At 43.3% G+C, this 72,089-nt stretch overlaps 1 protein-coding gene across 1 annotated transcript; it reads right to left on the minus strand.

The window, feature by feature from the left end:
- Positions 1-9,355: 9,355 nt before the first annotated feature.
- LOC106573321 (ammonium transporter Rh type C 1) lies at positions 9,356-37,723 on the minus strand. The gene is made up of 11 exons (XM_014148275.3): positions 37,445-37,723; positions 28,893-29,085; positions 14,210-14,360; positions 13,848-13,995; positions 13,589-13,755; positions 13,286-13,423; positions 12,968-13,104; positions 12,701-12,825; positions 11,750-11,823; positions 11,295-11,362; positions 9,356-10,394 (listed from the first exon to the last, which is right to left on the minus strand). The coding sequence occupies exons 1-11, from the start codon at positions 37,665-37,667 to the stop codon at positions 10,355-10,357; spliced, it is 1,464 nt and encodes a 487-aa protein (XP_014003750.2). The 5' UTR covers positions 37,668-37,723; the 3' UTR covers positions 9,356-10,354.
- Between the last annotated feature and the right edge of the window lie 34,366 nt (positions 37,724-72,089).

Consider the following 72,089-nt stretch of genomic DNA (forward strand, 5'->3'; position numbering starts at 1 on the left):
GACGCGCTGTCCCGTCTTTATGACACTGAGGACCGGCCCATCGATCCGACTCCCATCATTCCAGCGTCTAGGCTGGTGGCACCGGTGGTATGGGAGGTGAACTCGGACATCGAGCGGGCGTTAGTATTGGAATCTGCGCCTTCACAGTGTCCCGTGGGTCGCATGTACATGCCACTTGGTGGCCGTGATCAATTGATTCGGTGGGCGCACACTCTACCCTCTTCGGGTCATCTTGGTGTGGCGAGGACAGTGCGGAGTCTCAGGGGGAAGTACTGGTGGCCCACCTTGGCTAAGGACGTGAGGTTCTATGTCTCTTCCTGTTCAGTGTGCGCCCAGAGTAAGGCTCCTAGGCATCTCCCTAGAGGGAAGTTACAGCCCCTTCCCGTTCCACAACGGCCATGGTCGCACCTGTCAGTAGACCTCCTGAAAGATCTCCCCCCGTCTCAGGGGAGCACTACGATCCTGGTGGTTGTGGATCGGTTTTCAAAGTCCTGCCGTCTCCACCCGTTGCCCGGTCTCCCTACGGCCCTGCAGACTGCGGAGGCCCTATTTACCCACGTCTTCCGGCACTACTCTCTGATCGAGGTTCCCAGTTCACATCCAGGATCTGGAAGGCGTTTATGGAGCGGCTGGGGGTCTCGGTCAGCTTGACCTCCGGTTATCACCCCGAGAGTAATGGGCAGGCGGAGACGGTGAACCAGGAGGTGGGCAGGTTTCTGAGGTCGTATTGCCAGGATCGGCCAGGGGAGTGGGCGAGGTACATTCCTTGGGCGGAGTTAGCCCAGAACTCACTTCGTCACTCCACTACTAACCTGTCACCCTTTCAGTGTGTTTTGGGTTACCAGCCGGTCCTGGCACCATGGCACCAGAGCCAGACCGAGGCTCCTGCGGTGGAGGAATGGGTACAGCTCTCCAAGGAGACCTGGAGAGCCGTCCAGGAATCCCTGAAGGAAGCCAGTGGACGGCAGAAGAGGAGTGCTGACCGCCACCGCAGTGAGGCACCCGTGTTCGTACCGGGGGACAGGGTCTGGCTCTCGACCCGGAACCTGCCCCTCCGCTTGCCCTGCCGGAAGCTGGGGCCGCAGTGTGTGGGCCCCTTCAAAGTCCTGAGGAGGATAAACGAGGTGTGTTATCGGTTACAACTCCCTTCCTATTACCGTATTAACCCCTCGTTTCATGTGTCTCTCCTCAGGCCGGTGGTAGCTGGTCCCCTACAGGAAGGTGAGGTGCCGGGTGAGGGGCCTGCAGTACCTCGTGGACTGGGAGGGGTACGGTCCGGAGGACAGGTGCTGGGTGCCGGCAGAGGATGTCTTGGACCCATCCATGTTGAAGGATTTCCATCGCCTCCGCCCGGATCGCCCTGCGCCTTGCCCTCCGGGTCGCCCTCGAGGCCGGTGTCGGCGCGCTGCAGGAGCCGCGCATCGGGGGGGGGGTACTGTCACGACTCCCACCGAAGTTGGCACCCCCTCCTGCTCGGGTGGCGCTCGGCGGTTGTCGTCACCGGCCTACTAGCTGCCAGTGATTCCTTTTTGTTTTCCCCTTTCTGTTATTGTTTGCACCTGTCCTTAGTTGGGTTGATTAGCGGGGCTATATTAGCTAGTTGACCCGCCTGCTCTTTGTGCGGGATTGTTTCTCTGTATGCTGTGCTTGGTGACACGCTGATTTTGTATTTTGCATTAGTGCGTGTGTTTGCGCCAACAGTGTTTTGTCCCCTGTGTTTGGGGCACTTTGTTTTGTGTGCGCTCTGATCGCTGTTTGGGGTGGCTTGTGTTTTAGCCGTTGTGCTCATTAAAGCCACTACCCTGTATCGTTACTTCCTGCATTTGATTCCTCGCCAGCACGACACCCAAGCCTTACAGTATTTATTAGGATCCCCGGAGCTACTGTTCCTGGGGTCCAAACAGGGTTAAAACAAGTACATCATAACAAAACACAACAACAGCTTAATAAAACAATACATCATACAAGACATGACATTATTACTCTCTTTTTATACACCCTTTCCTCCCATTTTTCGTGGTATCCAATTGGTAGTTACAATTTTGTCTCATCGCTGCAACTCCCTATGGATTGGGGAGAGGCAAAGGTCGAGAGCCATACGTCCTCCGAAACACGACCCTGCCAAGCCACACTGCTTCTTGACACACTACTCGCTTAACCCGAAAGCCAGCCGCACCAATGTGTTGGAGGAAACACCAACATGCGCCCAGCCGCCACAAGTAGTCGCTAGAGCAGGATGAGACAAGGAAATCCCGGCTGGCCAAACCCTCGCCTAACCCGGACGACGTGAGGCCAATTGTGCGACGCCTCATTGGTCCCCTGGTCACAGCCAGCTATGACATAGCCTGGGATCGAACCCGAGGCAGTAGCGATGCCTCAGACTGCTGCACCACTCGGGAGGCCAAATTATTACTGTCTTTTACAAACATAAAATATCAATTCCACAATACCACAACATTACAATGTGTGTGTGGTGTGTGTGTGTGTGTGTGTGTGTGTGTGTGTGTGTGTGTGTGTGTGTGTGTGTGTGTGTGTGTGTGTGTGTGTGTGTGTGTGTGTGTGTGTGTGTGTGTGTGTGTGTGTGTAGAGTATGTGTGTCTGTGTTTGTGCGTATGCGTGTGTCTGTGTTTGTGTGTATGTGTGTGTCTCTTCATCATTCAGCATTGTTCCGTGCCCTTCCCTGTACGCGTGCTGAAAGTCAGTTGTTCATTTCTTTACTGTGAAATAGCATTGTATCTGGTCAAACAAAATATTTCCTAAAAGTTTTATGGGCTTACTTCTAAGTGGTCTAATGTGTGTATTTTAAGGCTACTCACAGTTATGTTTTCAAATACAGCAGACTACAAACAGACTAACTTTGTACCAACATTTTAGTAGAGGTGATACAGTTCTTTATCATTAATGAGCGTCTGTCTGTGGCCCTTTGTGAGTGTGTGCTTTGTCTCTGCTCCTTTCTTAACTCTCGTCCACAGCACACTTTCCCACCCTCTCAATCCGCACACCTGTCAATCAACAGTCCTGATTGACCCTAGAAGGCAGGCCGTCAGGCATCAGCTCTGAAATGGAGGAGCCTCTCTGCTCCCTCCTTCATGCCTTCTTCTCTCCCTCTCTCTCCTTTTCTGTCTTTCAATGACTTTTTCTTGTTCTCCCTCTCTCTCTCTCCTCCTCCTTCTCCCCCCCCCCCCCCCCCCCCCCCACCTCTTTCAGTCTGATCCATTACTAAGGTCAGTGTTTCTGTCAAAATGGTAGTATACTTGGCTCTCCTTCACCTTCCCCTTGCTTCTCTCTACTCAACTACGTTCCCTTTCCCTCCTCAACTTTGTTCCCCGTTCCCTCTTCAACTCTTTGCCCCCAGGGTCATGTCCCTCTCAGCACTAACTTCTCTGACCCCTTGGGAAAGGACTAGGACCATAAAATGGGCCTCTGAATTAGTTTTAATGGGGTCCCTTATCCGCCCTTTAAGTGGTTGATTGATAAACGTGCTGAGTTTGGGATGGCGGGAGGGACCGTGGTTGAGGAGAGGTGGGGGGTCAGGGAAAATGTGTGTGTAGGGGTGTGTGCGTGCGTGCGCGTACAGATGTTGGATCTTAATTTGAGCCAGTTTTATACAACAGGAAAATAATCCTGCAGCAAAAGGAAATGTGAATTATTATGTGTATTATAATTAATGGACATTATTTGTAGGGGTTGATACATTCTTTGTTCAGGAAAATCAAGTGTGACATTTTAAAGTCAAAATTACAAACTTTAGACGCCTTTTTAACCCTTGAATACACTACAAGTGTGCACTTCCTGCTGTGGAATATGATCAGCAACAAAAGAGTGATCAAATTAAGATCTTACATCTGTATATGTGTGTGTGTGTGTGTGTGTGTGTGTGTGTGTGTGTGTGTGTGTGTGTGTGTGTGTGTGTGTGTGTGTGTGTGTGTGTGTGTGTGTGTAGGGGGCTGGGTGCAGTAGGTGTCTGAATAGGGGAGAGGCGCTCCCTTCCTTCCCAGCAGGACAGCATCTCTTTTAATTGGAGCACTTGTGGCACCATTACCTTCTTTACTTCAACACGTTACTGATGACAAAAGAAAATAACTCTAAGCCTGCCTTTGTGAGGGCGAGGAGAAGGATACCTTGCTGCTACTGATGTGGGAATCATCCACACTCACAACATGAGCTACTCTCTCATACGGGGCAACATAATATCACTGCAGAGGGAACTGTAAATGCATAGTGGCAGATCATATTGATGCATACAGTAGTAGTAGGCTAAATTAAAGAAAGAGTGGATGCTGTTGTTTTTTGTAAGAAGGTAAAACACCATGAACAACAGAGCTCTTCTGTTAGAAGATACCCTTTTTTATTCAGGAAACCTCATTATAATCTCTCAGTGTGATACAGAGGCTCTAAAGCAAGATCCTCTAGCAAGAAAGGCCATAATCGTCTTACCTACTCTTTCTCTACTCAATGGGACATATTGTTTTTACAGATCCATGCTGAGCTAAGTGGGATTTAGATGAAAATCTGAATCCTGAAACCTCTGGTAAGCCATTCATGCGGCTCTACCTGTGGAGCCCTGAGTGTGGCCTTGCACTTGGTCAAACCTTTGACCCTGGGGCATGTTTAGGCTGATGCTGCGGGCTGGGCTCTGATGTGTTCCTGTCCCGATGGTCATTCTAGTCTCCCAGGAGACTATATGGACATGATCTCTCCCTCCTGTGCATGCATGTGTGTGTGATCGCTCCTGTGGTCACTCTGGTGTAACAGGAGAGCATGGGGAATGACTTGATGACCCCTGTGTGATCTCTAAGGAGAGAGGACTACGGAGGGTCTGGGTCAGAGTAATGGTGCGTTACCAAACATTCGTTGTGTAAGGTGGCTGGAAATTGACGCTAGGGTCAGAGCCCTCTAATTAGAGCTAAATGATGAGGACAAACCGGGGATGTTGCATTTGGGTAGTGATTTTCAGATCTGCAATAAATTGTGATATATTGGGGCGTATTGTGCAATAATTACATGAACACATGTATTGGATGAGGTGAAGTCTCAATGGTTGGTATGAGTTGAGTTTGAGTTGTAGGACAGGGGGATACACCTACTGTGTAGTGTTTTTATTTGTACAAGGTCACATTCTTTTGAATACAATACATCGTCATTAATAAAACAGCTATTCCTTTCTCACTGTAAACTAGTTTTAATGATTCTTTTTCTTATCACAAAGGCAGTTGATTACATTAGTTACAATAGGAGTAAAAATATCCATATTTGTGGTAGGGCCTATATACTGTATTTTAAATTGTTTTGAACAAATATCACAGTTCTTTAAACATAAGGATAATTGAAAAACACAACTGAGTGACAGACAGTATATATTGCCTTGATATTCTCAATGTAAATGTTCTTTATCTTTTTCTTTGTTATAGTGATTGATATTAAAAAAAACATCAACAAAGACAGAAACAATGATAACAATCAGAAACAAAAAATGGTGTAATAGAAAAAAAGTACAATAACAAAAACATAAAAAAGAAAATAAAACATTTAAAAAAAAGATTTCCACATAGTTGCTCAACAGTTTACGTATCGGCACAAACAGTATTGTATCCCCTTACTCCCTTTACACTGAGTTAAAATGGAAGGACAGTGTTTTAGCAACATGAAATCTTATTAAAATCTGTTCATATACACTCCCAGGAAGAATATGACACTTCGTTTTTTTAACACTCTGACCATTTTACTCGCCCTAGCAGAGCTGGTTAGGCTGTTTTCATTTTATCTAGAGCGTTGGTGACTAACTGTGCTGCTGGTAACAATAGAATTACTTTTTTTGCCGACATTTACTGACACCAGTCATATTCAGAGGGTGTTGAAAGTTGGTACATCCATCAGTTATTCTTTGCGCTGGTACACTCAGACAAGAGTGCTTAGTTAGCCAGAGTGAATTTATGAACGCAAGAGGTATGCTAACTGGATAACAGTTGTTCAAGTTCAGCATAGCTAGCTAGCTAGCAAAGCGATTCACAAATCTTGCTAACTAACCAAATGACGCCTGCATCTCTAGCTGCAGCCACCGGCAAATTATATGAGGGGGAAAAGTCGGTCACTCACCCACTCATCCAATGACATCCTCCTAGCAGCTATCTCACGTTAGGCTCCGTGTTTTTAGCTTGCTACATAAATAGATACCTAAATAGATATGCTATCCCATTAGCCACATTATGACTGACGTGTGATCATTGCCCTTGCTAGTTTGATTGTATTGACATTTCCAGCCTTAGCGACATTCGTCGGTTTTTGTCCAAAATATTGAGTCATTTAAACTGAAACAGTGCATCCCGAATGGGTGGAGGCAGCCAACAATGTACCAGGCCAGCTGGGATTTACAACCTGATAGAAATGTTTATTGAACTACCAAGAAACGTATTGGTGAATTATATTAATCATGCATTGAACTGCATCCATTTATTCAGCCAACAATGTGCATCATAAAGTTGGTTTTGTAGCATGAACTGGGAATTTGATATCTTTGGCTGATATTATGATTGTCTGTTTATTTCATGTCCGCAAAGTAGTTAAAACGCTGTCAGTTCCACTTTAAGGTTGCCCATTTGAGCACCAAGCTACAGCATTTTTGCAGCTCCAACGGGTCAACGAAATCTCTAGGCAAATGGTCTAGCATCGGCTTCCACACTTTAGTATAAATGTTTTAATTTCATCTTAGTGCTAAGTCTTTCCATGGGCAAAACCTTAAAAATCGATGTTCAGAACCTTTAATTGTGCATTAATTGGGGAATCACACTTTCACCCGTGTCATTCATGCAAAATCTAATTTTTCCGTGAAATACCATGAGCACATTTTGTTTAATCACCAACACATCAGATAATGATTTTTAATTGTATTTATTTAACTATGCAAGTCAGAAGAACAAACAACAAATTCTTATTTACAATGACGGCCTACCCCGGCCAAACCCTAACGGCACTGGGCCGATTGTCCGCTGCCCTATGGGACTCTCAATCACGGCCGGTTGTGATACAGCCTGGAATCGGACCAGGGCCTGTAGTGACGCCTCTAGCACCAAAATGCAGTGCCTTAGAATGCTGCGCCACTCGGGAGCCCAATGATAGGCTCACCATTTAGTAATTTTAACTAACATTTATTGCATTAGCAAAAAGCATCTCAGCATATCAGACAACGTCATCCTCGAAAAAGTTACCTTCAACATCAAACAAGGTCAACCAATCAGTTGGGCAGAAGCGAACCAGTCTACCTGTTCCGGCTACCATTCTATCATCAGCCCTTACGAACCACTCACCTACTGTCTACAACCCAGACAAGCTCAACATGCCTCTCCATCTGATCCACTATTCATCACCGAATCTGGCTCCATCACTTCGCCAATGGTTCCATTCCCATCTGAGACAAGCTATCCCTATCACAGCTATCCTGCTGACCAATTCTCCAGAATTCTGCATCCATGGCATCTCGACACGGCATCCCAAACACTCCTTGGATGCTGGTCCCCTCAAGCCTATCATTCCTACATCCACTCTGACAACAGCCCACAACATGCTCATCTCTTAGAACCTGCATTAACTCAAGCAGTTCTCCAGTCCCTGCCTCAGTTTACAGACACCATCCACTTCACACACCGAATCCTACCTAACCAGCCAAAAGAGGATTGGCTCCCCAGCTAAGCCTGCTTCCTCTTAAGGTTTTCTTCCTTCAAGGGAGTTTTTTTCCTTGCCACCATCGCTTCTGCTTGCTCTCCTGGGGTTCATGGGCATCTCATCCATATGCCTGTACTACCTCAACTATATTGCCAACCATTCAGCACCTGCAGTCCAGAACAGCTCAATTCCTCTCCAGAGTCAGACTAACTTGGAGTTTTCTTTTTAGGGATTGCCATCACCACAGCAGCATAACTACCACGGCCTGACCATGTCTACCTGAGACTCCAAGCCAAACTCTAGATTCCACCCCCTGGATCCTTCATCTGCAGCCCTCTGCTTCATCTGGTCCATTCTCATTCTCCTCCTGAATCCTCATTCTCACGTCCATTCCATATTCTCAATGCAAATGCTAAACCCATTTCAATGTCTGGTCCTTAACTCGTGAAATTCCAGGTTTGACCAATGCAACCTTGTACAAGATCACTTTTTCTACAAGACTTGTCAACTGATACAGGATTGCCTGTGTCTCTGCTTGGAATTAATCAGCTTAGTGTATCAATTAAATATATGGATTATATGGTTATATACAAATCAGGTATTTCAGCAGTGCATTGTACACGAATTCCAAATGGTAGTGCAGGGTGACTTCCACTTTGTCCTATTGAACCACACTGGCAAATGGAGAATGATGTACTATTTACAGACATATATTATTTGGTTTTACCTTCCAACATTGATAAACTGATACATTTGAGGTAAAAATGTAGTGTTCAGCAGTTGTCAAACTACATACATTAACTAGGCACTACATAACTTTGGTTCAGTAGTTTTCAGTTTTGAGTGGTTATATACATTTAATTGTACTAAAAAATTTTAAGAAAATCACAAGTGAATATCACATTTTGAAAAGCAGATACTTATATCGAATATGTATCCAAATTAAGAGTGATTTGGTGCAGTGAACAAGTGAACGTGTAAATTTTAGTTTACTCAGTCAACTGAATGTGCTTAGTTTTTAAACATTAGCCATTTTGAGTATCTGTTTAGACTGCTGTGCTTAGTTGTGAAAATGCACCACATACTGAAAATTGCATGAATGTGATTGAAAAAACTGTAATACAATTAAATAGGATGTATTTTCTTGCTAATAAGAGTAGCTTTTCTAAAAGAAGCAGTCTAGAAGGGTTCAAAAAGAAATTCTCACTGGTAAGGTTAATAGAAAAAGCCCTGGATCCACTTACTTTACAATGAAAGATTGAATTTATTTCATACTCATTGCTTTCAAAGCAGAAGACCTGCAAAATGAAATTATGGATTAACTTAATTTTTTCTGTGAGGGAACTTCTTGTTTGGACCCCCCCCAAAAAAATAGGCTACACAGAGGTCTTCTCAAGTGCAAAAAGTTGGACCTAGACACGGATCCAATTGGACCAGAGAGACAAGGTTTATCAGCCAAGTTTCTCTTCTGGTTAACGAACAAGAGTTTTATATGTTGGCTAGGCCATCTAGAAGTCAATAAATGCACCTTATTAGCGTAAGATGTATATGCTTTAGGCTATGCAGAGCTGTAGTTGGGTCCACTACTGGTAGCTACATACACCCGAGAAACGATACAATCAGGAATTTTGGACCTGGACCCTCTCAGGTAGTCAGGTTTGGGGGACCTGTGAAGACCTGCTACAGTAGACCTACTCCGCTACAATAGTCTCAAACACTTCGTGACGAGGTTACACAAATGGGTAACTAGATTTAATACAATTCTACATAACGTACAGATTAGAATGAACAATAAATTAAATATGTAAAACAGGTTATAAGTGAAGACATCCAAACACAGCAGTTTTCATTGCCTTGATTTAGTTGAATCAAATTCACATCTCACTTTAAACACCGGTAATGTACCCCCTTTCTCTACAGTCATAGATATACTTTACACTCCTTGAATGCAGCGATGCAAATTTAATCAGGTTCTATGACTAAATGATGAAAGCTTGAGCTGAAATTCCATAGTGCCATTTGGATAAACCATAAAACCAACTGGACCTAAAAAACATCAACCTAAGCTATAAACAAAACATGACATACAGTAGAAGATTGAAGATGGCGCTGCAGTGGATAGCTGCAGTGTTAGGGTTCCTGACCAATTCTCCTTCTGCATTGTTGAGAAGGGCCCGTAAGTAAGCATTTCACTGTTAGTCTACACCTGTTGTTTACAAAGCATGTGACAATTTTATTTGATTATACCTGTCAAAAAAGGACAGAATCACCACAAATTCTGATTATTACAATAATTTCTCTCACCAACATCACCGGAGGTTTGGCCTGTGGTCTTTATTTGGTAAGGTGACACAATGACAATGTGGAAAATAACGTGTACAGTCACCTATCTTACTGTTAACATTAATGATGTAGGGTTACCTGCTTAGGATTCGACTTAGGCCTGACTGGTGATAAAAACATGCCACCATTATTTTTGTCTGGTTATTCTATAATTTCCCAAAATGATTTCATTAAACAAAGATAATTGTCCCTGTTTCTCAGGGAGTTGTCGTTGTGATTCCATGTAAAGTAGTAAAGCTTGACTAAATGCCATGAACAGACCAGGAGGAGCGGAGTGTTTTCTGTCCAGCGTGAGTCCGTGTAGGATAGAACCATCCGTTTCTGTAGGGGGAGATGACATCAGGCTCTAGCGTCAGTTCTGACTCTGTTCCATAGAGAAATGGGATTCTGTACTGTGAATGACAAAAGGTTACGTTAAGATTACAACCCATGCGTGAAACTGGTACAGCCCAGGACTACACATAGGCTTCAGACAGTTTATTCATACCGTCTGACCAGTACACTCTTTCTATTTTCACATTGCTTTGCTTAAAGGGAATTGAGAGAAAGTTGGTTCCTGTTCTTTTTCTATATTGTTCTCAAATTGACAGATTCCACCTAATTAGAGAAAATCCTCCTCTCACACACAGTAAATGTTTTTTTTATCCCCAGACACTGCCCTATTCTAAAAGCAGTACCATTGTCAGCTACTGGATAACTTCAAGGTCACTTTCAGAAAGCACCCGTCCAGGGCTATGGAACACCCCTACCAACACACAGAACAGATGCGCGCGCACACCCACGTTGAGCACGAAGACTTTCCAATTCAGCATTTCAAAAACAACAAGGTAAGAGGGCGGTGCCATGCTGTCTACTAATTTGAGGTACTTTTTCACAGTATCGTGTGGGCCCAAACAAGGATTGTATGCACTAGCAGTGGGCATACACTTCAAATCGCACAGTGGTCTGCTGCCATCTTGAGGATATTTGACATAACACATTTTATGAGGACAAAGGCATTTTAGGGCCCTGTGTTTTGGTTAATCATGTCACATGACCTGGATTTTTATCTTTATTTTAAGCCTTTTCCAGAAAAAAGAATTAGATGTAAATGAAAGCAATTCTCTGAGGATGGTTTTGGACCATCTGACAAAAATAAAAGGGGACGGTTTGATGAAAAAAGGTTAAAATCCAGGTCAAGTAACATGACTGACCAAAAAAACAGGAACTAATGTTGTATCATAAGGCATAATGAACAAAAGCCTTACAATCCAACCTCCATAATTCTATTGTTGCACAAATCTGCTACTTACACATCCCTGTTCCGCATGTGGTTGTTGGCCTCCAGGATAGGTGGAATGCTCTCTTCATCCTCAGGTAACTGAGGGCAGAAATCAACATTTGATTAGAACTTCCAAAAGCATGTAAAAGAAGAGGTAAATAGTTTCCACTGCCATATCCTTCCTTAGCCTCTACAAACCAAAGACCATTTAGTCTTAATAACCAAACCTCCTCGGACTGGAAACAAGCTAATAGCTAAATATTGGTATTAACCATTCCATGAAGGACGTGACAGTATTAGGGAAACAGTTTTGAAACAGTTTAGGGGGAAAATAATATGCCCTTTAACAATGACACATTGTTTTGATTCAAATTCTCATTTTTAAAAAATTCTAAGAAATCACCTTCAGAAAGATCACTCGAAAATGACTTCATTCTTCATGCTATGAATACATTTGGACTTTAATGGTTTAGTACAGCATCTCACCTCCCAGTAGAGTTCATCGTCAAAGCAGTTGTCATCAGAAGCATCTCCCCAGATAGGCATCCTCAGGATACAGCCTAGGGACAAACACCATCCTCATCTCACCACCACGGAGTACATACAGCAACTTTTCAAATACGCCACCACAGGCCGCACAATACTACATGAACTTGTCAGCTACCTCAAAACCTGTCCTCACGAAAACACTCATGCATGTGTCACATGTTGTCTCCCTTATATTTAACCCAAAATGGAGACCATACTTTTTTGTATGAATGTAATATTTATTTTGAGTGTGCAGTGACCTTGCTTTATTTAATATACTTTGTGAGCCTTATTCAAATTTTGCATGATTTATATTGTTTGCTGTGTTTCTCCCTCCTTTTGTGTTTCCTAATTGATTTATTGTAGACTCCCCTTGGAGACAGGAGTTGGCCCAGGTATGCCTCACCTGGGCCTGATTGACTTAACGAGCTACCACACAACTGAAAAAGGAGCTTTCAGCACCAGTCTGGGCCTGCTGATGGAGGAAGATGGCCATCACTGCTGCTGCCACCACTGAAACCCGGAGGGGGACCAGCGTCGACAACGCTCACTACCACGCAGATAAGGAACGGTAGACCCCTAAATGTGTGGGTGAGGTCAAATACTTCTGTACAGAATGGATGTTTCCTCTCTCCCCCTGTGCTGCCAGCACTGTTCTGTGGACTGGGTGCCGCAAGCGGATGATGACCGAGGGTGGTGGTTGTGGCAGTGGCAGCCAATCTTGAGGACATCCAGCAGTATGTACTGCATCTCTGGGACTGAGAGTGTGAACCAGATTTTTGTAAATTTAAAAACTTTGACCTTACAGTATATTAGCCTTGTTTGTGTGGTGGCCTGGGATCTCAACCTGTTTTGACTAGCGCGCACACACAACCTAATCTAGAGACGGTTAAATTGTGTCCAACTCACCAACAATGATTCCTCCTCCGACTCCAAAGCAGAGGGCAACACAGAGCCCTGCTGCCTGGTGTCCTCCCTGCCGGCTCGGCACCATGTCTTTCCATTCCCCCGTGAAGTCAAACGTGTTTATCAACCTATTAAAAAAACAATTACTATATCTAAGGGGGAAGAAAACACAATTGGAAGCAGATAAACTGAGCAGACTTCATTGCTGCAGCATTCTTGTCCAGCTTCTGTGCCATCATTGGATGTCCATAATGATATCACATAACTCACCCCTCCTTGCCATAGACCCCTTCACTGGCGGCTGCAGCAGTGACGGCGCCCACAATGCCCCCTATGACCCCAGGCATGGCGTGGAGGTTGTGAATGCCACACGTGTCCTGGATCTTCAGATACTTCTCCATGAATGGCTGAGGGAACAGACACATACATGCCCACAAATCAAATAGGAGTAGCCCAGTCAGTAGTCACTACTATACTAGCGTCTAACTAGCAATTACACTCCTTCACTGCATTCGATAGGCACATTTTGTGGAAAGTTGCAAATAAATCTGATTAATAAAACTGATGTGACTCCATATTCTACATTACCGTGATATAGATGTAGCCCAGGGTGGAGATGATGCCACAGCAGAACCCTATGATCAGAGACCCATAAGGCATTAGCATGAACTCTGCTGCCGTACCCACGGCAACACCCCCTGCCAGCGTGGAGTTCTGGATGTGAACCTGGAACACAGGAACAGAAAAGTTGGCCAATAGCTTGAGTGGAGATGCATGATAAAAAGGAAACGGGTATGGCCATTACACCAATGACCATAGGAGTTGGCAAGACAGCACAAACAGATCTGGGACCAGGCCAATGTATGTAAGGCACACCATATGGTCAATTACCATGTCCAGCTTGCCAGTCTTCTGGGAGAGACTGGAGATGGCTACGGTGGTGAGGACGGTGGAGGCCAGGGCCAGGTAGGTGTTGATGGCCGCTCGATGTTGCCCATCCCCGTGATCCGTGACGGCTGAGTTAAAACTAGGCCAGAAAATCCACAGAAACAGGGTTCCTACGGGACAGAGGTGGAGCCATGGTAGTACAGTTGCATCTATACCAGTATGGAAAATGTGCAAAGCGTCAACTATTGTGAATCCGACTCACCGATCATGGCAAAGACGTCTGAGTGGTAGACAGAGCCATTCAGATGCTTGCTCTGGTCCAGGTTGGGCCGGTACAGCATCCACGAGATGGACAGACCATAATAAGCCCCGAATGTGTGGATCACCATGGAGCCGCCAGCATCCCTGGCCTGTAAGGGAGAATGATGTACAGTAAACCAGCCACCTTATTCATATATGTGGATAACATCTATTCCACAAAATCCTATTGTAACGGTAAATGTATTCAGAAAATCAATCAAGCACAGACCTTGATACAGCATCACTGTGGGCCATTTGTGAGAACCATTTATGCAGGTTTTATGCAGGACTTAATATTAAAGCCTTTAGTTACTAAATACTTACATGTATGAGGTTGAGGATGATGAACTCTTCTACAGCATACAGAGTGATTCCAAACAGTGTCATCACCATCAGTTGGACTGGGCTCAACTTGCCTAGCACCGCCCCATACGCTATTAGGCAGCTGGCTACACAGAAATCTGCATTGATCAGACTGAGAAGGAAGAAACCAGGGCAGGATTACAATGTATAGTGGGTCGGTGTCACCCTGGTACCATATCCGTTTTTGCTGACTTGCCAACTCATTTGGTCATTTTAATACAGCAAAAACAGATCTGGGACCAGGCTAGGTTGGTACAGTGCATTCAGAAAGTATTCAGACCCATTGACATTTTGATAGGTTACAACTTTATTCTAAAATGGATTTTTCCCTCAATCTACACACAATACCCCATAATGAAAAAGCAAAAACATGTTTAGACATTTTTGAAAATAGATAAAAATACAAAACTGAATCACATTTACATAAGTATTCAGACCCTTTACTCAGTACTTTGTTGAAGCACCTTTGGCAGCAATTACAGCCTTGAGACTTCTTGGGTATGACACTACAAGCTTGGCACACCTGTATTTGGGGAGTTTCTCACATTCTTCTCTGCAGATCCTCTCAAGCTCTGTCAGGTTGGATGGGGAGCGTTGCTGCACAGCTATTTGCAGGTCTCTCCAGAGATATTCCATCTGGTTCAAGTCCGGGCTCTGGCTGGGACACTCAAGGACATTCAGAGACTTGTCCTGAAGCCACTCCTGCATTGTCTTGGCTGTGTGCTTAAGGTCATTGTCCTGTTGGAAGGTGAACCTTCGCCCCAGTCTGAGGTCCTGAGCAGGTTTTCATCAATCTCTCTGTACTTTCCACTCGATCCTGACTAGTCTCCCAGTCCCTGCCGTTGAAAAACATCCCCACCGCTGGATGCTGCACCACCATGCGTCACCGTAGGGATGGTGCCAGGTTTCCTCCAGACGCAACGCTTGGCATTCAGGCTAAAGAGTTCAAGAGTTCAATCTAGGTTTCATTTGACCAGAGAATATTGTCCTTTAGGTGCTTCTTTGGCAAAATCCGAGCAGCGGTCATGTGCCTTTTACTGAGGAGCGGCTTCCGTCTGGCCACTCTACCATAAAAGCCTGATTGTTGGAGTGCTGCAGAGATGGTTGTCCTTCTGGAAGGTTCTCCCATCTCTACAGAGGAACTTAAGGGCACTGTCAGTGTGACCATAGGGTTCTTGGTCACCTTCCTGACCAAAGCCGTTCTCCTCAGATTGCTTAATTTGGCCAGGCGACCAGCTCTAGGTAGAGTCTTGGTGGTTCCAAACTTCTTCCATTTAAGAATGATGGAGGCCACTGTGTTCTTGAGGACGTTCGATGCTGCAGAAATTTCTTGGTACCCTTCCCCAGATCTGTGCTTCAACACAATCCTGTCTCGGTGCTCTACGGACAATTCCTTCAACCTCATGGCTTGGTTTTTCCTCAGACATGCACTGTCAACAGTGGGACCTTATATAGACAGGTGTGTGCCTTTCCAAATCCTGTCCAATCAATTGAATTTACCACAGGTGGACTCCAAACAAGTTGTAGAAACATCTCAAGGATGATCAATGGAAACAGGATGCACCTGAGCTCAATTTCGAGTTTCATAGCAAAAGGTCTGAATACTTACAGTACCAGTCAAAAGTTTGGACACACCTACTCATTCCAGAGTTTATCTTTATTTTTACTATTTTCTACATTGTAGAATAACAGTGAAGACAGCAAACATATGAAATAACACATGGAATAATGTAGTAACCAAAAAAGTGTTAAGCAAAGCAAATCAAATAATATTTTATATTTGAGATTATTCAAAGTAGCCAACCTTGCCTTGATGACAGTTTTGCACATTCTTGGGAATGTTAATGTTGTATAGTTTTGGAAAGGTCTGGAACTTACCTTTCTGGAAATTTTTTTAATAAATTGCTGAGGTGTACTCACGTTTGAGGACACAAGCTCAAGTATGTAGTACAAATATTATGAAAATATGAAAAATCGAATATTTTTTTCCAATTCAACATAAGGGCTTGAAATGACTGAAAGCCAAAACAACAAAACATTGCTTACTGTAACTCTGTACACCTCACAACACAGAGTACACCTTTCCTGCAGTCAAATTACCGAGTGGTCTCATGGGTGGAATGTTAGATTTCTCTTAATTCCATAATTAATACTCTTTTCTTTTTCTTTATGCCGAAAATAGTGTTTCTATGTCAAACAATTTTGTTATATTTCAGTCTTCTGTGATGTATATAAAGTGTAATATTGGGATGCAAACTCAAAATTGAATACATTTAAACTGAATATCTGACATGGTGCAGGTGTCTTCTTTTTTTGAAGCCGATAACCATGTGTGTGAGGTGAATACTTCAATTTCAAAGTAGATTTGTTTAAGACTACCAAGAAACATTGTGTGACCCTGATTTAGCCCACTGCAGTAAGAGGTTTTAAGGGCTCGATTCAATCTGTAGCACTGAAGTTTGGCTTTACAGCATGATAAAAATGTAAAGGCAATGCATTCGCGCAAACTGCTTTATATGTAGGCTCAATTGTAAATTACCTTTAAATTTCAACTCTTCAGCACTGCGGATTGAATAGAGCCCTTAATTTACATGTTACTTTACGATTTGTTCTGCTAGGATACGAAACTGCTCTTCCGGCATTAGTGTGGGAATTATTATGGTATTAGCGTGTTCAGTGAAAAGGGCACACTACCTTCCGAAACCACAGTTGAAATTAAAATTCTTACATTCATAGTTCCTTATCTAATGTTCCTGTAATCAAATTTCAACAGCATAGGCCTTTATTTTCTGTAAAATCACACTCATCCCAGCAAGTTTACAGCCTACTGCTCAAAGAGAGGGCAAAGAGGCGTGGGCTATCAGTTGATCATAGCGAATGTAGATTATGTAAATCAGCTAGTTAGTTAGACAGCTAGTTAGCTATGCTGTTGAAACAATCTAACTAGTCTTTAACTGTGATTGGTTTTTGTTCTGCTTCCCTATTCCTAACCGTGAGATGACACATGCAACTCAAAAGGTAGCCCCTACTACACTACCTTTCGCACCTGTAGCTTCTGCCTGTAGGACAAGTGTAGTCGGGGTGGACTCGAGTGGGGGCAGAGGATCGGGAATTTTCCTAGATTCAATCATGAGAAATTAGCTAGTTTGATGGGCAATTCATTTAAATAACAAGAGTGAAAATAGACTAAAAGTTAAATAAAAAATGTGGGCAATTTTCTCATTGGAGGGCAAAAGGGCAGGTGCTCAGGCACCCTTAGACCTTTATCTGTTCACGTGCACAGACACAGAGGCATACACGGGTACACAGGGGTACATGTTTGATTACACACACACGTCACACAGACATGTACCCACACATATCATATCTGTTTACACAAGATTGGAGAAACTTCAGCAGAATCATAAATGCATGATTAGCACTAATATGTTTTGTTTGCCCTGCCATTACTGTGTACAGACTGTACATCTCACAAGTCAGGAGGATCAACAGTAACAGGTGATACATACAGTGCCTGCAGAAATTATTCACAGCCCTTGACTTTTTCCACATTTTGTTGTTACAGCCTGAATTAAAAATGGATTCAATAGATTTTATTTCCCACTGGTCTACACACAATACCGCATATGGTCAAAGGTGAATACTGTGTTTTACAAATGTATAAAAAATGAAAACCTGAAATGTCTTGAGTCAAAAATTATGTTATGGCAAGTCTAAATTAATTCAGGAGAAACATTTTGCTTAACAAGTCACATAATAGGCTGCATGGACTCACTCTGTGTGCAATTTTAGTGTTTAACATGATTTTTTGAATGATTACCTCATCTCTGTACCCCATACATACAATTATCTGTAAGGTCCCTCGGTCGAGCAGTGAATTTCAAACACAGATTCAACCACAAAGACAAGGAAGGTTTTCCAATGCCTGGCAAAAAAGGGTACGTATACATAGATGGGTAAAAATAAAAAAGGCAGACATAGAATGTCCCTAATAAAGTTGAATTTATTAATTATACATACTTTGGATGGTGTATCAATACACCCTGTCACTACAAATATACAGGCGTCCTTCCTAACTCAGTTGCCGGAGAGGAAGGAAACTGCTCAAGGATTTCACCACGAGGCCAATGGTGACTTTAAAACAGTTACAGAGTTGAATGTCTAATAGGAGAAAACTAAGGGCGGATCAACAACGTTGAAGTTACTCCACAATACTAACCATATTGACAAAGTGACAAGAAGGAAGCCTGTACAGAATTACAAATATTCCAAAACATGCATCCTGTTTGCAACAAGGCACTAAAGTAATGCTGCAAAAACATGTTATGTTTGTGGCAAATCCAATACAACACATTACTGAGTACCACTCTCAATATTTTCAAGGATAGTGGTGGAAGCTTAATGAAATAGTACACACAAACAACAGTCTCAACGTCAACAGTGAAGAGGCGACTCCGGGATGCTGACCTTCTAGGCAGAGTTCCTCTGTCCAGTGTCTGTGTTCTTTTGCCCATCTTAATCTTTTCTTTTTATTGGCCAGTCTGAGATATGGATTTTTCTTTGCAACTCTGCCTAGAAGGCCAGCATCCCGGAGTCGCCTCTTCACTGTTGACGTTGAGACTGATGTTTTGCGTGTACTATTTAATGAAGCTGCCAGTTGAGGACTTGTTAGGCATCTGTTTCTCAAACTAGATAGTCTAATGTACTTGTCCTCTTGCTCAGTTGTGCACCGGGGCCTCCCACTCCTCTTTCTATTCTTGTTAGAGCCAGTTTGCGCTGTTCTGTGAAGGGAGTAGTACACAGCGTTGTACCAGATCTTCAGTTTCTTGGCAATTTCTCGCATGGAATAGCCTTCATTTCTCAGAATAAGAACATACTTACGAGTTTCAGAAGAAAGTTCTTTGATACTCCAGATACTTCTTTATCAGCACAACAGTTTTCAGCTGTGCTAACATAATTGCAAAAGGGTTTTCAAATGATCAATTAGCCTTTTAAAATTATAAACTTGGATTAGCTAACACAACATGCCATTGGAACACAGGAGTGATGGTTGCTGATAATGGGCCTCTGTACGCCTATGTAGATATTCCATAAAAAAAAATCTGCCGTTTCCAGCTACAATGGTCATTTACAACATTAACAATGTCTACACTGTATTTCTGATCAATTTGATGTTATTTTAATGAACAAAAAATGTGCTTTTCTTTCAAAAACAAGGACATTTCTAAGTGACCCCAAACTTTTGAAAGGTAGTGTATATGGCAGTGAGGAATCAAAGATAAAACTAGGCCGCATCTTTGGGTTAATTCCATATCATTTGTGTAGCAAGATACATATATACCAATAATAGCTATAGGCAGGATTATTGTTGAGAGGGGCGTGTGTGTAGTTTTCCTTTTCACCCAGATACTGGTAGGAAGAGAACCACCCATGTGTTGTATATCTGATGAAAGTCAGCGTGTGGGGGGATTTACTGAATGCTACGTGCTAGGGCATATGTACCAGCCGATGCAGGCATTCTGAGAATAATACTAGTTGGGCCCAACGTAGTGTTATTTCTGTCTATCGCTTTCAGGAGCGATTAGAATCGGTCACAAGCAATTTCTAGAGGAGAGGACATATGAGCCGGCCATTATGGAAATTTGAGTAGATATATTCGTATGCCTGATGCAAAGTCATTATCTCTCTACCTCTCGCGTTTGGGTAACACGAAGAGCTTAAGGGTTGAGACGTCACTTAGTAAACCTATTCCCTTGTTGGAGGGAACTTTCCTTGTGCTTGAAAGTGGAAATCCTGCACAAGTGAAGCTAAGCATTGCACGAGGTGCTAAGTTAACAAAGTGATGCTGGGCTGTCAAAGGGGAGCAGCCATTTTTGTTTTCCCCTTTGTTCAAAGTAAAATCCTGCGCCGGGCAGGAATCCCGTGTGATTTCAGCTTGTGCTATCAGTGACCTCTGGTGGAGAATCATCTGTAATTGTTTTTAAATAATTCAGGTTGCACTGTATGGTGTCCAACAAATCTTAACTGATTGGATACCATTGTCTCGTTCAATTTAATACATGAGTTAAATTGCCATACCACGTTTTCAGGTTGTTTATTGGGATAATACACAAACTGATGTTCCAATCATTGAGACATTGTTAAACTTTTCCACGTTAGCTTAGATACAGCAACACATTCAGAAATATTAAAGTTTAATTCCCAAATAGCCTATACAGGTTTAATTTATCATTCAAATTGATTAATCAATTAAATCTGCTTTGGCAAGTTCATTAATAGCCCAACTTCCACATTACTGGCCCAGTCCTGATGATTCATTGACGTTTATAAACTGATTTAAGTCGTGTTGGCAGCTTCCAACTCAGATGGGTTTCCACCCATTCACCCGCTAATAAGTGAACCTACACCCATGGAAAGATTTCCATTCCTCTGCACACTCAGCTAGGAACATTTATTGATTACTCCTTCCATGATTTTGAACTTGTTGTTCCCGTGATTGGGACACTTCCGTCCTCCCTAGACCTAGGTGGCGAGGGAGGTACGCTGTTTACTTGCCCATCGAAAGCAATCACAATAACTCCCATATTGCCACTTGACGACACATCAACATTCAGGCTGGATGTCGATTCTGACAACAACCTGTTAATATACTCCATCGTCACAGAGGACGATATCACATCTCCTCCTGCATGTGAGGTACACTCTTGTGAGGTAACAACTGATGATTATCCCACCATTGACATGCCGTCACCACCCAATGAAGACCTGTACAATGTTGCTGAACCATATCCTGGTTTCCATGCACAGGTAGTCGGAGGCTGATGCACTTGTCAATGACACTGAACGGCATCAGTTGAGAGAATTGTTTAACAAACACAGTGCGATCTGGTCGACAGACTCGCTGGATTGCGGTGTACCAGGCATTCATGTGGTGCGTATCCCTACGCCACCCGGAGCAGCTCCTACGTTTGTGAGACAAAACAAAATTCCGCTTACAGCATACACAGTGGTACAAGAGATTATCAACTCCCTATTAGCTAAACGGATAATCAGGGAATGTAACAGTACGTAGAGCGCTCCTGTTTGGCCTGTTCTGAAACCAATGGGTAAACGCCATCTTACGGTTGGCTATAGTCAACTCAACAAGCTAGTTCCGTTGTCTCGTTGTCCAATGACACAGCTCAACCAAGAGTTGCCAAAGGTGGCAAACTCCAAGTACTTCTCCACCGTCGACGCGGTGAATGGTTTCTGGACTATGACAGTCGACCCTCGTGACCAACACAAGTTGGCTTTTGCTTTCTTGAACAAGCTCTTCACATTCAATCGTTGCCCGTTCAGGTATGCAAATTCCCCTTCAGAGTTCAACATCTTCCTGCACAAGACAATGCCAGACGCAGCCTCCAGGGGGCCGATAATCTATGTGGACGACATTCTCATGAGAAGTGAGACTTGGTCACGTCCCCTTAACGAGATGGACCACGTCCTTACCCAACTCGGGTCGGCAGGGGCCAAGTTTGCCATCATGAAAGGACAATGGTGCAGGACCAAGGTAAACTACGTTGGGCTTCTGGTGGGTGTTGAGGGCATCCTGCCACAGTCTAACAGAATCCAAGCAGTCCGCAACATCAAAACACCTACAAACCTTCATGAGGTGCGCAGTTTCTTGGGAGTATGTAATTACTCCCCGTCAATTCATCGAAAACTACGGCGACTTGTCAAAGCCTTTGACCCATTTTCAGAAAGACACCCCATTCGTTTAGGAGGGCACTCATGACGAAGCTGTGGCTTAATTGAAAAACCCCCTTTGCAAGGCACCCTGCCTGGTATACCCCAACAAAGACTCAGAATGTGGCTCAGAGACTGTGGCTCAGTTGGTAGAGCATGGTGTTTGCAATGCCAGCATTGTGTGTGCAACGCCAGGGTTGTGGGTTTGATTCCCACGGGGGGCCAGTACAAAAACAAAATGCATGAAATGAAATGTATGCATTCACTACTGTAAGTCGCTCTGGATAAGAGCGTCTGCTAAATGACTAAAATGTAAATGTAATTATTCTCAGAGCACTGCCTTAGATTCTCAGAGCACTGCCTTAGTGCTGGGTTATACCAAAAATACGACCAAGACAAACGTGTGGTTACTTACTCTAACAAAACACTCAACCCTGCTGAACACAAGTGCTCAGACTATGAAAAGGCGCTGCTGTCGACAGTCTGGGCGGTCAAACACTTCACCAGTTATGTTGGCGGACAAAAGGTGATCATAGAAACATGTCACCAGCTTGTGACTTTTCTGAAAAGCCAACGAATCTGTGAGGGTGTTGTACACAACAGCAGAATAGCGACTGATGACGCTGCAGCGCCATGATGTAGTAGTCAACTACGCAAAAGCGGAAAAACCTGCCTTTGGGTGGGGCTTTGGCGGTGTGGTGACGAAGAAACCGACTTTGCACACCCCCGCGTGACGTGGCTCCGCCATTGCCTTCGAACCATCACTACTTCGAAGAGAACGTGTGTCTTGACATGCCGATAGCATTAGTGGATGGCTGTTCTTACCGCCATCTAGACCACTTGCAAGCGGGTGTGGGATTGGTATGGCACAATGACATTCCGTGCAAACCACTTCAATTTCGACATACAGGTGTATTGGAAGAAAGTCAAGGGACACTCCAAATCACCTTGTCATGAACAAACTTGCCAACGACCATACCGACAGCATGGCAAAATCTGGTGCAATTCACGTCACCCCTTGGGTGTTCATTGCCCGAGACGCAAAACCACCGAGGCGGCCATGGTATCTGCGGTAACGCACAGCCATGTAGCATCGCGGGAAACGTCTTCGCACTAACATAATGTGTTGTTAACTCATTCATTCCTGAATGGTGACCTGGTAGCAATGCAACACCAAGATGAGTCCCTCAGACTTTGATGGCTTTCCTGTCTGATCCTGTCAATCACCCAGTGTCCGAACTGGCTTTGGCAGGTTCACACGACTTGCGTTCGCAGTAAGCAAGTAAACATAAACTCACACTCACAGTTGACCTACTGGTTTATGTTTCAGAAACCGACGCCACATGAAGATGGGTGGTTCCTAAAACACAGAGGGGGATAATGATAGCTCATACCCACAACGAGTCAATGTGGAAGCCATAGGGGGGTCAAGGCTACATGTGAAACATTGAGACAGATGGCCCACTGGCCTCACATGGAACAAGACGTGGCACAATACGTGAGGGGCTGTCTAGTTTTCTGTCAGTTTCAACCCTATAAGCCACTTCACAGAGCACCCCTGCAACGCAAGCATGTGTCTTACCCCTGGAGCTCGATCCAGATCGACTGGGTCGGCCCAGTTGCCATGTTGGCCAGAGCCAACAAGTATCTCCACACAGTGACTTGCACATTCACAAGTGGGTGGAGTGCCTGCCCGCAACCAATGACACAGCGGAAACCACGGCCATTCTTTTGCTCAACTACGTTTTCAGTCATTTCGGCCTGCCAGGAGAAACCATGGACAGCGACAGAGGAACTCACTTTTCGGCAGCATTAATGACCAAACTATGGCGGCTCCTGGGAGTCGAAGCTAAACTCCACCTCGCGTACCCCCATAGGAGCTCTGGCAGGGTAGAAAGGAGCAATCAGACAATCGTCAGAATCCTGAGGAAATATGTGGCAGCCAACCACAAAGATTGGGACCTCAAACTCCCACTGGTACTGATGGCGATCAGAGCCACACACAACAGGTCTACGGGAATAACACCATTCGAGATGATGACAATTCCACTGCATCTCCTGTACCAACCGGGACACGGCATAGATCATCAATATGTGACGGACTTGCGAAACCACCTCCAGACTACCTTTGCTTAGGCTTAAAAGAAAGTTGGAGAGAATTACAGAAGGTGACAAGACCAAGACCTATTACGACAAAAAGGCCTAACACCGGGTGTTCGAGGTCGAGGATAAGGTGTGGTACTACATATACACCAAACCCGCGGGCGTAGCGACAAAGTTCCTGCCCCACTGGACGGGGCCACACGAGATTGTGGTGAAGCTGTCACCTGTAGCTTATCAAATCAGAACCGGCAAAGGTCAACAAAACACTACGTTAAAGTGGGTCCACAGGAACCAAATCAAGTTGTACACTCGCCCCATGGGAATAGAATGGGTGCTAGCCAGCACCGAATAGACAGAAACCTAGCAGGTCGGAGGCACTAAGAAAATTCTTAAGTACGGTGCCTTGCAAAAGTATTCATACCCTTTGCATTTTTCCTATTTTGTTGCATTACAACCTGTCATTTAAATGGATTTTTATTTGGATTTCATGTAATGGACGTATACAAAATAGTCCAAATTGGTGAAGTGAAATGAAAAAAATTACTTGTTAAAAAAAAATCCTAAAACATAAATATGGAAAAGTGGTGCCTGTATATGTATTCACCCCCTTTGCTATGAAGCCCCTAAATAAGATCTGGTGCAACCAATTACCTTCAGAAGTCACATAATTAGTTAAATAAAGTCCACCTGTGTGCAATCTAAGTGTAACATGATCTGTCACATGATCTCAGTATACATACACCTGTTCTGAAAGGCTAGAGAGTCTACAACACCACTAAGCAAGGGGCAACACCAAGCAAGCGGCACCATGAAGACCAAGGAGCTATCCAAACAGGTCAGGGACAAAGTTGTGGAGAAGTACAGATCAGGGTTGGGTTATAAAAAAATATCCGAAACTTTGAACATCCCATGGAGAACCATTAAATCCATTATTAAAAAATGGAAATAATATGGACCACAACAAACCTGCCAAGAGAGGGCCGCCCATCAAAACTCATGGACCAGGCATGGAGGGCATTAATCAGAGAGGCAACAAAGAGACCAAAGATAACCCTGAAAGAGCTGCAAAGCTCCACAGCGGAGAGTGGAGTATCTGTCCATAGGACCACTTTAAGCCGTACTCTCCACAGAGCTGGGCTTTACGGAAGAATGTCCAGAAAAAAGCCATTGCTTAAAGAAAGAAATAAGCAAACACGTTTGGTGTTCGTCAAAAGGCATATGGAGACCACCCAAACATATGGAAGAAGGTACTCTGGTCAGATTAGACTAAAATTGAGCTTTTTGGCCATCAAGGAAAATGCTATGTCTGGCGCAAACCCAACACCTCTCATCACCCCAAGAATTCTATCCCCACAGTGAAGCATGGTGGTGGCAGCATCATGCTGTGGGGATGTTTTTCATTGGCAGGGACTGGGAAACTGTTCAGATTTGAAGGAATGATGGATGGCTGTAAATACAGGGAAATTCTTGAGGGAAACCTGTTTCAGTCTTCCAGAGATTTGAGACTGGGACGGAGGTTCACCTTCTAGCAGGACAATGACCCAAAGCATACTGCTAGAGCAACACTCGAGTGGTTTAAGGGGAAACATTTAAATGTCTTGGAATGGCCTAGTCAAAGCCCAGACCTCAATCCAATTGAGAATCTATCGAATGACTTAAAGATTGCTGTACACCAGCGGAACCCATCCAAAATGAAGGAGCTGGAGCAGTTTTGCCTTGAAGAATGGGCAAAAATTCCAATGGCTAGATGTGCCAAGCTTATAGAGACATACCCCAAGAGACTTGCAGCTGTAATTTCTGCAAAAGGTGGCTCTACAAAGTATTGACTTTGGGGGGGTGAATAGTTATGCAAGTTTTCTGTTTAATTTGTTTTATTTCTTGTTTGTTTCACAATAAAAAATATTTTGCATCTTCAAAGTGATAGGCATGTTGTGTAAATCAAATGATACAAACCCCCCAAAAAATCCAATTTAATTCCAGGTTGTAAGGCAACAAAATAGGAAAAATGCTAAGGGGGTGAATACTTTCGCAAGCCACTGTACCCTCAGCTGATCAATTCCAGGAGATCAGTACATTGCACCTAACATCTTTTCTTCTCTTCCCAGCTACAAGATATATGTGTTGTCACTATTGATATTGTCCTGCGCTGTGCTGTCCAAAATAGGAAAATCAGAAAAACTGTTGTCAAAACATTTTCGTTTACAAAAGCAAATAACTGAAATAATCAAACAATATCTCTGATTATGCGTTTCTGTAGGATGGAGTTCCTTTGGCTGATCCTGACACTCTGCACCCTGGTCAAAACCAACCCAGCAGACATAATCACGATCGTTCTCCGCGATGATTCAGGACTCCTTCTAACTAACTGCTGAGTACACACACAAAGGGTGTATGTTCCTCCTAGATGCAGAGAACGTGTACCACCAACACATTCCAGCTGCGGCGCATTTGAATTGGCCCGGGATTGAACCACCCAGGCAGTTAAGCATGCCCAGCTAGACACTGCCCATAAGTTCACAGTCACCCAGTCAGAACTAGCAGAACCCAGGCGAGAAAAACGATTCATCGGGGCGCTACTCTCGATAGGTGCAGCCGTAGGGTCGCTATTTGCCCTAGGTACCACTGCCGTCAACGCAGTCAGTCTAGCCACACTGAAGAGAAATGTTAGGGAGATTACTGAAGAGATGCCACTTATCCAGCAACAGATGAAAGGCACTCAGGTTGCAACATGTGGGAAAGTCTCTCCAGGACACTATTCTGGTGGTAAACACATGCTACTCTCCTGAACAAAACCCTCCTGTCTGTAGGAAAGCTAGTAGAGGTCATGAACCATGATTTTGCCCATGTCCAATTGGTTCGATTGTTATTGGAGGATTTCCTCTGTGAAGTTAGCTCTTCTACGGACCACTTGGCCAAGAATAGAATCCCTTCATATCTAGTGCCCCTTTCAATGGACCTCAGCTACTACAAACACGGTAAGGCTGTTACAGTCACATTTGCCCTATAATCTGGGGTCGACAATCCCAATACACATTGATGTTGATCGTAATGAAGTGGGATTTTTACTGACGCTGCCGGTTGTTTCCACTACTGCTTTCATTCCTACACTGGAGCCCTGAGCTACATGGCTGACTGTACTAAGAAGACCCCCTTTCAGAACAAGGGCGAGGAAACAGACCACTAAGAGAAAGGACACTGACATCGTGTGGACAATCAGAGAGTTACACTCGGTAACGACAGAGGTGCCGCCATCAGAGGAGAAGGAGGAACTCGGTCCACGAGAAGATACCCCATCGGAGACCTTCGACATGTAATTACATCATTATATTCTGACCCATAAGAGCGGCAGTTTGGGGCAAGTTAGGGTTAAACTAAGAATAGTTTCCAAATGTACCCAAGTGTGTTCTTCTCTCGCGCACTCTCTCTCTTTTGAAATCCTCATTTTGTGTAACACGGGTCATATTATGTTGGCCCGCTTGGGACCTTTTTCATTGTACTAAGTTCTAATCAATAGCCTAGACTGTGTGTTAGTGTATGTGTATATTATTTTATCATTTTAGCTTGTTAGTAAATAAATAATCAACTCAATTGGTGTGGCACGGACTTATTTAGTTGGACTCGGGTTTGTGCAGATTCCCGGATTATGAGACGTTCAGGATGTGACTGTAGAGGAAATTAAATAATTAGCGACTGTTGTAAAATCGATATTCTGATATTCTTTGACTTAATTTGGGAAATAAAAACTCAATGAAACCAAACTTTCCCATGGTGCCCCAGGTTACTGAGTTAATAATTACCTGATTCATTTAATCACGTAATTATAAACAGTTAATCATTTGATGAACAGCAGTCACCACATTAATCAATACAACATCACGACAGTGCTTCTATAAAGTATTTACTCAGGGGTGTGAATGCTTATGTCAATGAGATATTTCTGCATCTCATTTTCAATAAATTTGCAAACATTTCTAAAAAAACATGTTTTCACTTTGTCATTATGGGGTATTGTGTGTAGATTGGTGAGAAAAATAAATCAATTTCATCCATTTTGAATTCAGGCTGTAACACAACAAAATATGGAATAAGTCAATGGGTGTGAAAACTTTCTGAAGACACTGTATGATTGATTTTCACACACAGACTGGTCCCACCACTTCTCCTCCGTCTTTAGGACAGCTGTTTTTAGTCAAGACTTTCGTGTTTTTAACATAAAATGTTTTTGTTGTACGGTATGTATGTTTATAGTTTTGTTTAATGTTGTGTTAGTGTATGTAAGTTGTTTTGTCTGAAACGTTGTTCCCCTGCTGCTATTGGACCAGATCTCTCTTGGAAAAGAGATGTTATCTCAATGAGAAAAACCTGTATAAATAAAGGTCAAATATATATATATATTTTTTAAATAGGCTCTTTCTGGCACTCACACACATGATCCTTTTCCATAAACATATGTTATTCTATAGATTGATTTCAATGACGTAGGTATAAGTTCTACATGACTGACTCATTCACATATGGCTCATTCATGCAAAAGTTATACATACTATAGTCAGTGAATGGTCAGCCAGAAGAGCTCTATACATTGATGTTGAATGTAGTGAGTTTGTTAAAAAAATGATATAAATCCATACAATATTCACTGTTGTCTTTCCAAGTGACCACTGCACTGAAAAAAGGGATGCTTTAACTAGGTTTATATAACTATTTTTAAACCCACATCACTTTCACCTATCAAATCCGATACTAGTCTTCACTGATCTCAATAGACCAAGAAAACTAGTTTAACACTGTTAGACCAAAGCCGTCAAACTTTAACCTCTCCATGCTGATCTTGATCTTTCCGTCCATGGGGTCCAGAGATTGGAACCAGCCCTGCATCAGCAGCGCCCACTGAAGGCCGAAGGCGGCGATGAGGAAGTTGAAGCCCACGGCGCTAAAGCTGTAGCGCTTCAGGAAGGTCATGAGGAAACCGAAGCCCACAAAGATCATCACATGGACGTCCTGGAAACCTGAGGGAGATAGAGGGGGGGGGGGGGTGGGTGAAGGAGAGAGGTAGAAAGGAGTAAGAAGTGCAGATCAATACTGTCATGGAAATGAGAGGGTCAGTTGGGGTCAGTTCCATATCAATCAAAGTTCAACCAAGGCGATAAATGGAATTGGAGCTGGAAATGACTGATGTGTCTTTGATCAAACATAGCCATCCTCTGATTAAATCAAACTATATTGACAAAATGTCTGATGAATACATTTACGCTGCCTGGAACTATTTCAGAAAAATATGTACAACCTGCCCATTATCTGACCCACAGCCATAATCTGGTGGTGATGGATGTAGGTACATGGTTATCCTCTTCTATCACAATACCGAGCAGAAGACGGGACCTTTTTTGCATGTGTATCTCCATTGCAAACACTGAAATTGAAGTAGCTAAAGTAGTGCAGGTGATTGTGATCAAATGCTTTCATCAGTGTTAATCTGCTCTGCCTCTACAGGATTGAGACTCCCGCCAGTCTGGGCCAACACAACAGTCTGTCTGGGCCCCTAAGTGTTTTTTACATGGCAACAAATAGTCCTGCCAGTACATTCATGGCTCATGTCCGCAAACAAGTTTAATTGATCAGGGTATTGGATGTAAAAAAATTAAAAGACACATCCTTATAGTCATAATGTCTGTCAGGTCCTGAAGGTACATACTGGTAAATAACACTAAAAACGGTTGTCCTGATTAAAGAAGCAATAATACTGGCCTTCTTTAGACTAGTTGAGAATCTGGAGCATCAGCATTTGTGTGTTTGATTACAGGCTCAAAATGGCCAGAAACAAAGAACTTTCTTCTGAAACTCGTCAGTCTATTCTTGTTTTGAGAAATGAAGGCTATTCCATATGAGAAATTGCCAAGAAACTGAAGATCTGCTACAACTCTGTGTACTACTCCCTCCACAGAACAGCACAAACTGGCTCTAACAAGAATAGAAAGAGGAGTGGGAGGCCCTGGTGCACAACTGAGCAAGAGGACAAGTACATTAGAGTGTCTAGTTTGAGAAACAGATGCCTTACAAGTCCTCAGCTGGCAGCTTCATTAAATAGTACCGGCAAAACACCAGTCTCAACGTCAACAGTGAAGAGGCGACTCCGGGATGCTGGCCTTCTAGGCAGAGTTGCAAAGAAAAAGCCATATCTCAGACTGGCCAATAAAAATAAAAGATTAAGATGGGCAAAAGAACACAGACTCTGTCCATAAAAACATGTTTTATATTTTTTTTTGAAGGAAATTGTGACATCTGGTTTGCTACATATAAGGAATTTGATGTATAGCGTTTACTTTAACTTTTACTCAAGTATGTCAATTGAGTACTTTTTCCACCACTGTACTTAAGTACATTTAAAACCAGATACTTTTAGCCTTTTACTCAAGTAGTATTTTACTGGGGGATAACTCAATATACTTTCAAGTGACTAAAACCAAAACGAAACTGTAAATGGACCTCCATTCACACAGTTGCTGGACCATGTCCAGACAGTCAGGGGGATTGTACAACTGAAGTCCTTTACTGAAATGTGTCTTCCGCATTTAACCCAACTACTCAAAGAGGTGCAGGGGGCTGCCTTAATCGACATCCATGTCTTCGGCAACCGGGGAATACTGGGTTAACTGCCTTTCTGGTTCAGGCAGTGAATGAAAGATTTTTACCTTGTCAGCTCAGGGATTCGATCCAGCAACCTTTCGGTTACTGGTCCAACAATCTAACCTCTAGGCTACCTGCCGCCCGGAGGCTGGTGCGCTTGCGTTAGATTCAACTTTGAGATTTTATCGGTTTAATTCCGATTTTTATAATTAACCACATGGCAATGATTTTGAGAAACGAAAAACGTATTATTGAAATGAAACTGTTCCACAAAAATGTACATATGAAAAGCATAACTGGCATGCAGACGGTAGGATAAATTGGGAACTTCCCCAAACTTGAAACTCACGTGCCGCCTATGCCTTTACTATAACATATTGTAATGACCCGGCTGGGTCATAAAGGAAAAAGAGACGGACTCTAGGTGTGCAGGTCAGAACACAGGTTTATTCCTAAACTGGGCTATTGTTCAGGCCACAGCCCACGCCGCTAAATGCCGAATGTACACAACTATACCAAGTCTAATTAATGTTTACTCCCATAGGAACAGATCAAGGCCCCGAACAGAAAGAGAGAGAAGATGAGACAGTAATCCCTATTTATAATTTCCAAATCCCGCGGGATTACCCATCATACCCCCCCAGCCTTTCCCTCTGTCCTGACATATTTAACCCCTGCTAGTAGCCATGAGAACCATAACACACCCACAAACACAGAACACATTACCGGGTCGTTACATAACCCCCCCCTTTCTAAACCCTAGCCCCTAGGGTTACACAACAAAATCCTTAAAACGACCCGGAGGTCGCATCAGTCTCTTGGGCCTCCCCGTGGCTCTCACCGGTGAACCCCCAGAACACTCATCTCCCCCAATGTCATTTCCAGCGCCCTCCGAAGAAGCAGCCCCCATCCCAGGCTCAGGTTGCGCTAGAGTCTCCTCGTTAGACTGTTCCCGTGGGCTCACATCAGAGACCTCACTCCCATTTCCTACCGTTTTCCTCCCTCTGTAGGGTGCCAATCGGTCCCGGTGGACCACCACCTTCCTGCTCCGTGAGGGGACCTCCACCCGGTACGTCACCTCCCCCACTCTCTCTATCACCAGACACGGCCCCACCCATGCACTGTCCAGCTTTGGGCACCGCCCCTTCTTGCGCGTGGGGTTGTGAAGCCACACACATTCTCCCGCTCCAAAGTGCCTCCCCCTAGCGCGCGAGTCGTAGTGGCGCTTTTGGCGCACCCCTGCGTTCTCGAGTTGCTCTCTTGCGAAGGTGTGAGCCGCTTCTAACCGGTTCTGCAGACGACACACATAGTTCGGGCCAGGCAAAACCCCGTCGTCATTATCAGGAGGGTGGCCAAACGTCAGTTCGGCTGGGGTGCGCAACTCACGACCTAACATTAGTAGCGCTGGGGAGCACGCAGTCGATTCTTGAACAGCCGACCTACATGCCATAAGAATAAACGGTAAGTGGGTGTCCCAATCTCTCTGGTGTTTTGAGGTAACGATGGCCAGCTGCTGTGCTAACGTTCTGTTAAATCTTTCCACCAGCCCATCACTCTGGGGGTGAAGCGGAGTAGTGCGCGTCTTCTCCGCGCCTAACCGTCTACACAACTCTGAGAACAACCGTGACTCGAAGTTTCTCCCCTGGTCGCTGTGAATAGACTGTGGCACCCCAAACCGACTGATTATTCCCCCCACCAACGCATTAGCTACTGTCTCTGCCTCCTGGTCTGGGAGAGCGTAAGCCTCCGGCCACTTGGTGAAGTAGTCCATAGCGGTTAGAATCCACCTGTTACCTCTGTCTGTGGTTGGAAACGGCCCCACTATGTCTACCCCCAGTCTCTCCATGGGCTCCCCTACTGGGAATTGTTGTAGGAGGGCGTGTGACTGACCTGGAGGTCCTTTTTTAGCAGCACACTCGTCGCACTGCCTACAAAAGTCCTCAACATCCCTCCTGTGCCTGGCCCAATAGAAGCCTTTACGCATGCGCTTTAACATTTTGGAGACCCCAAAATGCCCTGCGCCAACTCCCCCATGAAGCTGCTGTAACACGCTCCCCTGCAGCCTTTTGGGCACCACTACCTGCCACGTAATTTCTCCAGTCGCTGGCTTTTTCCACCCCCTCTGGAGCACTCACTCAGCCACTCTAAGGACTGTGAATTTAGCCCACAGTCCCTTGGTGACTGGTGATAGAGGGGCTACTTCCCCCCACGGCGGTCGTCTTCTCTCTTCCACCCACCGCAGCACAGGACGCAGCTCTGCGTCTTCCTCCTGGCGACGCCTCCACTCCCCAACGTCCACAGCCTCAAGCTCCCGGCACTCTGTCACACTCAGCTGACTCACCGTGGCGGTGACTCCCTCCTCCCTGCACAGTTCTCTCTCTCGCTCCACCCGTTTGGCGCAGTACCCACAGCCATCCTCAGCACACGGGCGGCGGGACAAGGCGTCTGCATTGCTGTGGCGAAGGCCGGCTCTGTGTTCCACCTGGAAGTCGTAGGGTTGCAGCTCCTCCAGCCAGCGGGCAATCTGACCCTCTGGCTCCTTGAAGGAGAGAAGCCACTGCAGGGCGGAGTGATCCGTCCGGACCACAAACGGCAGGCCCCCCAGGTAGTACTTGAAATGGCGTACTGCTGCCACGACAGCCAGAAGCTCTCTCCTTGTCACGCAGTAGCGTTTTTCAGCCTTATCAAAAGTCCTGCTGTAATAAGCTACTACGTGTTCCCCATCAGGACCACGCTGAGCCAGCACAGCCCCCAAACCCTCATTGCTTGCGTCGGTGTCCAGGATGAACGGACGGTTCGGGTCTGGTGAGGCCAGGACAGGGGCCTCCATCAGGGCACGTTTGAGAGCCTCAAACACCCGCTGGTGCTCTTCGGTCCACTGAAAAACAGTGTCCTCCTTGAGAAGGTGGTTCAACGGAGCCGCTACCCCCGCAAACCCCTTCACAAACCTACGATAGTAGGATGCCAGCCCCAGGAAGCTCTTAACCTCTTTTTTCCCCCCTGGAACTGGCCACCCCCTCACAGCCTCTACTTTGTCTGGCATCGTGCTGATGCCCTCACCACCCAGCTGATGCCCCAGGAACGCCACCTCCCTTTGCATGAAATGGCACTTTCCCGGATGTAATTTTAGCCCCGCCCCCGAGATCCTCTCTAACACTCGCCTAAGTGCCCCCAGTGCCCCCTCAAACGATGTGCCGTGCACCAATATGTCGTCTAGGTACACAACACACTCGTCTCTCGGAACCCCCGCCAGCACTCTGTCCATGAGCCTCTCAAAGGTGGCAGGAGCATTACAGAGCCCGAAGCACAGCACCTTGAACTGCCAATGGCCCCTATCTGTGGAGAAGGCCGTTTTTTCACGTGCCCCTGGCGAGAGGGGCACCTGCCAGTAGCCACTGCGCAGATCAAGGGAGGAGAACCACGAGGACCCTCTCACGTGGTCTAGCGACTCATCAATCCTCGGTAGGGGATAAGAGTCTTTAGTGGTGACAGAATTTAGGCCCCTGTAGTCAACACAAAACCTAAGTTTACCCCCTTTCTTAGGCACCATGACGACCGGCGCGGACCATGGGCTATCTGATGGCTCAATGAAATCAGCCCGCAACATGTCAACAATAGCTGTGTCTGCTGCTTCCCTCCTGGCAAGGGGAATACGACGGGGCCGAATTTTAATGGGTCGGGCGTCCCCAGTGTCTATTTCGTGCTGAACTAGGTGCGTTTGTCCTACCTCATCTTCCCCCCAAGCGAAGCTATCTTTAAAGTCCAACAGCAGCTGCTTTAACTGTCTCTGTTGTCTGTCATCCAGACCCTGACAGTTCTTCAGCCACACAGCCTCGACGGCGTCGATAGCTTCCTCCTTCCCCCCGTCGGGCTGATGGGGTGAAGGAGCCAGTGTGTTTTGGGCTACTGAGCTGCCTGTGCTTGCACCATGATGGGGAGTGAAGGCCGTCGCCGCCGGAGACAGCTGCTGGAATGGCACAACGACCAAGGGAGCAGCCGGGATGACCGGTGGAGTTTCTGCAAGCTTGGAGGAAGACGGAGGGACAGCCCTGCCCCCAGCTGGCTCTCCCGAAGGCGACATTCCCACTGTGGGCCCCCCCGACAGCCTCAAAGTGCCCGACGCTAAGTCCAACTGAGCCCCACAGTTTTTCAAAAAGTCCATTCCCAGTATACAGGGGTCCTGCACCGCTGCTACCCACGCCAGACACCCCACAGTTCTCCCCCCCACAGTCACAGATAGCTGACACTTCCCTAACATGGGGGCTAGCTCCCCCGTGACAGTCCGTAGCTGGACAAGGGTCGGCTCCACCCGCACCCCAACAGGTAGTATGTCTGGTCTCACCAGGGTTACTGTAGAGCCCGTGTCGACCAGGGCCAAACATTCCACCCCCTCTACCTTGACGATGACATTGCAGAAGTCCCCAACGGTGGTACGTCCCACCACAACTACCGGACTAGGAAACACGGCGGCAGCTACACCCTGGGGGAGCAGGTCCCCACCCTCTTGTCTGCGCTGCTGGGTACCTCTTTTGCTTACAGTGGGTTTGGGGGCGGGGGGGTGGGTCCGCGCTGCCCCCTGCGCGAGAACCCGCCGTCGTTTCCCTGGTGACGGAGGAATCTGCCACACTCCCGCTGAATGTGGCCAGGCTGGCCACAACCCCAGCAGACAATAGGAGTTGAGCTGACACTGCGACGCTGCCTGGAGCCCCTCTCCATGACAAGCGAAGCAGTCTTGACTAGCCCGCCCAACTCGTCGACCCACTCTGGTTTCGTGACCCCTGGCACCCCAGCCACCACTGCTCTCACCTCTGGTTGACTGGCGACTTCCACTCCCACTCCCTCACCCCAGATCAGCTCCCTCTTCCTAGCTATCTCCACTGCAGCCCGCAGAGATGGTGGGTCCGCCATCTGAACATGCTTACCCAGTTCGGTGGAAGAGAGCGCTCTAATAAAACTGTCCCGTGCCAGCTCGTCTTGCACCCCAATCGGCATAGTTGCATAAGCCCGCCTGGTCAGGCTCAGAATACCACTTGCCAACGCCTTTAATGATTCCCCCTGAAGTCTCTTTTTGTTACTCAGTTCAATCCGCAGCATGTTGGGCTGCGCGTCGCTGCCGAAACGACCCCCCAATGCCTCCACTAGCGCACCGTAGTCGCCCCTCTCGTCCGGGGCTAGCGTTAACAGGCATTCCGACGCCTCCTCTGTCAGGCTCAGGGCAAGCTGTAACGCTTTCGTCTCGTCAGACCACCTCCCGGCTCTAGCCAACAACTCGAATTGAGTGAAAAAAACTTCCCATTTACCTTGTCCATTGAACTTTGGCAGTTTAGCTGCTACCATGGCTAATGGCAATAGGCCGCTGCCATCTCTGTTTACATAAGCAGGCCCCGCCATTTCCGCACCTGGTGACGTCGATATCCCCGTCGCCGTGACGTCTGCTCTCGAGCGGCGTGAAGGAAAACCCGCCAGTTCTGCCATCTTGCTGACTGACAATTTAACTCCCGCCATGTGGCCCTCCAGTTCTTCCACGGCAGTCGCCACCCGACCCTCCCGACCGGGTACCCCCGAGCCCACAACGGACACATTGTCCGACTCTTCCTTAATTTTCCACCTCGCCCCAAGCATCATGACCGTAGATGCGAGTCACGCTAAAGCTAACCCAGCCTATACTAAACAGCTAACTCGCCTAGTCTTGGTCCCGTAGTTCGAAAGCACTTCTGACACCAATGTAATGACCCGGCTGGGTCATAAAGGAAAAAGAGACGGACTCTAGGTGTGCAGGTCAGAACACAGGTTTATTCCTAAACTGGGCTATTGTTCAGGCCACAGCCCACGCCGCTAAATGCCAAATGTACACAACTATACCAAGTCTAATTAATGTTTACTCCCATAGGAACAGATCAAGGCCCCGAACAGAAAGAGAGAGAAGATGAGACAGTAATCCCTATTTATAATTTCCAAATCCCGCGGGATTACCCATCATACCCCCCCAGCCTTTCCCTCTGTCCTGACATATTTAACCCCTGCTAGTAGCCATGAGAACCATAACACACCCACAAACACAGAACACAATACCGGGTCGTTACAATATATTTAAAAAATATGTGCAACATAGTAGGTCCAGTGAAAAAAAAGTGCCCCCCTATGGAAATCAAATACCCATCCAACTGATTCGTTCTGACGCCAGCCTGAATAGTAGGTGTCATCACCTTAAAATGACATGTTATTTCTGAACAAATTAAATGTAAAGTTGAATTTAATAATTGTATGCATTGCTCAACTATTTAATTGTACATTCAAGTTCAGGTCATTGTAGTAGAGATTTGGAATTGGGCAGCATGAGGCTGGCTATATCACAACCGGCTGTGGTTGGGTGTCCCATAGGACGCGCACAATTGGCCCAACATCGTTAGGGTTTGACCGGGGTAGACCGGTATTGTAAATATGAATTTGTTCTTAACTGACGTGCCTGGTTAAATAAAATACTAGGCTATGCGTTTACATTTTTTTTATTAACATGACAATAAAAAGTGATCCTTTTGTAGAGGAAAAGGACAACCCTAATGACCAACGTTTCTGAATAAAACGACCAAATTGGCAAAGATTTGTTTGGAATATATATTACTATTTTATTTCACACCTGGTTGGTGTTTAAATAAAATGTAAATAAAAAAACATTTTAAAAAGAAAACATAGCTTACCGAAATGTAAAAGCAACCGAGCATATTATTTTGGGTCACTTACTTGGGTATCTGAAATAGAAGTCGTTCTCAATGTCACTGGAAATGTTTCGAAATTTTCTATACTCTGTCCAATGTGCGTCGGATTCTTGGTCATAACGGATAAAAATGCCGAATAAGATGATCATGGCAATTTGCCATACGAAACACACTGCTGGAAGACTAATTCGGACATTGGTATTTTTCGGCCGGTCACAGCACTGCCTAAAGCTTTGTCTACAACCCATTCTGGTATCGCCACAATAGTCCAGTTGCCTTGGTGCCTTATGGATAAAGACGGGCAAATATGTTGTACAGTAGCCTAGTGTGTAAGCGATAATGACAGCAGTTCTAGGGGGCCCTCATAATCTCAGATGTGTGAGCAGGGAGGAGGGCGGAGAGGGTGTTGGCGGAGGTGTGTCCGCTTGGAGTCCACATCTCCGCGCCTCTCGAGGTAAACATGAACTTCATTTTTTCTCACGTAGTGTCTTTTCAGGACACCCAAAAAATAATCCAGAAAATGTATACATACTAAGATTCCTGTCCCAGTCTCCTCTCCTACATAATCACGAAGAAAAAGATTAGACAGTTATGTAGAATAGAATAAAATAGAATAGAATAGGGTCCACTGCACACCTTATGTTTCCCCCTTGCCCCTGGATGACCAGGTAATATTTGTTTGCTGTCATTAAATTTACGGGGAAGGTGGAGGCAATGACAGCGGGGCAGTCAGACAGTCAATTTTGTATTTACATTTGGTTGAGTTGTTAACTAATGTGAATTCAACCTGAAATCAACAAAACATTTCACAATTTCATTGGATTTCGGTTAAAATTTACGTGAAAAAAATAAGAAATTCCCAGTTTTCCACATTGATTCAAAGTCATCACATTGAATGTTTTGGTTGAAATGAAGTGGAAACAATGTTGATTTAACCAGTTTTGAGCAAAAACAACTTCTTCCAATTGGCTCATTCATCCCCCCTCTCCCCTGTAACTATTCCCCAAGCCATTGCTGTAAATGAGAATGTGTTCTCATTCAACTGAAGTGGCAAAATAAGGTTACAAAAGAAATATATAAAAAAGTGGAATCTATGTGTAAAATACATTGGATTTCCAAAGAGTCATCAATGTAGACTGTTGTTTTGAGGGTGAAATCTCAACCACAGGAATATGTCATCATGGTAACTCAATTTCAAAATAGGCCAACCTTGTATAAAATATGTTTTTGTACCTTTAAAACAAAGTCATCTTTTCAATGTTATTTCATCTATCAAAAAACAAACAATAGGCGGTGCAGCACCTCCTACTGGAGGTGTATATGTTAAAAATTTATAGGTTGGATTCAAGTCTCCATCTCAACCACAAATACAAGTTAAAGAATAAGACTAAATCTGATAAAACTTTATTTAAAGTGGAATTTAGTTTTGCTTTTAGATGATTGAAATCATATTGATAACACAATGGAAAATCAACTAACTTTTGTCTGTCTTTTTGAGTGGGTGAATATAGGTTGTAATCTCATTGAGCAATGAGAATATTACCTCATCATCCACATTGAAATGGCGTAGTCAGACAGTCCTGAACTCCCTGAGTATAATCTTTGATTTTAAGTCTTAGCAATTACATTAGACAGCTTTAACACTGTCCACTGTGTTCAACTAATTCTTAGAAACATTTCCTTGAAACACAGAGGCATGTGTAAACTGAGAGTCAACCTCACCTCACACATTGATGAAGTGTTGGAGGAAACTGAAATGGGAGAAACGTGATCTTCACGTGGACATAAATTAGACTCTGTAATCATACGGTAGCACAGTGCTCATAGTTTAAAGAAAGAAATCCTTTGTTTCAAGCATGATTGAGCAAGCTGTAAGATTCCTCTATATGTCAAAGCCTGTCAAATATTATTGTGTCTTATATTGTATACATAGGCCTATAGGTGTTTGAAGTTGTTTGAGATTTAGGTTACATCAAGTAAATAGAGATTGTAATGTCAGCACCAACAAACAATCAACGGCACCCTTGACATGCAATCTACAGTTGAAGTCGGAAGTTTACATACACTTAGGTTGGAGTCATGAAAACTTGTTTTTCAACCACTCCACAAATGTTTTGTTAACAAACTATAGTTTTGGCAAGTCAGTTAGGACATCTACTTTGTGCATGACACAAGTAATTTTTCCAACAATTGTTTACAGACAGATTATTTCACTTATATGCTGCTTGGTCCTTTGGTAGTGGGATCTTCTGTAACGGTTGTCCAAAGGAGTAGACCAAGGTGCAGCGTGGTATGTGTTCATCTTGATATTTATTTTTAAATCAGAACACTTAAACAAAATAATAAACAAAGGTAAACGACCATCACGTCTTGCAGGCTTACCGAGCAGTACAAAATTAAGATCCCACAACTCAAGTAGGGAAAAGGGCTGCCTAAGTATGGTTCCAAATCAGAGACAACGATAGGCAGCTGCCTCTGATTGGAAACCATACCTGGCCAAAACATAGAAATATAAACCATATAATGCCCACCCCACACCCTGACCTAACAACATAGAGAAATAAACCGTCTCTCTCAGGTCAGGGCGTGACAATAATTCACTGTATCACAATTCCAGTGGGTCAGAAGTTTACATACACTAAGTTGACTGTGCCTCTAAACAGCTTGGAAAATTCCTGAAAATCATGTCATGGCTTTAGAAGCTTCTGATAGGCTAATTGACATCATTTGAGTCAATTGGAGGTGCACCTGTGGATGCATTTCAAGGCCTACCTTCAAACTCAGTGCCTCTTTGCTTGACATCATGGAAAAATCTAAAGAAATCAGCCAAGACCTCAGAAAAATTTGTAGACCTCCACAAGTCTGGTTCATCCTTGGGAGCAATTTCCAAATGCCTGAAGGTACCACGTTCATCTGTACAAACAATAGTACGGAAGTATAAACACCATGGGACCACGCAGCCGTCATACCGCTTAGGAAGGAGACGCGTTCTGTCTCCTAGACATGAACGTACTTTGGTGCGAAAAGTGAAAATCAATCCCAGAACAACAGCAAAGGATCTTGTGAAGATGCTGGAGGTATCTATATCTACAGTAAAACGAGTCCTATATCGTCATAGCCTGAAAGGCCACTCGGCAAGGAAGGAGCCACTGCTCCAAAACCGCCATAAAAAAGCCAGACTACTGTTTGCAACTGCACATGGGGACAAATATCGTACTTTTTGGAGAAATGTCCTCTTGTCTGATGAAACAAAAATAGAACTGAAAAAGTGTGTGCGAGCATGGAGGCCTACAAACCTGACTCGGTTACATCAGCTCTGTCAGGAGGAATGGGCCAAAATTCAAGCAACGTATTGTGGGAAGCTTGTGGAAGGCTACCCGAAACGTTTCACCCAAGTTAAACAATTTAAAGGCAATGCGACCAAATACTAATTGAGTGTATGTAAACTTCTGACCCACTGGGAATGTGATGAAAGAAATAAAAGCTAAAATAAATCATTCTCTCTACTATTATTCTGACATTTCACATTCTTAAAATAAAGTGGTGATCCTAACTGGCCTAAGACAGGGAATTTTTACTAGGATTGAATGCCAGGAATTGTGAAAAACTGAGTTTAAATGTATTTGGCTAAGGTGTATGTAAACTTCTGACTTCAACTGTACATGTACTGTACTGTATGTAAGAAGAACACCTAAACAGTGCATTCGGAAAGTATTCAGACCCCTTGAATTTTTCCACATTTTGTTACGTTACAGCCTTATGCTAAAATGGATTAATTACATTTTTTCCCTCATCTAAAAACAGGTTTTTAGATGTTTATTTAAATTTATAAGAAATAAAAAACAGAAATACCTTATTTACATAAGTATTCAGACCCTTTGCTATGAGACTCGAAATTGAGCTCAAGTGCATCCTGTTTCCATTGATCATCCTTGAGATGTTTATACAACTTGATTGGAGTCCACCTGTGGTAAATTTAATTGATTGGACATGATTTGGAAAGGCAAGAACCTGTCTATATAAGGTCCCACAGTTGGCAGTACATGTCAGAGCAAAAACCAAGCTATGAGATTGAAAGAACTGTCTGTAGAGACCGAGACACAGATCTGGGGAAGGGTACCAAATTATTTCTGCAGCATTGAAGGTCCCCAAGAACACAGTAGCTTCCATCATTCTTAAATGGAAGAAGTTTGGAACCACCAAGACTCTTCCTAGAGCTGGCCACCCGGCCAAACTGAGCAATTGGGGGAGAAGGGCCTTGGTCAGGGAGGTGACCAAGAACCCTATGGTCACTGACTGAGCTCCAGAGTTCGTCTGTGGTGTCATGACGTTGCCCTGTTGGTGAGGTTTATGACCCCCCCCATAAATACCTTTCCCCCCTTTCTCTCTCTACTCTACAGAATGGGCTCTTGGAAAGCCCTTTGTTAACATAGAGAGAGTATGGTAACATCAAAAGGTTGGGAATGGACCAATCTTTCTGTAATCCAACCAGTTGAAAATATCCGTTGGTACTTAAAGAATATGATGTCAGATCAGTTGGTGTCTAGGACATGATATTTGATGATAGGACGACATAAATTGTATCTTGGAAAGTCTACACATTCTTGTGATCAGATTCACATGGAATTGTTGTGCAATTTAAATATTTAAGTGTTTAAATATGAAACTATTTGTGAAAAGATTAAATGTAATTTTAGCTTCTATATGAGATAATTGTTTTCATAAGTAAACTATGCTCGCTCAGTGGCCATGCCCAAGTGAATAGACTTTGGTTGAGAACTATGAAACGCCCTTCTCTCCCACGTGATAAAAGCCCGTTGACGAAAGTCTACCTTGTGTTCCCGATGATGTGAGGACTGATGTCCATACGTTTAAAAGGGCTAATATCAACTAGAACTTAACAAAATTAACTTGTGTTCCCGACGATGTGAAGACTGGTGTCCATGCATTTAAAAGGGATAATTTCAACGTGGAGGTCACAATCGCCAAGCTGGAAGGATGAATTTCGACTACACCAGCCAGAATATAGCACGAGCTTGGTATGGCAACTTGGTATGAACTTTGAACTCTTATTCACTAAAGAAGTGATACATCCTAGACTTCGAGTTATCAGCAGCAGCTGTAAACGTACGTGGTCTAAGAAAGGACAGACAATTTCTTCAGAACAACAGGGTACTACAACGTATCTGTTCTACCACAGAAACATTCTTCAAAGGACAAGGGCGATCTCTGCTGGGCAAACCAGCCTTCCATCTTCGACCAATCTCTCAAAGCGCAGCTCAGCGTAAATATATTTCTTGCATTTTCCTTTTCCAAATGGGCGATTATTTAGAATGCATTAAATTCTGTTTTTACGATAGCATAGCTTCTCAAGGTCCAATAATGACCCAATCCTTTTGTTCCTCAGTCTTCCCGCTCTGTCATTCAAACCCAACCCCTTTTCTTTGTGTAACCAGTCGTCATATCGGTTTCGTCCACTAGGGACGTTTTCTTTTATGACATAATTAGTAATCAATGTCTGATCCATCCTGTGTATATGTAATTCTGTGTGATTATTTAGGTATTTGGTAAATAAATAATTAAACAAAATGTTGTATTGCTGATTCAACCTGGTAGCCAGGGTTCATGAAGAATTTTACGACGTTCAGATGAGACTGAATAAGGTGCCGATTAATAATTGACTGCTATTGATATAAAATATTACCAGATCTTTAAGAGTTTATTCAGAAGACAACAGCTCTATAAACATTATTCCGTGGTGCCCCGACTCCCTAGTTAATTACATTTACATGATTAGTTTAAACAGGTAATACTAATTACAGAGAATTGATTTGATAAAATAGCATGTCATATATAATTTAATCCATAGTGAAGACACGACAGTGGAGATGGGAGAACCTTCCAGAAGGACAACCATCTCTGCAGCACTCCACCAATCAGGCCTTTATGGTAGAGTAGTCACTCATCAGTAAAAGGCACATTGTAAATGTTGTAAATGCGAACTGTTCTCAACTTGCCTACTTGGTTAAATAAAGGTGAAATAAATCAAATAAATAAAAAACATGACAGCCCATTTGGAGTTTGCCAACAGGCACCTAAAGGACTCTCAGACCATGAGAAACAAGATTCTCTGGTCTGATTAAACCAAGATGGCCTGAAACCAAGCATCACGTCTGGAGGAAACCTGGCACCATCTCTACGGTGAAGCATGGTGGTGGCAGCATCATGCTGTGGGGATGGTTTTCAACAGCAGGACCTGAGAGACTAGTCAGGATCGAGGGAAAGATGAACGGAGCAAAGTACAGAGAGATCGTTGATGAAAACCTGCTTCAGTGTTTCACTGCCTCGCAAAAGAAGGGCACCGATTGGGAGATGTGTAAAAAAAAAAAAAATAATTTAAAGACGCTTAATATCCCTTTGAGCATGGTGAAGCTATTAATTAGGCTTTGGATGGTGTATCAATACGCCAAGTCACTACAAAGATACAGGCTTTCTTCCTAATTCAGTTGCTGGAGAGGAAGGAAACTGCTCAGGGATTTTACCATGAGGCCTATGGTGATTGTAAAACAGTTACAGAGTTTAATGGTTGTGATATGAGAAAACTGAGAATGGATCAACAACATTGTAGTTACTCCTAAATACGAATCTAAATGACAGAGTGAAAAGAAGGAAGCTTGTACAAAATAAAAATATTCCAAAACATGCATCCTGTTTGCAACAATGTACTTAAGTAATACTGCAAAAAATGTGGCAAAGAAATTAACTTTTTGTCCTGAACACAACACGTTATGTTTGGGGCAAATCCAACACATGCCTTCATATTTTTAAGCATGGTGGTGGCTGCATCATGTTATGGGTATACTTGTCATCGGCAAGGACCAGTTTTTTTTTAACCTAAAGCACAAGGCCAAATCTACACTGGAGTTGCTTATCAACATGACATTGAATGTTCCTGAGTGTCCTAGTTACAGTTTTGACTTAACCCTCCTGTTGTGTTTGTTTCATGTTAAAAACCTCTTGGGGCTAGGTGGGACGCTAGCGTGCCACCCGTGGTGCACTCCATCAACAGCAGGTGCATTTCAAGAGCGGCAAATTTGAATCCAAATAAATGTCAAAATTCAAATTTTTCAAAAATACAACTATTTTACACCATTTGAAAGATAAACATCTCCTTAATCTAACCACGTTTTACGATTTCAAAAAGGTTTTACGGCGAAAGCATAAATTTAGAGTATGTTAGGACAGTGCATTTACAAGAGTTGTGTGTAATGTTTTGTCAAGTCAAAGACAGGGTCACCAAAACCATAAAACCAGCTAAAATGATGCACTAACCTTTTACAATCTCCATCAGATGACACTCCTAGGACATTATGTTAGACAATGCATGCATTTTTAGTTCTATCAAGTTCATATTTATATCCAAAAACAGCGTTTTACTATGGCATTGATGTTGAGGAAATCGTTTCCCTCCAATAACCGGCAGTCAAGTCAGCGTCACAAATTAAATAATTAAAATTAGAAAACATTGGTAAAATATTATATTGTCATTTAAAGAATTATAGATTTACATCTCTTGAACTCAATCAACTTGCCAGATTTAAAAATAACCTTACTGGGAAATCACACTTTGCAATAATCTGAGCACTGCGCCCAGAAAAATACGCGTTGCGATACAGACTAGACGTCATGTTGGGGAGATCTAAAATCGAAAATACTATGTAAATAATCCATTACCTTTGATTCTCTTCATCAGATGTCACTTCCAGGTATCACAGGTCCATAACGAATGTAGTTTTGTTCAAAAAAGCTCATCATTTATGTCCAAAAATCTCCGTCTCGTTAGCACATGATGTAAGCCAGCCGGACTTCTCGTCATGAACGAGGGGAAAAAATATATTTCCGTTCGTTCAAACATGTCAAACGTTGTATAGCATAAATCATTAGGGCCTTTTTTAACCAGAACATGAATAATATTCAAGGTGGACGAATGCATACTCTTTTATAACGTATTGGAACGAGGGTACCCAACATGAACTCGCGCGCCAGGTGTCTAATGGGACATCATCGTTCCATGGCTCTTGTTCGGTCAGATCTCCCTCCAGAAGACTCAAAACACTTTGTAAAGGCTGGTGACATCTAGTGGAAGCAATAGGAAGTGCCAAAATATTCCTAAACCCCTGTGTTTTTCAATGGGATAGGTTTAAAGTCAATACAACACATCAGGTATCCACTTCCTGTCAGAAAATGTCTCAGGGTTTTGCCTGCCAAATGAGTTCTGTTATACTCACAGACACCATTCAAACAGTTTTAGAAACTTTAGAGTGTTTTCTATCCATATATAATAAGTATATGCATATTCTAGTTACTGGGTAGGATTAGTAACCAGATTAAATCGGGTACATTTTTTTTATCCAGACGTGCAAATGCTGCCCCCTAGACCCAACAGGTTAATTAATTCTGTGTTCCCGACACAACATTACCGCCCCATTATAGCTGATTATAAATCCATAATAATACATATATTATCACCTAATGTTGTGTTATATCTTTTTATCAACTTAAGTTCTTGGGAACATTACAAGTTTTGAACTTCTATTTACTATTTATGGCCTGTAGGCCTCAATGACCTGAGCTCATACAACTCGTTTTGGAGTAAAAAATAACATAATGTATTGATTATTTTGACAATTTTTTTTAACTAAGCAAGGCAGTTAAGAACAAATTCTTATTTTCAATGATGGCCTAGGAACAGTGGGTTAACTGCCTTGTTCAGGTGCAGAATGGCAGATCTTTACCTTGTCAGCTCAGGGATTCAATCCTGCAACCTTTCAGTTATAAGTCCAACACTCTAACCACTAGGCTACCTGCCACCCCAAATACTCAGATGAAACATATTGTGCTATTTATCACAGACTACTTAGTGTCAAAGTTTAACAAGGACATTTGTTTTGAAACCATTTCACATTTTTAAATAGCGGCACAAAATAACATCTGTTGTGTTCCCGGTCAAAACTGACCGGTATGATTGTATTAGTAAAGAAAGGACATAGGCCCAAAACTACACATGAAAACTTTACCATATTACAAAATGAATGTCTGAACACATTAAAGAACAACAGTAACAATAACAGTATTACTAACAATAACAAAAACAAAAACAATCAAATGTTCACAATCTGTCAATCAATGGTGGTTACATTTTGTGTTTTCTCATGCACATGTTGGACAATACGTGGTGGTTGCTGCATGTGCCTTGCAAATATATGCACTGCATTTATGGCACATAATGCTCGTTTTGACATCTCTTGGTGCACACAGATTGCACCTCTTCCTTTTGTCTCTTCTGTCTCTGGCGGCCGTTGATCTTGCTTCTGGCCCTTGTTTATTTCTCACCAATCCAGCAGAGGATGGTGTTGGAGGAAGCTGTTGGTGCCTTTGAATGAGGGGTGCCACCACGGCTTTCCCCAACTCTTCTAGGAATAGTCTCCTCTTGAAGAATTTCCCCTGCTTCCAGCCTGGATTCACCTCCATCCATACCACAAACACGTTGTAGGCCAACACATCTAGGATGATGAAGAACACCACCATGGGCCAACGTGCCGTCCTCCTCTTTCAAGAGTATGTGCCAGTAACCTGCAAAAGTGCAACAATAAGTAAATAAAATAATGAGTACATACAAGTGATACTTCATGTCTTGCATAGTAACGTGAAAAACTGCATCAAAGCGTTGTTTTGATTTATCACATTTTAAACATATTTGCATATTCAAATGAATAGAATTGACTCCATATTATTCACAAATTCAATGAGCATTTCACCAAACAACATCATGTCTTGTTTTTATGGTGCAGATAAAACAATCTGGTAATAGAAAAAGTACAGGAGACTTGAAAGGCAAAAAATAACATACCTTTTCAAGGTTGTCAACTCCCCCTCTGTTCGTGTTGTAATCCAGGACAGCGTTGGATTTCTTGTCCTCCCTGGTACTCACAGCGGCATCCCTGTGCAGAGTTGTCATCAGGAGCACATTCTTCTTTTTCTTCGGGCAGTAGGACACAAGAGTGTGTGTATCGGCGAAGGCAAATTTAGAGGAAAAACGATCCCTGTCCTTGGTAGTGAGTAAGGCAGGAGGCAACTCAGGCTTGTTCCTTCTGACGGTCCCCACCATGGTCATTTTGTTTGGAGCAACTCCTGACCAAGAGCATATGAGGTGAAGAAAATGTCACATGTTATGTTGTGCCCCTGGAGACCTACAGTCATTTCCAGGACCACCCGCTTCGACCTGGTTTCTTTTCGGGAACACCATCTACACCACCGGTGTAAACCTGCAAGTTCCAGGCATAACTTGTCTTGGCATCACATGTTGCTCATATCTTATTCCATATTTAGACGGTTTGCTTGGCATGTACTGTTTGAATGGGCAGTGTCCCCTAAAAGCGACCAGATGCTCATCCACTGTGATGTCTGGACTTGGGTTACAGCTGAGTGGCAGGCGTTCCACCCACTTGTGCCAAACCTCTCTGATCGCTGCCAGCTTGTCTTGTTGACGGCGGCCTGGTCTTGTATCACGGTTGTCAAAGCGAATCACCCGTGACAACACGTGAAATGTCTGGAGTGACATAGTGGCACGAAAAATTGCCCGACCAGACTCTGCATCCCATAAACTGGTGGTAGATTCGTTTCTGGATCTGTACACACCAGCCAAAATCAAGAGACCCACATATGCTTGGACGTCTGTCCGGTCTTTCTCCTTCCAGTTTTCTTTGTAAACGCATCTCCCCTCCAAGTTGGTCATGTTTATCCCTATAGTTTCGATTGACTCTGTCAGGAACAGTTCGAAGCCGGATTTTATATCGTCAACATGGGATATGGCATATCTTGTTGGCCCTGGGGTCATCCTGATAACATTTGCAGCCGACAGCCGACCTCTCCTCTCAGGTGGGGATGAAGACCAGGACAAATTCCTATTCTTTGACCGGAATGTAACAACATCCAAGAAGGGGAGTGAGGTGTGTGTGTGCTCAAACACACATGCATGTGGGGGTATTTTAATTTGATTTATTTCACCTTAATTTAAGGTCTGGGAAATGAAGTGTGTCCATGTGATGAGTGGGCATGTGCCTAAACTCAATTTCTTTACACTAATTGTAGCCTCACCCATTCGTTTATAATGACCAGTCATTTTTGTCTGGGTTCACCACAGGTATACAAAAGTTACATAAAACATCCAACATTTTATGACAATCATCAACATTTATTTTGTGTGTTCAGATGCCCTTTGTGGACAAAGTCATGGAACCTTATGACAATCAGATTAAATGAAGTACATTTTCAGAGAGAAAAATCGGTCCAATTAGACCGGAACACAGCAGGAGGGTGAAATCGGCTTGAACATCTACGACAAGACTTGAAAATGGCTTTCTAGCAATGATCAACAACCAACTTGACAGAGCTTGAAGAATTAAAAAAAATAATAATGGGCAAATCCTGGTGTGGAAAGCTCTTAGAGACTAACCCAAAAAGATTCCCAGCTGTAATCGCAGACGAAGGTATTTCTAACATGTCTCAGGGGGGTGAATACTTATCTAATCAAGATAGTATATTCATTTTTATTTTCTCATAAACGTTTTAATTCTTCTTCCACTTTGACATTACAGAGTATTTTAATGACAATTAAATACATTTTAATCCTACTTAACACAACAACATGTGGAAAAGGTCAAGAGGTGTGAATACTTTCTGAGTGCACTGTATGTTCTGTTTATCCTGTCATGCATTAAGTATAAATCTGCTTACAGGCCCCCTGAGACATTAGAAAGATGCAAGACAGGTTTTACTTAGTCAACCGTCCTGGAGGCAGAGTATATTACATGGCCGCAGTCATAACCACATACACAGAAGAACTGTGGGAGGAATACTATAACTTCCATTTGTAAACATCAGCTCATGTGACAAATTACTTTGTAGATGTTATTTGGGCACAGTGGATGGTAGTGTGTTTTTTCCCTACTTTACATTTGCTATTTTGCAGGTTTTTTCCCATTTAATTATTCCATCATAACCAACTTTCCCCATCTGCTTTCATGTTCCTTGGCTATCAATAGGTTTTGGTTCTTTCTTTATACACTAGCCTACGCCGTCGGCGTTCATGTTAAACATTTTCTGCATCAAGACTCTGTCTGGGGTGAAAAGTAACTTTTTGAAAGTAGGCTCCAATGCTTAGAGCCATATGACGTCTCAGATTTAATTATTTCTAAACAGCAACAGTTTTGTTGCAAACAAGACACAGTGGTGGTGGGAGGTGGTGAGGTGAACGCATATCTCTCTGTTCTTTCTTCCCTGAAACTTCTATTTCCTAAATCCACCTTTCTTTTGGGACTTTTTGAGAGTTGCATTTTCTCTTGCAAGCGAGATGATTGTTTTGAGCTAATAAAAAGTAGGGTAGGCTAACTGTTTTCCCCAATTAACGCATAGAGAAATAAGACGTAAGCTACAAAACTAATTTACTAGAGACATTGGTGATTTTATCTAAATTATTATGATATTGTCATTGAAATGATTATGTACTAAACAGATGTGGTAAAATTGCTGTTTAAAATAGTGTAGGTCTATGAATTTGGCTGATATGATATTATGCACTGGCCAGAAAGATAATGTATTCAGTCATGTAAAATGACTAGAATTGCATTAAATAGATTTATAAAAGGCCTTTTTTTTACCCCCTGATCGTAGTACTGAGGTAGGCATACTTTGCACTGTTACTGTGGTCATAATCATTATTTTGAGTTAATTCAATGAAGGGGGACAGTATTGTAATTTTATTCAAGTAGAAAGGGAGGGTAATGTGAAAATATTGTTCACGTTGGGGAGGTGGGTGCATTTTGTTTCATAAATAGTCCTGTCCGAATAGGGCATAAGGGGTGTGTGTTTGTAGGTTGAGGCTAATGTTCTTGCTTAACAAAGCCCCATAAGCTACTTCCAAACAAGGTATTCATGAAAAATGTCCAGCCTAACCAGGCTTAGATAGTCTTTTATATATGGACAACCAAACTGAACACAACCTGTCAACCTGTGATCTATTTAGTGCACAAAGAGTTCAGTGAATGGAAGGGTACCTTTTAAATTGGCCCTCCAGTTCCTCCAAATCTGGCCCCAGGTAAGGGAGGGTCTACAGAGAACAGTGCCCCTGCACTGGAATCCCCACACTGGAATCCCTGTGCATCATCCCTCTCACAGCCCCAGGCAGGGCAGTCCGGTTGTGCCAGCTTTCAGCACAACCAGCTAGGGGAGTGTACAGTATCAATACTGGGTCGTTCCATGAAATGAGTTCCTTTTGCATTCCTTTGATATTTTGAGGGGGAAGAGGCGTGGTTGTGCCCTTTTCACAACTGTGTTGGTGTATGTGGACCATGGTAGATCCTTAGTGATGTGGATACTGAGGAACTTGAAGCTCTCGACCTGTTCCGCTACAGTCTTGTCGATGCGAATGGGGGCGTGCTCGGCCCTCCATTTCCTGTAATCCACAATTAGCTCCTTTGTCTTGCTGATGTTGAGGGAGAGGTTGTTGTCCTGGCACTACACTGCCAGGTCTCTGACCTCCTCCCTATAGACTGTCTCATCATTGTCGGTGATCAAGCCTAACACTGTTGTGTCGTCAGAAAACGTAATGATGGTGTTGGAGTCATACGCGGCCACGCAGTCGTGGTTGAACAAGGAGTACAGGAGGGGACTAAGCACGCACCCCTGAGCGTGGCGGATGTGTTGTTGCTTACCCTCACCACCTGGGGGCGGACCGTCAGCAAGTCCAGGATCCAGTTGCAGTGTTCAGTCCCAGGCTCCTTAGCTTAGTGATGAGCTTGGAGGGCACTATGGTGTTGAATGCTGAGCTGTAGTCTATAAACAGAATTCTCACATAAGTGTTCCCCTTGTCCAGGTGGGAAAGGGCAGTATGGAGTGCAATAGAGATAGCATTGCATGGCTACAGATGTGAATGCTATGGGGCGATAGTCATTTAGACATGTTACCTTGGCGTTTTTGGGCACAGGTGGTCTGCTTGAAACATGTACAGTAGGTATACAGACTGGGCCTAAGAGAGGTTTAAAATGTCAGTGAAGACACTTGCCAGCTGGTTGGCGCAAGCTCTGAGTATATGTGAATATCCAGACGAATGTTAACCTTACTCACATCGGCTATGGAGAGCGTGATCACACATTCATTCAGAACAGCTGGTGCTCTCATGCATGGTTCAGTGCTGCTTGCCTCAAAGCGAGCATAGAAGGCATTTAGCTCGTCTTGTAGGCTCAAGTCACTGGGCAGCTCGCGGCTGGGTTTCCCTTTGTAATCTGTGATAGTTTTCAAGCCCAGCCACATCTGACGAGCGTCAGAGCCGGTGTAGTAAGATTTTATCTTAGTTCTTTATTGATGCTTTGCCTGTATGATGGTTCGTCGGAGGGCGTAGCGGGATTTCTTATAAGCGTACGGATTAGCGTCCTGCTCCTTGAAAGCAGCAGCTCTAGCCTTTAGCTCGATGAGGATGTTGCCTGTAATCCACGGCTTCTGGTTGGGATATGTACGTACAGTTACTGTAGGGACGACCTCGTCAATGCACTTATTGATGAAGCCGATGACTGAGGTGGTATACTCCTCAATGACATTGGATGAATCCCAAAACATATTCCAGTCTGTGCTAGCAAAACAGTCCTGTAGCGTAGCATTCGCGACATCCGACTACTTCCGTATTGAGCGAGTCACTGGTACTTCCTGCTTTAGTTTTTGCTTGTAAGCAGGAATCAGGAGGATAGAATTATGGTTACATTGTTCAACTGAAATTGTTACTCTGGCAACATGTTCGCCACAAATAGAAGCGTTGTTGAACTTGCCTCAGATGTATGTCTTTGAACCGATTATTTGAAATGCACACAGAAGAAGTTACAAGGATAACTAAATAGTTGCTAATGGCAGCTTGCAGTACTCCGGTCGGCCTTCAACTTGAGTTACTCAAAGAAAGGTGGCAGCACTGAGCTAGCCTGCAACGTCACTTCCTCTGAATGTCATGTTTCCATGAGACGCCATCATAACTCACTTAATTTGGCTTCAATGCGCTATTGAGTCACGTGATCGATGGCGTCTGCTAAATGACAAAAATTAAGATTCAGAATATTAACCAAAAACATCACATCCAGGTTGTATCACATCCGGCCGTGTTTGGGATTCCCATAGGGCGGTGCACAATTGTCCCAGCGTTGTCCGGGTTTGGTGATTTTATCTAAAATAATTATGTTATTGTCATTGAAATGATTATGTACTTACCAGATGTGTTCAAAATGGTGCACAAAATAGTATTGGTCTATGAATTGGGATGCTATTATATTATGTTCTGGTCCGCCGACTATTAGCTCAGAAAAACTGTGGTATAAAAAAATATATTCTGCTAATGACTTTAGTCATGTAAAATGACTAGAATTGCATGAAATATATTTACAAAAGGCCTTTTTTCCTGGACCCGCAAATACGATGATAGATGAATGCAATGTAGGTAGGCTTACTTTGTCACTGTTACTGTAGTCATAGTCATTGTTTTGAGTTAATTCAATGAAGGGGAACGGTATTGTAATATTTTTCAAGTACAAGGGGATGGTGATGTGAAAATATTTTGATCGTTGGGGAGGGGGGTGCATTTTCTTTATGACATCTCAAGTTGTTTTATTTCAAGGTTTTGATGCCTTCACTATTATTCTACAATGTAGAAAATAGTCATAAAAAAATAAAAACCCTGGAATGAATTTTGTTACATTCCAGCTGTATTCAATACATGGGTCGTTCCATAAAATGAGAGCCTTTTGTGTCCCTTTGATATTTTAAGTAAATTGTGCACCAATATTTAATTTTAAAAGCCTGTTATATTAAATGATGAGCCTTTTGATATAAACCACATGGAGAATTCAATAAATCTGATTTTAATATGAATAAGGGCTTACTAAAGTGCCAAAATTCAGCATTTTGACATTTCCCTCCATCCCTCCATCAACCAAGTTTCACCATCATTGTAAAGCTCTATTTATTTTGTTGCTTTAACAAATTCATTTCTGAAGATTATTCATTTCATGTGACTAGTGATTAATTAACATCTGTTCCTCATTTTAAAATCAATCCTGTTAAGTGAACTGAACTCTCATTCTATATAGATTTTTTTTCCAGAAGAAACATTGAACATCTAATAGTCAGATCATAGAGTAAAAGCAGGTGAGCTGGTTCTACTGTTTGGCCATTTTCTGGTGTTTTGTGGTGGAAAACTGAGCGGGTCAAGCAAAACACGTATAACCCTGTTAGATAGATGGGCTGGACATTTTTTAACAATTACATTTTTTTTTTAAGTTTGCATTCAATTGCTACTCCTGTTGCACACAACAAAGTTCCATTCCCCCTGTCACACGGGGAATTATGGCTGATTTTTGAAGAAATCGTCAACCCTGTTACGGTCAACCCTGTTACGGTCAACCCTGTTACTTTATTTGGCACTTCATAGGCACTTATTTTACTTTTTTTTTAATGTACACTTTCAGATGGGATAACATGTATTTTATGACGTTGTAGTGAAATCACGTTGTTGTTTTTTTTTACCAAGTTACACTTCTCAAAAGGCACCAAATTGGTGCAACGACCCACATAGTCATTCACTTTATGTTTAACTTCTATCAAATTATTTGTCCAAAAATGACAGAGTAAAATTCACCAAACCACTCCCACCTAACAATGTCTTACTAATAGTTGTCAACTGCAGGTCTCTTTGGGTAAGACAGCATGCTAAATTACCATATTATTATTATGGGAGTGATCTTACGCTGCCATTCAAGGCTGCGGCAAGTTCGCTCCATTTGTGAGGGCAGGCCCAGTTTGATCACCAATTAGACTGACATTAGAGTACAAATAGTCTGTTTCAATATGCTTTGTGTTGTAGTCACGACAGACAAAGATACAGTTGGAGTCGGAAGTTTACATACACCTTAGCCAAATACATTTAAACTCCGTTTTTCACAATTCCTGACATTTAATCCTAGTAAAAATTCCCTGTCTTAGGTCAGTTAAGATCACCACTTTATTTTAAGAATGTGAAATGTCAGAATAATAGTAGAGAGAATGATTTATTTCAGCTTTTATTTCCTTCATCACATTCCCAGTGGGTCAGAAGTTTACATACACTCAATTAGTATTTGGTAGCATTGCCTTTAAATTGTTTAACTTGGGTGAAACGTTTCAGGTAGTCTTCCACAAGCTTCCCACAATAAGTTGTGTGAATTTTGGCCCATTCCTCCTGACAGAGCAGGTCAGGTTTGTAGGCCTCCATGCTCGCAACACACTTTATCAGTTCTGCCCACAAATTTTCTATGGGATTGAGGTCAGGGCTTTGTGATGGCCACTCCAATACCTTGACTTTGTTGTCTTTAACCTGTTAGTGATCCCTTCGCGCGCCAATCCCTTTAGCGGGATCAATTTGACAACATCCAGTGAAATTGCAGAGCGCCAAATTCAAACTACAGAAATATCAATATTCAAGATAACCGAAAATATAAGTGTAATACATCAAAATAAAGCTTAACTTCTTGTTAATCCAGCTGCAGTGTCAGATTTTAAAAAGGCTTTACGGCGAAAGCCGACCATGCGATTATCTGAGGACAGCGCCCCGCATACAAACACATGAAAATAATTTTCAACCAGGCAGGTGGCAACACAAAAGTCAGAAATAACGATATAATAAATGCCTTACCTTTGAAGATCTTCTACGGTTGGCACTCCAAAATGTCCCAGGAACATCACAAATGGTCCTTTTGTTCGATAATGTCCTTCTTTATATCCCCAAAATGTCAATTTATTTGGCACGTTTGATTCAGAAATACACCGGTTCCAACTCGCCCAACATGACTACAAAGTATCTAATAAGTTACGTGTAAACTTGGTCCAAACATTTCAAACAACATTCCTAATCTAACCTAAGTTATCCTAAAACGTAAATAATCGATAAAATTTAAGACGGGATAAACTGTTTCCAATACCGGAAAAAAACAATGTGAAGCTCATTCCAGTTCACACACACCAAACAGTAGAATCCATCTGGAGTGACACTTACAAAGAACAGCCGTACTTCTTCATTTCTCAAAAGAAAAACATCAACCAATTTTTAACGACCGTTGACATCTAGTGGAAGCCATAGAAACTGCAATCAGGTTCCTATTAAATAGGGCTTTCAATAGAAAACCAATGGGAAATACTATTAGCTCAATTTCTTTTCCCCCTGGATGGTTTGTCCTCGGGGTTTTGCCTACCAAATCAGTTCTGTTATACTCACAGACATTATTTTAACAGTTTTAGAAACTTTAGGGTGTTTTCTATCCAAATCTACCAATTATATGCACATCCTAGCTTCTGGGCCTGAGTAACAGGCAGTTTACTTTGGGCACGCTTTTCATCTGGACGTTCATCCGGACGTTAAAGAAGTTTTAAGCCATTTTGCCACAACTTTGGAACTATGCTTGGGATCATTGTCCATTTGGAAGACCCATTTACGACCAAGCTTTAACTTCCTGACTGAAGTCTTGAGATGTTGCTTCAATATATCCACATAATTTTCCTTCCTCATGATGCCATCGATTTTGTGAAGTGCACCAGTCCCTCCTGCAGCAAAGCACCCCCACAACATGATGCTGCCACCCCCGTGCTTCATGGTTGGGATGGTGTTCTTCGGCTTGCAAGCCTCCCCCTTTTTCCTCAGAAGCTTCAAAAGCCATGACATCATTTTCTGGAATTTTCCAAGCTGTTTAAAGACACAGTCAACTTAATGTATGTAAACTTCTGACCCACTGGAATTGTGATACAGTGAATTATAAGTGAAATAATCTGTCTGCAAACAATTGTTGGAAAAATTACCTGTGTCATGCACAAACTAGATGTCCTAACCAACTTGCCAAAACTCTAGTTTGTTAACAAACTTTAAGCAAACTTTACTATGCATGTTGTTAACCAGCACATCAACTACATGAAGACGGTAAGCAACAATTGGTTTCCGTTTCCCAATTGGTTTCCGTTTCCTGTGTAACATCAATATGAGTAATATCAATATTGCTAAATGTTCTCCTTTTTTTTTACAACCAAGGCAGACTCCACCTAACTTTGGCTTGTAATCCATGTCTGCAATAAACCTGAATGTGAACTGAATGTTTGTTTAATGTCTCTGAATGTCCATAACATCATTATTTTTTTAAATGTACATTCACACAAAGTCTTTCATGTGTATAGGTCTTTCGGATGGCCCTACCTGGCCTTGTGTGGGGAGTGTTGATTACATCTGGAGGTGCTTGACCTGAGATGTTTGGATCTTCTTGTTGAGGTGCAGCGTCCACCTCTAGGATGTGTTCTGCACCCTGCTGGGTGTCAGCTAGGGGCTGTTTACTGGCTCTGTGCCAGGCTCCTCAACAGTGGGGAAATCCTCTACTTTTCTGCTTTTCCTCAGCTGTTCCTCCTGAAGACTTGTCCCTGTTCTGTCTTCACCTCGTAGGACCTTTGCTCCAAAGGTGGGACTGCTGTGGCCCTCTGGCACCACTGTTTCTGTCCTGTGAGTGGCTGAACTTTCACCCTGTCATCTTGTTCCAGCTTTGTGAAATATTTAGCAGAGGTATTGTAGTACTTTGTCTATCTCTGCTGTCTTTCTTTCAGCTTTTCCTTCTGACAGTTTGTCATCACCGGTCTCAGCAGATTTTCTCTCATTTCACTCATCGTAGTCTTTGTACGTCTTCCCATGAGCGCCATTGCAGGGCTGCTGTCTGTTCCTTGTGATGGTGTATTTCTGTGATCCAGCATGGCCAGGTATGGGTCAGCACCAGTGGACGCTCCTCAGAGGAGGAAGGGGAGGACCATCCTCCTTAGTGAATTTCATAAAAATGTAAATTGTAAAACATTAAAAAAGTTATCCTTTATAAATAAAACTATACTAATATGTTCACATTTCACCAAATAATTTATTAAAACACCCTGTTTTGAAAAGAAGGTCTACAGTAGCCTCAACAGAACTCTGTAGGGTAGCACCATGGTGTAGAGCGAGGACAGCTAGCTTCCGTCCCCATCTATGTACATTGACTTCAATACATAACCCTGGAGGCTCTTGGTTCTCACCCCCGTACATAGACTTACACAGTAATTATGACAACTTCCAGAGGATGTCCTCCAACCTATCAGAGCTCTTGCTGCATGAACTGACATGTTGTCCACCCAATCGAAGGATCAGAGAATGACTTTAGTACTGAAAGCATAAGCTACAGCTAGCTAGCACTGCAGTGCATAAAATGTGGTGAGATTTTGACTCAAGGAGAGAGAAAGACAACAGTTCACCAGTTTTCAACAAAATCATTTCTTCAAAAACGAAGCAGAAGCAAAAGAGAGAGAGATTTTGTCATTTTTCAGTTTCACTTACGTAGCTAGCAAATGCAGCTGGCTAGTTTAGCCTATTCAAACACCTGGCTCAAACAGAGGGATGCTATGTTAGCTAGCTGGCTATGACTATACAACACAACACTGGAACTCTTCCAAGTCTAGCTAAGCTTTTGGTTGTATTGATTTATTGCCACCTGGGGTGCCGGTGTAACTGCTGACTGACTATACACTGTAACGTTACTGCATGATTTTAGCAGGTTTACTAACACATTAGTTCTATTAGCTATGTTGACTAGGACGTTACTTTAGCTGATATGGGGACAACGATGTAGGCTGTGTGTAGAGGTTATGACATGGTTTGGCTTGGATTGTTGTTTTCGCCTGGTCACATACAGCTGAGGTGTTGTGCATTGAAGTCCACGAAGGAAGGGAAAAGGTGAGAGGAGGAGAGTGCATAGAGGCGAGAAGGAATACAACGTGGTGATCAGGGTGTATTCATTCCACCGATTCTATTGAAAAACGTTTCTTAAACGGAAGCAAACGAAACAGGGATAAAAAAATACCTGAATTTGTCCAATAGAATTGGACCCATCTGGACAAGAGGAATGCCTATGTAAGAATGCTGTTCATCGACTACAGCTCAGCATTTAACACCAAAGAACCCTCCAAACTCGTCATTAAGCTCGAGACCCTGGGTCTCGACCCCGCCCTGTGCAACTTGGTCCTGGACTTTCTGACGGGACACCCCCAGGTGGTGAGGGTAGGAAACAACATCTCCACCCCGCTGATCCTCAACATTGGGGCCCCACAAGGGTGCGCTCTCAGCCCTCTCCTGTACTCCCTGTTCACCCATGACTGCGTTGCCATGCACACCTCCAACTAAATCATCAAGTTTGCAGACGACACCACAATGGTAGGCTTGATTATCCAAAAATGATGAGACTGCCTACAGGGAAAAGGTGGGGGCACTGGGAGAGTGGTGCCAGGAAAATAACCTCTCACTCAATGTCAACAAAACAAAGGAGATTATCGTGGACTTCAGGAAACAGCAGAGGGAGCACCCCCCTATCCACATCAACAGGACAGTAGTAGAGAAGGTGGAAAGTTTTAAGTACACATCACGGACAGACTGAAATGGTCCACCCACACAGACAGCGTGGTGAAGAAGGCGCAACAAGAGGCTGAAGAAATTTGGCTTGTCACCAAAAACACTCATAAACTTTTACAGATGCACAATCGAGAGCATCCTGTCGGGCTGTATCACCGCCTGGTACGGCAACTGCTCCGCCCACAACCGTAAGGCTCTCCAGAGGGTAGTGAGGTCTTCACAACGCATCACCGGGGCAAACTACCTGCCCTCCAGGACACCTACACCACCTGATGTCACAGGAAGGCCAAAAAGATCATCAAGGACAACAACCACCCGAGCCACTGCCTGTTCACCCCGTTATCATCCAAAAGGCGAGGTCAGTACAGGTGCATTAATGGGGAGAACCGGTTGAAAGTTTCTGTTGGCTGAATGAGTGACACCGCTTGAGCATTCCCGACAGCATTTCCTTCCAGAAGCCATGAGAAAATTGTCCAGCTGCGAGGACTGTGTGAGGGGATTTATACTACTATCTGTACTTATTGGTGGCACAGACACTGTTTCATTCTTTCCTACACTTAAATTACCTTTGCCTAACGATTGCGTCTGAAGCTGGGCGTGCAGCACGGCTATCGTCACCATAAGGCGATAGTTCTCCTGTATATTATGAATACAGCGACTGCAATTAGATGGCATAATGTTAATGTTACTACTTAGCTTCGGCTGGTGGAGGTCCTGTAGAACCATGTCCAGATAAAGCGTCCGAGGTGAAAAAGTTGAATGAAAAAAGTAGAGCAAGGGAAAAATAAAAATAGAGTTATTAATAGGTTATTAAGAATTTAGAAAGTAAAAAATGTAAAGTTGTCAGGTAGCAAAGTAACAGCAACAAACTGCACAGAAGCACGTAAACACGTCCACAAGTTGTGATCGCTAATGTTTAGGTGTATAGGCTGCTACAATTATAAAAGAGATTTTGCTTGTGTCTGTCCGGGAGAGATGTGTTATCAGGCTTGCAAAATACACTGCTCAAAAAAATAAAGGGAACACTTAAACAACACAATGTAACTCCAAGTCAATCACACTTCTGTGAAATCAAACTGTCCACTTAGGAAGCAACACTGATTGACAATACATTTCACATGCTGTTGTGCAAATGGAATAGAGAACAGGTGGAAATTATAGGCAATTAGCAAGACACCCCCAATAAAGGAGTAGTTCTGCAGGTGGGGACCACAGACCACTTCTCAGTTCCTATGCTTCCTGGCTGATGTTTTGGTCACTTTTGAATGCTGGCGGTGCGTTCACTCTAGTGGTAGCATGAGATGGAGTCTACAACCCACACAAGTGGCTCAGGTAGTGCAGCTCATCCAGGATGGCACATCAATGCGAGCTGTGGCAAGAAGGTTTGCTGTGTCTGTCAGCGTAGTGTCCAGAGCATGGAGGCGCTACCAGGAGACAGGCCAGTACATCAGGAGACGTGGAGGAGGCCGTAGGAGGGCAACAACCCAGCAGCAGGACCGCTATCTCCGCCTTTATGCAAGGAGGAGCAGGAGGAGCACTGCCAGAGCCCTGCAAAATGACCTCCAGCAGGCCACAAATGTGCATGTGTCTGCTCAAACGGTCAGAAACAGACTCCATGAGGGTGGTATGAGGGCCCGACATCCACAGGTGGGGGTTGTGCTTACAGCCCAACACCGTGCAGGACGTTTGGCATTTGCCAGAGAACACCAAGATTGGCAAATTCGCCACTGGTGCCCTGTGCCCTTCACAGATGAAAGCAGGTTCACACAGAGCACATGTGACAGACGTGACAGAGTCTGGAGACGCCGTGGAGAACGTTCTGCTGCCTGCAACATCCTCCAGCATGACCGGTTTGGCGGTGGGTCAGTCATGGTGTGGGGTGGCATTTCTTTGGGGGGCCGCACAGCCCTCCATGTGCTCGCTAGAGGTAGCCTGACTGCCATTAGGTACCGAGATGAGATCCTTAGACCCCTTGTGAGACCATATGCTGGTGCGGTTGGCCCTGGGTTCCTCCTAATGCAAGACAATGCTAGACCTCATGTGGCTGGAGTGTGTCAGCAGTTCCTGCAAGAGGAAGGCATTGATGCTATGGACCGCCCGTTCCCCAGACCTGAATCCAATTGAGAACATCTGGGACATCATGTCTCGCTCCATCCACCAACGCCACGTTGCACCACAGACTGTCCAGGAGTTGGCGGATGCTTTAGTCCAGGTCTGGGAGGAGATCCCTCAGGAGACCATCCGTCACCTCATCAGGAGCATGCCCAGGCATTGTAGGGAGGTCATACAGGCACGTGGAGGCCACACACACTACTGAGGCTCTTTATGACTTGTTTTAAGGACATTACATCAAAGTTGGATCAGCCTGTAGTGTGGTTTTCCACTTTAATTTTGAGTGTGACTCCAAATCCAGACCTCCATGGGTTGATAAATTGGATTTCCATTGATTATTTTTGTGTGATTTTGTTGTCAGCACATTCAACTATGTAAGAAAAAAGTATTTAATAAGATTATTTCATTCATTCAGATCTAGGATGTGTTATTTTAGTGTTCCCTTTATTTTTTTGAGCTGTGTAAATATCTGAGGAAAGTGGAGAGCTAGCCTTGCGCTTTGTGCCTGGCCTGCACAACTTGTGATTTCCGTGAATTTAATTGGTCAAGGCATGCAGAGCCTGGAGCAGACACACCAACATAGAGAGAGCAAGTACGCATCAAAATGTATCAAATCAAATCAAATTCAAATCAAATTTTATTGGTCACATACACATGGTTAGCAGATGTTAATGCGAGTGTAGCGAAATGCTTGTGCTTCTAGTTCCGACCATGCAGTAATATCTAACAATTAATCTAGTGTAAAGGAATGAATAAGAATATGTACATATAAATATATAGATGAGCGATGGCCGAACAGCATAGGCAAGATGCAGTAGATGGTATAGAGTACAAAATATACATATGAGATGAGTAATGTAGGGTATGTAAACATAACATAAAGGGGCATTGTTTAACGTGACTAGTGATACAGTTATTACATCCAATTTGTAATTATTAAAGTGGCTAGAGATTTGAGTCAGTATGTTGGCAGCAGCCACTCAATGTTAGTGATGGCTGTTTGACCAACGAGTCGGAGTCAGAGGCCGAGCCTTCTCTGGTCTCTCCTCAAAACATTACGGGGTCTGAGCCGCCATAGCCTCCCACCATTAGCTCTGACAAATTGAAAACCCTAGTCATTGGCGACTCCGTTACCCACAGTATTAGACTTAAAAGGAATCATCCAGCGATCATATACTGTTTACCAGGAGGCAGGGCTACTGACGTAAAGGCTAATCTGAAGATGGTGCTGGCTATGGCTAAAACTGGCCAATGTAGACAGTATAGGGATATTGTTATCCACGTTGGCACCAACAATGTTAGGATGAAACAGTCAGAGGTCACCAAGCGCAACATGGCTTCAGTGTGTAAATCAGCTAGAAAGATGTGTCGGCATCGAGTAATTGTCTCTGGCCCCCTCCCAGTTAGGGGGAGTGATGAGCTCTACAGCGAGTCTCACAACTCAATCGCTGGTTGAAAACTGTTTTCTTCCCCTCCCAAAAGCTAGAATTTGTAGATAATTGGCCCTTCTGGGACTCACCCACAAACAGAACCAAGCCTGACCTGCTGAGGATTGGCGGACTCCATCCTAGCTGGAGGGTTGCTCTCATCTTATCTATGAACATAGACATGGCTCTAACTCCTCTAGCTCCACAATGAGCTAGGGTGCAGGCCAGGCAGCAGGCTGTTAGCCAGTCTGCCAGCTTAGTGGAGTCTGCCACTTTCACAGTTAGTGTAGTCAGCTCAGCTATCCCCATTGAGACCATGTCTGTGCCTCAATCTAGGTTGGGCAAATCTAAACATGGCGGTGTTCGCCTTAGCAATCTCACTGGAATAAAAACCTCCTCCATTCCTGTCATTACTGAAAGAGATTGTGATATCTCACATCTCAAAATAGGGCTGCTTAATGTTAGATCCCTCACTTCCAAGGCAGTTATAGTCAATTAAGTAATCTGATCATAATCTTGATGTGATTGGCCTGACTGAAACGTGGCTTAAGCCTGATTAATGTACTGTGTTAAATGTGGCCTCTCCTCCTGGTTACACTAGTGACCATATCCCCGCGCATCCCGCAAAGGTGATAGCAAATTTCAATTTACCCCCCAAAAAATGACTGCGTTTTCGTCTTTTGAGCTTCTAGTCATGAAATCTATGCAGCCTAATCAATCACTTTTTATAGCTACTGTTTACAGGCCTCCTGGGCCATATACAGTGTTCCTCACTGAGTTCCCTGAATTCCTATCGGACGTTGTAGTCATGACAGACAATATTCAAATTGTTGGTGACTTTAATATTCACATGGAAAAGTCCACAGACCCACTCCAAAAGGCTTTCGGAGCCATCATCGACTCAGTGGGTTTTGTCCAACATGTCTCCTGGACCTACTCACTGCCACAGTCATACTCTGGACCTAGTTTTGTCCCGTGGAATAAATATTGTGGATCTTAATGTTTTTCCTCATAATCCTGAACTATCGGACCACCAATTTATAATGTTTACAATGGCAACAAATAATCTGCTTAGACCCCAACCAAGGATCATCCAAAGCCGTGCTATAAATTCCCGGACAACCCAAAGATTCCTAGATGCTCTTCCAGACTCCCTCCACCTACCCAAGGACGTTGGAGTACAAAAATGGGTTAACCACCGAACTGAGAAACTAAATGTAACCTTGCATAATACCCTAGATGCAGTCGTACCCTTAAAAACAAAAAACATTTGTCATAAGAAACTAGCTCCCTGGTATACAGAAAATACCCTTGCCCTGAAGCAAGCTTCCAGAATATTGGAACGCAAGGGAGAGACTCAAATTTTTTAATCTAATATCTCTTGACACATTCATGATAATAGAGTCGTGGCCAAAAGTTTTGAGAATGACACGAATACTAATATTCACAAAGTCTGCTGCCTCAGTTTGTATGATGACAATTTGCATATACTCCAAAATGTTATGAAGAGTGATCAGATGAATTGCAAAGTCCCTCTTTGCCATACAAATTAACTGAATTCCCCAAAAACATTTCCACTGCATTTCAGCCCTGCCACAAAAGGAGGCTTCAGGATGCCCAAGAAAGTCCAGCAAGCGCCAGGACCATCTCCTAAAGTTGATTCAGCTGCGGGATCGGGGCACCACCAGTACAGAGCTTGCTCAGGAATGGCAGCAGGCAGGTGTGAGTGCATCTGCACGCACAGTGAGGCAAAGACTTTTGGAGGATGGCCTGGTGTCAAGAAGGGCAACAAAGAAGCCACTTCTCTCCATGAAAAACATCAGGGACAGACTGATATTCTGCAAAAGGTACAGGGATTGGACTGCTGGGGACTGGGGTAAAGTCATTTTCTCTGATGAATTCTCTTTCCGATTGTTTGGGGCATCCGGAAAAAAGCTTGTCCGGAGAAGACAAGGTGAGCGCTACCATCAGTCCTGTGTCATGCCAACAGTAAAGCATCCTGAGACCATTCATGTGTGTGGTTGCTTCTCAGCCAAGGGAGTGGGCTCACACACAATTTTGCCTAAGAACACAGCCATGAATAAAGAATGGTACCAACACATCCTCCGAAAGCAACTTCTCCCAACCATCCAGGAACAGTTTGATGATGAACAATGCCTTTTGCAGCATGATGGAGCACCTTGCCATAAGGCAAAAGTGATAACTAAGTGGCTCGGGGAAAAAAACATTGATATTTTGGGTCCATGGCCAGGAAACTCCCCAGACCTTAATCCCATTGAGAACTTGTGGTCAATCCTCAAGAGGCGGGTGGACAAACAAAAATCCAGAAATTCTGACAAACTCCAAGCATTGGTTATGCAAGAATGGGCTGCCATCAGTCAGGATGTGGCCCAGAAGTTAATTGACAGCATGCCAGGGTGGATTGCAGAGGTCTTGAAAAAGAAGGGTCAACACTGCAAATACTGACTCTTTGCATCAACTTCATGTAATTGTCAATAAAAGCCTTTGACGCTTATGAAATGCTTGTAATTATACCTCAGTATTCCATAGTAACATCTGACAAAAATATCTAAAGACACTGAAGCAGTAAACTTTGTGAAAATGTATATTTGTGTCATTCTCAAAACTTTTGGCCATGACTGTAGTAATGGCCTCTAAACCTTCACGCTGCATACTGGACCCTATTCCAACTAAACTACTGAAAGAGCTGCTTCCTGTGCTTGGCCCTCCTATGTTGAACATAATAAGCGGCTCCCTATCCACCGGATGTGTACCAAACTCACTTAAAGTGGCAGTAATAAAGCCTCTCTTGAAAAAGCCAAACCTTGACCCAGAAAATATCGAAAACTATCGGCCTGTATCGAATCTTCCATTCCTTTTAAAAAATATTTAGAAAAATCTGTTGCGCAGCAACTCACTGCCTTCCTGAAGACAAACAATGAATACGAAACTCTTCAGTCTGGTTTTAGACCCCATCATAGGACTGAGACTGCACTCGTGAAGGTGGTAAATGACCTTTTAATGGCGTCAGACCAAGGCACTGCATCTGTCCTCGTGCTCCTAGACCTTAAATGCTGCTTTGGACACCATCGATCATGACATTCTTTTAGAGAGATTAGAAACCTAAATTGGTCTACACGGACAAGTTCTGGCCTGGTTGAGATCTTATCTGTCGGAAAGATATCAGTTTGTCTCTGTGGATGGTTTGTCCTCTGACATCAACTGTAAGTTTCGGTGTTCCTCAAGGTTCCGTTTTAGGACCACTATTGTCTTCACTATATATTTTACTTCTTGGTGATGTCATTTGGAAACATAATGTTAACTTTTACTACTATGCGGACGATACACAGCTGTACATTTCGATGAAACATGGTAAAACCCCAAAATTGCCCTCCCTGGAATCCTATGTTTCAGACATAAGGAATTGGAGGACGGCAAATGTTTTACTTTTAATCTCGGACAAAACAGAGATGCTAGATCTAGGTCCCAAGAAACAAAGAGATCTTCTGTTGGATCTGACAATTCATCTTGATGGTTGTACAGTCTCAAATAAAACTGTGAAGGACCTCGGCGTTACTCTGAACCCTGATCTCTCTTTTGATGAACATATCAAGACTATTTCAAGGACAGCTTTTTCCATCTTCGTAACATAGCAAAAATCTGAAACTTTCTGTCCAAAATGATGCAGAAAAGTTCATCCATGCTTTTGTCACTTATAGATTAGACTACTGCAATGCTCTACTTTCCGGCTACCCAGATAAAGCACTAAATAAACTTCAGTTAGTGCTAAACATGGCTGATAGAATCTTGACTAAACCAAAAACAATTTCTTTTCAATTTAAAGTTTTATTAAGTTTTCTTGTTTTTCAATCAACCAACAAAACACATTCCACATTCACAGATGTGACAGACTTAAAAAATATATTAAATAAAAATAACAAAAAATAATAATAAAAATGACCAAAAAAACATAATATAAAACAATTCTTAAAAAATAAAAAATTAAAAAAAAATATAAAAACTTGCAGCAGCACTATCAAAGTTCTTATTAGCTATTTACAGCCTTAGCTGAGATGATGAGCAAATCATTTGTTTTTACAGCACCTTACACAACATGTATCTGCTCATTTCCCTAATCACCCGATTCACTCTGTCCAATTTGAAATATTGTTGAGTAGTGGAGACCAAAGTATATCAAACTTAGGCTGTCTCTTGCGGAGGTCATAAGTGAGCTTTTCAAGAGGGAGAAAGTCAACAATCTGGTCAATCCACATTTTAAATGTAGGAGAAGTATTAGAGGCCCACAATAGAAGAATACATTTCTTAGCAAAGTTTGTAATAGGGGTAAACAAATTTTCTCTGTCAGGATCAAGAACAAAGTCCTGCTGGGCATTAAGAAGATAGATACACGGGGTCATATCAAACTGTACATCTAGTATTTTCTGTGCAGCAGTATGTCTAGATTGCCAAAATCTGGCAATCGCTCTACAGCTCCAAAATACATGCATATAGGTTCCACTTTCAGAGGTACATCTTTTACAGTTAGGAGAAATGTATGTTTTCATTCTATGTAGTCTCATTGGAGTGTAATAAAATGTGTACAAAAGTGTGTAATTCAATTCTTTCATTTTTATATTAGTAGAGGAGCAGTATACCCTGTCGCAAACCTCCGCCCATAACTCATCACTGATAGTCAAACCAAGGTCCTTTTCCCAGATTATTTTCAAAGGAGTGAAGGAGGAGCCCACATTCTCAGAAAGGAGTCTATAGATATAGGAGATTTTGCCTTTGATGGATTGTGCTGTTGCAAGAAGGGTTTCAACTTCATTCAGCTGAGCTCCAAACCTTGGAAGTAAATTAGGAAATTACATTTCTAATTTGAAGATATTTATAAAAATGGGATTTTGGCACATTGAATTCACTGCAGAGCTCTTGAAAGGATTTCAGTGTAGTGGATTTATGATTAAATAGGTCTGAAAGCGTCCTGATTCCTAAAGTATGCCAAAGATTAAAGTTGGCATCACTCAGGGCTTTTGGCAAGTCTGGGTTGCATACTATAGGCGAGTGAGAACATATTTGGGAGGAAATGCCCGGGTATTTCTTACAGTCCCTCCACGCTAGTAGGGTGCTGTAAATCACAAAGGTTTTGGCTATGTTGCCCACTTCACTAAAGTTATTAATGAATATACTTGAGCTTAGGGGCAATGAACCACAGGATTGGGCTTCTATCTGAATCCACGTTGACTCTTATCTGTTTGTGATCCATGTTAGCATGTTGCGGATTTGGGCAGACCAGTAGTACAATTGAAGGGAGGGAAGGGCAAGACCACCCTTAGATTCAGGTTTCGATAGAGTGAAGAACTTGATCCTAGGTTTTTCATTGCCCCATATAAATTTGGTGATGCTTTGGTTGATTGTTTTGAAAAAGAAACTGGGAGATAGCATGGGAGCATCTGAAATAAATAGTTCAATCTAGGGAGAATGTTCATACGGATTACATTAATTCTTCCGACTAAGCTAATTGGGAGGGAGATCCAGGTTTGGAGATCGTTCTTGATTCGATCCAGGAGTGGAAGATCATTTTCCTTGAAAAGGCTATTCAGATCTGGTGTTACGAAGATCCCAAGGTATTGAAACCCTTGTGTCTTCCATTGGAACGGATATAGTGTCTTCATAGAGCTGGTGAGTGTAAAATTTAGAGGGCAAACAGTGGATTTGTTCAAATGTATCTTATATCCTGAAAACTTGCCATACTGAGCAATATTGTCTAAAATGGGAGGGAGGGATTTCTCAGGGTTGGATATGAAGAGCAAGACATCATCCGCATAGAGCGAAATCTTGTGCTGCAGGCCGCCTGCAGAAACACCCATAATACTTTGATTGCTCCTTATCAACTCTGCCAGAGGCTTCGCCCCCAACAAGTAGAGCAGGGGGGACAGCGAGCACCCTTGTCTTGTGCCCCGTCCCAAAGGGGATCTGTCAGAGTTCAGTCCGTTAGTAGTCACCATGGCATTTGGATGAGAGTATAGGGACTTAATCCATTTAATAAAGTTTGGGCCCATATTGAACTTTTCTAAGACTGAGAACAGAAAGCTCCACTCCATCCTGTCGAATGCCTTCTCAGCATCCAGTGAAGCCAGCAGGACAGGGGTCTTCTGTGTGTTTACTTGATCAATAATATCAAAAAGACGGCGAATGTTATCAGAAGAGCACCTGTCTCTAATAAATCCAGTTTGGTCCTCTTTTATTATTTTGGGAAGAAGTGTTTAGTCTTTTGGCGAGCAATTTGGTAATTATTTTGTAGTCGAAATCCAACAAGCTTATGGGCCAGAAGGACGAACAGGATAGAGGGTCCTTGTCTTTTTTGAGCAACACTGTAATGCGAGCTGTGTGCATTGAGTCTGGGAGAACTCAGTTTTTGCAAAAATCCTCCAGCGTTGGCATGAAAATAGGGCTAAGCTGGGGCCAAAAAGCTTTGTAGAACTCTCTGGAGAATCCATCTGGGCCTGGGGACTTATTAGGTGGCATGGAGGTAATTGCCTCCAGGACCTCCTCAGGAGTGAAGGGGGAGTTGAGATCTTCTTGGTCGGTCTCTGATAGTTTAGGTAGCGAGATTCCCTCTAGAAAGGAATGGAGTTCTGCCTCCATATGTTTTCTCTCAGAGGTATATAGTTCGCAGTAAAAATCATGAAAAGTTAAATATATATTTTTTGGGTCATATGTGACCTCTTCTTCTGCTGTTCGGATAGCCATGATTGTACGCTCTGACTGCTCTTTTTTAAATTGGTAAGCAAGCAATCTACTCGGCCTATTGCTATACTCATGGTATTTCTGTTTAGTAAAGAAAACTTTTTTTTCTTCCAAATTCAGTTTGGCTTTGGCTGCTTTAAGTTGACTCCAGGAGGTGCTGTCTGTGGATTGTTTATGTACTTTTTCACAGCGTTCCAGCTCCCTCTCAAGATCTAGCCTGTGTGCTTCCATTGCTTTTTTCTTAGAGGAAGCATATGCAATTAGATGACCACTTAGTGTGGCTTTGGCAGCGTCCCACATTGTGGCCGGAGAAACAGGAAAATCTTTGTTGACTTGTGTGTAGTTGTCTATTCATGTAGTTACCAATGTATGGAACGCTTCGTTTGATAACATGGAGGTGTTGAATTTCCAGCTCTTTGACCTCGGAATGTTTTTGCAGAGGTCAAAGTGGAGGTGGACAAAGACGTGATCTGAAAGTGCTATGGGTCCGATTGTACACGTGGCTGAATTTATGAAAATCTTTGGTATAAAAATGTAATCTATACGGGAGTAGGTGTTATGGACATTTGAGTAGTATGTATAGTCCATAGATGAGCTATTAGTCTCTCACCAGATATCTATCAGTCCCATCTCTTTAGTAAGAGAGTTCAACATCTTTGCAGATCTAGGATTTGTGGAGGGGACTTGAGATGATTTGTCTAGGGTTGGGTTGAGGGTACAATTAAAATCTCCAGCCACCACTCCAAAGGAAACACAATGCTCATTGAACAGGGTTATCATTTTTTACAAGAAAGCAGGAGTATCTGTGTTAGGGGCGTATATGTTTAAGATAGTAATTGGTTGTCCATACAGTGACCCAGTTATCAGAATAAATCTCCCCTCCGGATCAGATATGTTTTTGTAAATTATGAGTGGAACATTCTTATGGATAAGTATAGCTGTACCTCTATTGTTTGATTTGAAAGATGAGAAATACACCTGTCCCACCCAAGCTCTGCGGAGTTTGGCATGTTCAGCATCACAGAGGTGTGTCTCTTGTAATAGCGCAATGTCTGCATTTTCCTTTTTTAGAGCACACAGTATCTTTTTCCGTTTTATTGCATGACCTAGACCATGGCAATTCCATGTCAATAGATTTAAGGTACTAGTCAACATCATCGAACAGTAATCGAACTCTAGTGCAAGTCATCTCTGGGTAAAGGGTAGATAATAGTTACAGCTGCGATTACATAAAATTTAAATAAATGGTGTACATAAAAAAACAATCTCTGAACACTCCAGCCGAGTTCCCAAATAGCTCGACATATCCCGTTGGATCTATTACTCCCCTGCTCAGTCTCAATTCTGCGTTCCGAAAAAAACAAAATAACAGGAACAGTTAGCAACGCACAACGTCTCCCCCTCCCCACCAAAGAAATGCCTCATCCTCTCCTGCCCCGCATTGAGTAAGTGACAATGTAGCCCCCGTCCAGACCACATCAAAAAAGAGGGAGAAAATAAAATCAATAGCCCAGCCTACATATACCTCCCCCAAGGGACATAAGGCTAATCGTTTGGACCAAATAAAACAGAAATGTTGGGGCAAATCCTTAAGAGGGATCTATAGGATAAGTTGTTCGTTTTTATTAAAACGTAAAATCAAAAGGATAAGGCCATAGGCATAAAATTGACACATTGAGGTTCTCGTTAGGTCTGTAAATGTGTCGTAATTGACAGCCTATAAATGGTGGAGGCCTATGTGAAAATGATAACTACAAATAATAGTAATATAAAAAAAAGGGAAATAAAAGTAGGCTGATGTCACATTCCTCTTCGTCAGAAGATATGTTGAAATCGCTGTCGGACAAAGTGGACCAATATGCAGCGGATTGCGTGCTCATCATCATTTATTTTGAATGTGAACACGAGGAAAAAACAATAAACAAAACTCACGACAGGAACAGTGTAGCAGGCTAAACAAAATCAGTGCTAACATACAACTACCCACAAGTGACAAACAAAACACACACCTACTTATAGGACTCCCAATCAGAGGCAACTAGAAACACCTGCCTCCAATTGAGAGTCCAGCAACCAAACCTACACATAGAAAACTTAACCTAGAACCTACTCATACTAAAACATACACCACAAAACCCCGGAACACATAAATAACACACCCCTCTAAGCTATACACAAAAAAAAACCACCATACAAAACAAACATACCTCTGCCACGCCCTGACCAAATAATACAAATAATCCTCTATACTGGTCAGGACGTGACAGCTGAAATGTTAGTAGGCCTAGGTTAGGCTATAGAGCCTATCCCTCTCAGCTAAAGGAAAATAAATATAGATTAGACGGCTATAATGACATTTAGCGGGGCGGGTGGGTCTTTGGATGGCGGCTATATGTTGTCTTACCTCCTTTAGTAATAACAGTAATCGCTTTTAGTCATTGGTCCATTTCTCAGTGACCAGGATTATCTTTCAAAAAACGTTTAGCCTCTTCGGGAGTTTTGAAGTGTCGCAGGGCTCCTCTGTGAAAAATCCTGAGCTCGTTTGGGTATTTGAATCCCCTAAAGATGCCTCGGTCAATGGAGTATTTCTTCACCTCGTCAAAGCTGCTTTCTGTGCTTGGCCCCTCCTATGTTGAACATAATAAACGGCTCTCTATCCACCGGATGTGTACCAAACTCACTAAAAGTGACAGTAATAAAGCCTCTCTTGAAAAAGCCAAATCTTGACCCAGAAATTATAAAAAACTATCGGCCTATATCGAATCTTCCATTCCTCTCAAACATTTTAGAAAAAGCTGTTGCGCAGCAACTCACTGCCTTCCTGAAGACAATGTACACGAAACGCTTCAGTC

This window comes from Salmo salar, chromosome 16 (assembly GCF_965601325.2).
Source record: "Salmo salar chromosome 16, fSalSal1, whole genome shotgun sequence".
Classification (NCBI taxonomy): domain Eukaryota; kingdom Metazoa; phylum Chordata; class Actinopteri; order Salmoniformes; family Salmonidae; genus Salmo; species Salmo salar.

Coding starts and splice junctions, on each gene's coding strand:
- LOC106573321 (XM_014148275.3), bottom strand. CDS start 37,667: ATGGGTTGTAGACAAAGCTTTAGGCAGTGCTGTGACCGGCCGAAAAAT. Junction 13,105..13,285: donor TGGGCTACATCTATATCACG/GTAATGTAGAAT, acceptor CTGTTCCCTCAG/CCATTCATGGAGAAGTATCT. Junction 11,824..12,700: donor CGGAGGAGGAATCATTGTTG/GTGAGTTGGACA, acceptor GTTTGTCCCTAG/GCTGTATCCTGAGGATGCCT.